Here is a 53,428-nt window from a genome sequence, read left to right on the forward strand (position 1 = left end):
TGGCCTTCTGCTGGCTGGGGCAGTGATGCTCTGTATTCTGGGTGTTTGGGGGGGCACAGTGGGAGGCTTCTGTGTGACACAGAGTGTTGGACTGGAGGGACCAATGCCCTGATCCAACATGGCTTCTCTTATGTCTGGGGCAGTGATGCTCTGTATTATTGGTGCTCAGGAGGGGCAACAGTGGGAGGGCTTCTAGTGTCCTGGCCCCACTGATGGATGGACCTCCTGATGGCACCTGGTCTTTTTGGCCACTGTGTCTGTGTGACAGTGTTGGACTGGATGAGCCATTGGCCTGATCCAACAGGGCTTCTCTTATGTTCTTATGTCTGGGGCAGTGATGCTCTGTATTCTTGGTGCTTGTGGGGGGCACAGTGGGAGGCTTCTAGTGTCCTGGCCCCACTGGTGGATGGACCTCCTGATAGCCCCTGGGTTTTGACCACTGTGTGACACAGAGTGTTGGACTGGAGGGGCCATTGCCCTGATCCAACATGGCTTCTCTTATGTCTGGGGCAGCGATGCTCTGTATTATTGGTGCTCAGGAGGGGCAACAGTGGGAGGGCTTCTAGTGTCCTGGCCCCACTGATGGATGGACCTCCTGATGGCACCTGGTCTTTTTGGCCACTGTGTCTGTGTGACAGAGTGTTGGACTGGATGGGCCACTGGCCTGATCCAAGCGGGCTTCTCTGGTGTTCTGATGGCTTCCCTCCCTCTCCCAAGGGATCAGGCTGCCTGCTCTGGAGGGGGCGCTGGGTGTAGCTGTGCCCCCCCCTTGGAAAAAGCAGGTGGACTCTCTTCCTTCCTGGCCACAGCAGCTCCCAAAGGGGAGAGTGGCCAACCTGCCAGGGCCCCACCTCTTAGCTGGGGGGCCAGCGCAGAACCCCTTGCCGTGTCCCCCCCTGCCCCTCCCCGTGACTGGTGGCTGGGCCACACATGGCAGCCTGCTGGGAAGGGAAGGGGGGGGCTGCCCTCCCTCTGGACCTTGTTTACAGGGTGCAATAAACAGCTGCACAAAGCTGTTTCTCTCATTTGATGGGGTTTGTATCCTGCCTTTCCCATAAGCTGGCTCAGGGCGCGGAGGGCGGGGGGGGGGGAGTACAACACAGCAGCTTCCCTGTAGGCCCTCTAGGGAGGCCTCTTCCGGGATACTTCATCCGAGTGGGGGGGGAGCATGTGCAAGGTCCCCCCCTCTCCGTGGCCCTGGGATCTAAGCGGGAGTGGGGGGGGGTCTTTCACTTGAGTCTTTTGCCACAATCCCTGGCCGGCCCCCTCAGTCCAGAATGCAGTTGGGCAGGAGTCCCCGTCCCCCCCCCCCCCACCGCCCTGCCTCTAGGACCCCCAAAGCAGCCCGGGTGTGGAGAGCAGCAGCCGTGGCCTGTGGAAGCAGAGGGGTCCTTTTGCAGATCACCCTTGCGGGCAGTGCAGCCCCAGCCCCCTCCCTGCCCCCCCTCCATTGTGACAGGGAGCCTTTCAGTCCCGCCTCTTCTCCCCCCCCCCCGCACACCCCTTGTCTTGCTTCCCATCAAGGAGGGCTTTGTTTGGCCTCGCCAACCTGTGCCAGTCTCTGCCGGGCCCCTGGTGCATCTGCATCCCCCCCAAGGTGGAGGGCACCAGAAAGCGGAAGGCCCCCTCCCCTGCCCGCCAAGGATGTCAACACCGTCTGCCCGCCTGCCTCCCTCCCCGAGGGGGTGTCTGCGTGTGGGGGGGGGACAGGCCACCCTCTTCCCTCGGAGGGCTCCTGCCCTTATTTGGGAAAAGGCAGCGCCGCTGGGCAGGCGGGGGGAGGGGGCAACGGAGGCTGCAGGGGGGGTGGGGTGAAGAGGCTACCCAGGCGCGGGGGGGGGGGCGCTTCTCTCGCAGGGCTCCCTCCCCTCCCTCCCTCCCTCCCGGGCGGAGCCAGTGCTGTTTGCATCTCGTTGCGGGCTGAGTCACCCGCCGGGTCCAGCCAGAGCCCACCCCGGGGAGGGGCCTGGGAGCAGGAGGGCTCTCTGGAAGGGCGGAGCTTCGAGCGGCGGCTGGGCCAGTCCTTGCCGGGGCGCGTTGAGCCGGGGGCTGGACTAGATGGCCTCGACGGCCCCTTCCCCCTCTGGGAATCCCGGCCACTCGGCGGGGGGGGGGCGCAAGTGCCCCTCTTCCTCTGCCCCGCCGTGCGATGACCAGGAGGGGGGAGTCGCCTTGCCTGCGGGGGGGGGGCTGCCGCTCTGGTCCCTCGGATGCAGCGGCCTGCCTCGCTGGGGGGGGCGGGGGCTGATGAGGCCTGCAGGCGCCCGGGGCCCAGGAGGTGGGCGGGGTGGCAGTGCTGTCCGAGGTGGGCCCGGGGATCCCGCCAGGCTCAGCGACTCTCCGGGGGCGACTACAAGGGGGGGGGCATTCCAGGGGAGAAGATGCGGGTGGACTCCGCCCGACCTCCTGACCTGGGGCGGGGGGCAAAGGAGGCTCTCGGCGGAGCTGCAGGCCGCCCCCCCCCCCCAAGGCTCTCGGGCCGCCCGAGGCGGGAGGAGAGCAGCTGCCGGCGAGGCCCCTCCCTCGGAAGCCTCTGTCCCTAGACGGCTCAGACGGGGGGGGGGGGGGTGCCGGGACTTTGGGCAGCCCGAGATGCCCGCTCTGCCAGCCCCCCCCGTGCCCGCCCCGGGGGCGGAGTCTGCTGCCTGCAAGCAAAGGGCACGTCCTGGTGCCTCCTGGGCATCGCAGGGGGTGGGGGTGGGAGTGGGGGGGTCCCTTCCTCTTCTCTTCGGGAACAAGCTGCTGATCCCCGGAACCGCCTCCGCTCCCTCCTGCCTGAGGCTCCCCCCTCCCCGGGAGGCTGCCTGCTTCCGGCCCGCCGGGAAAGTCCACCGGCTCAACCGCCTCCCAGGCTGCCTGCCTCCCCGCAATCCTTCCAAGATGCCCGGCCACGGCCACGGCCAGCTGGCTGCCCGCTCGCTCTGCTCCTGCCCGCACAGCTGCTGTGGGCTGGCCAGCCCCTTCTTCTCCCCCTCTGCTGGGGGCCCTGCTCCGGGCCTCCTCCTCTCCGGCCCCCCAGCAGCTCCAGAGCCAAGAGGGCAGGGATGCTGCTGCCAGAGGCGGGGCCGGGGAGGGACTGGGCGGAAAGAGCCCGCTGGCCGCCGGGGCTGAAGGAGCCTCCACAGTCAGGCCCCATAGAATGCACCCCACTCTTGGGGAGGGCACTCTGTTGGGTGAGTTGGAGCCCTCCTTCAAACTGGTGGTGGCAGGAGGTGGGGACGGAGTTGCGCCATCAGGCTCCAAGGACCCCGAGCACTTGGCGGGGCTGTGGCGAAGAAGCAGGACGATGGTGTCCCCGCCTCACCCCTTGCCAGACAGAGAGGGAAGCAGCCAAATGGCTAGAAAGGATGGCAAGAAGACCTGAAGGACTCCAGGATTTGGATCTGCAAATGTCTCAGCCGCGGAGCAGCTCTGGCCAGAGAGAAGCTTTTGACTGGGGAGGGACGAGCCAGGAAGGATTTCACTTTTGCACAGCGACTCCATCTTGCCCATGTCGAAACTGGGAAAAGTCCAAGTTGTGAGATCTAAAGGAATGCTGCTCCTTCAACATCTTCCTGAGCCTTCAAGGAAGACCAGCCTGCATTGTGACATTCATGCCAAACGTGTGTGTTTCTCGCACACTTCCCATGACTTTTGTAGAGAGTTCCGCAGCCAGTCAGGAGAAATACGGGGTCTCTTTTTGACCGTCAAGAGCAGAATCAATTTTTTTAAAAAAAATTCTAGTGAAGTGCTAAGTATAACCTTTTAATCTTGTTGCAGAAAATTAATAAGCTACATTCCAGCTCACTTGTGCAAGATCTTGTGCTTAGGGAACCAATCACTTATCCATAGAACCATCACCTGATAAAGGCGTCATGATTGATCTGAGTGTGGGCGGGGGAGTCACTTTGGCTGCAAGGGGTGTGGTGCAGCGCGCTTGTTTGAAGTCTGTTGGGGGGACTCTTAGGAAAAGGGTTTGGCTCTGGGCATTTCACAGCAGCCCTAGAGGGTCAGTTGTGAGCTGATTCCTTTTGAACTTTGCATATTCAGTCCCCTTTGAAAGGTGTTGGCGTTCTCCAAGCAGTCTTTTCACGACTTGTAGGGTTAATTAGCATAAGTGCATTTTTAAAAAGTTTCTTTCCTAATAAAAAGATTATTTTTCAGTAAAAGTTTGGTTTTGCCGCAAGAAGTTCAACTGCTCAGAACCCTTGATAAAGATCCGTTCCCACTTGCCAAGTGTTCTCGCTTATCTGAAATGGATCCTGGGCCCACTTAGCTAAAGAAAATATTTGTTACAAGCTAATTGGTTCAGATTTCTGAATAGAATATTACTCCTGCCCTATATAAATACAGTTTGGGGACCCAGTGTTGAGAAAGGAAACTTTTCTCCATCCCCTTGAGCAGCTTGAGCAGAACAAGAGTCTCGTTTTTTATCCACTGGTTCCATCAGAGGTGTCAAACGCATCTCTTAGGAGTGCCAGATCTGACATAAATGTGACTTTGGCTGGCTGGCCTCGTGTGCCATAACACATAATGGCGGGTACCAGAGACACAGACTTTATCAAGGGGAACAGCTGGTAGGCTCAGAGTTGCAAGGAAGATTTTTGGATTTATATCCCGCCCTATACTCTGAATCTCAGAGCGGTCACAATCTCCTCTACCTTCCCCCCCCTCCCGCCACAATAAGCACTCTGTGAAATAGGTGGGGCTAAGAGTGCTTTTACAGCAGCTGCCCTTTCAAGGACAACCTCTGCCAGAGCTATGGCTGACCCAAGGCCATCTCAGCAGCTGCAAGTGGAGGAGTGCGGAATCAAACCTGGTTCTCCCAGAGAAGAGTCCACGCACTCCACCACTACACCAAAGGCCCCATGGAGGCGGGGGGGGGGGGAGGCAGAGGAAAGAAACAGGAGAGCCGGTGGTGCAGGGCTGGGCAGATGTTTCCTGTGCTGCCTGGAGGGGGGGCAGCTCCTTCCCCGATCTGCTCCCACTGCGAATGCTCTGAGCCCCAAGGTAAAAACAAGAAGCAGGTGGCTGTTCCCACCTCCCCCCAAACAGCCATGGAAGGGGACTGAGAAGACAAGCTGAACTCCGCAGCCAGCCACAAAGCCGTGGGCATGGTGGGGCCAAGGCTACGTAAAACCTGGTAAGCTGGAGATGCCCCCAGCCCCCGCCCAGCATGTGGCAATGGCTGCCTCCAACCAAGGTCACTGGGCGATCCATAGCAGGGGGATGCTGGGAGTTCAAGGGGCGCCCCCCCCACCGCAGCCATTCCAGGCCGGAGGCCACTGGCTCATCCGACGGGGGAGGGGGCAGAGCACACACAAGGGCAGAGGCTCCAGCAACCAACAGAGCCAGAGATTGCTTCCCCCCCACCCCAAGGTGAAGGCCACCAGGTGCTCCATGGGGGAGGGAGGCCCAGTCAGTGGATCACGTGCCCCGTGACAGAACGATCCCCCAGGGTGTGGAAGAAACTGCCAAAGAATGCCCCCCATGGACTGCAGTACGGGCCAGTAACAGGCTGCTGCAGAGGATCATCTGTCCCCCCCCCCAAGCACTGATGCCCACGGCCACCCGGGCAGCACCGCAGAGCTGCAGGCCGAGCAGAGAGGCCTGTGACCCCTCTGGGCGGGGGGTGGGGTGGCTGCAGTGGCTCCCAACTGACCAGGGAGGCTGCCTCTGAAGGGAAGGGCTGCAGCTACTCGCCCGCTGCAGGCGGGGCTCTTCCACTATCAGAGTGGCTCTGCCATCCCCCCCCCCAGCAACCTCCTGTTCCCTCCCCCACACCAGCTGCTGATGGGCCAGAGGGGGGGGGGTTGTTCCGTCCCCACCCTGGCCGAACATTTGGCACCCCTTGGTGAAACTGTCCTGTACTTGGGATGCTTTAAGCCTGACCTCTGGAAATGCATCACCCTAATTCAGCCTCACTCTCTGAAGGGTGGGGCCAGGACAGGCTGGCAGTGGGAAAGGGAAGTCAGGCTAAGGAGGCAGAGGCTGTGAGTGGCAGTGAGGGCATGGGGGGCAGACTCATGGAAGTGCTCTCAGAGCTTCTGGGGGCTGGGGTAGTTGTCCCCACCTCCCAAAGGGGGCAGCGGAAAGAGCTGCAGCCACTCCGTTTTCTGGTCTCTTGGCAACCCGGCCCAAAGCAGCATAAGAACATAAGAGAAGCCCTGTTGCATCAGGCCAATGGCCCATCCAGTCCAACACTCTGTGTCACACAGTGGCCAAAAAGAATTTATATATACACACACACTGTGGCTAATAGCCACTGATGGACCTCTGCTCCATATTTTTATCCAATCCCCTCTTAAAGCTGGCTATGCTTGTGGCCACCACCACCTCCTGTGGCAGTGAATTCCACATGTTAATCACCCTTTGGGTGAAGAAGGACTTCCTTTTATCCGTTTTAACCTGACTGCTCAGCAATTTAATTGAATGCCCACGAGTTCTTGTATTGTGAGAAAGGGAGAAAAGGACTTCTTTACTTTCTCCATCCCATGCATTATTTTGTAAACCTCTATCATTTCACTCCGCAGGCGACGTTTCTCCAAGCTAAAGAGTCCCAAGCGTTTCAACCTTTCTTCATAGGGAAAGTGTTCCAACCTTTTAATCATTCTAGTTGCCCTTTTCTGGACTTTCTCCAATGCGACCAGAACTGCACACAGTACTCCAAATGAGACCGCACCATCGATTTATACAGGGGCATTATGATACTGGCTGATTTGTTTTCAATTCCCTTCCTAATAATTCCCAGCATGGCGTTGGCCTTTTTATTGCAATCACACGCTGTCTTGACATTTTCAGTAAGTTATCTACCACGACCCCAAGATCTCTCTCTTGGTCAGTCTCTGCCAGTTCACACCCCATCAACTTGTATTTGCAGCTGGGATTCTTGGCCCCAATGTGCATTACTTTGCACTTGGACACATTGAACCGCATCTGCCATGTTGACGCCCACTCACCCAGCCTCAACAGATCCCTTTGGAGTTCCTCACAATCCTCTCTGGTTCTCACCACCCTGAACAATTTTGTGTCATCTGCAAACTTGGCCACTTCACTGCTCACTCCCAACTCTAAATCATTGATGAACAAGTTAAAAAGCATGGGACCCAGTACCGAGCCCTGCGGCACCCCACTGCTTACCGTCCTCCACTGCGAAGACTGCCCATTTATACTCACTCTCTGCTTCCTATTACTCAGCCAGTTTTTGATCCACAAGAGGACCTGTCCTTTTACTCCATGACTCTCGAGCTTTCTAAGGAGCCTTTGATGAGGAACTTTATCAAAAGCTTTCTGGAAGTGCACCAATTCCTTCACATCTCCCTCAATCAGAAACAGCCCAGCCCCCACCTTGCGAGCTCTGCAGGCTCTGTGGCTCAGCTGCACCCAAGTAGGAAGAAACAACCACTGGATTCCTTGCCTACAAGGGCAAAAGACCAGAGCACCATCCGCAAGTTACTGCTAGAGGACCTCTGGTCTCTTCGACAGGAGACCGCAGCTGGGGCCACTCCAGGAGCCTGCAATGCAGCATCTCCCTCAAACACCCTTCCCCCCACAGTTCCCTCTAAGCTGCACTATGGGGCATAGCATTTCAACAGGCCGCTCACAGGTTTCTGCTCTCTGCTCACAACTCCCATTGGATACAACAGAGGATAGGGGCACCTCCTTCTGAGGTCCATAGAACTGGACCCCCAGTACAATATTTTTGAAACTTGGGGAGGTTTTTTATGAGAGGCACCAGCAGCTATGCTGCAAATTTGGTGATTCCATGCAAAAAACAGCCCCTCCCCGTCTCAGATACTCCCAGACTAATTCTACATTATAGCCTATGGGGCCTATTGAATGTACTGGTCCCCATAGGCGACAATGGAGTAGGGGGAAAGGCAGGTTTTTTGCACATCCCTATTATGTTTTCCAGTATGACTTGTAATCTGCCTGGAGCCACAGGGAAAAGTGGAATATAAATATTTGAATACATAAGTAGTTTGGGCAGGTTGATAACACTGAAGCGACTTCCTGTCTGTTGGGTTAGGCAGGTTCTTGAGAGGCCTTGCTCCGCCTCTGTTCTACTTGACCTGGAATGCTGGCTGTCCTATTTCACTTTAAAAACCAACCAGCCCTACATCCAAAGAGGACTACAAGAGTCCCTCACCCCCCAAAAGGTGCATGTACGCTTTCCAAGGCTCAGCACAGGGCAGACCTTACAATACAGTGGACTGGGGTGAAGAGCCTTCTTCTCTGGAGGCCAGGTCTACCAATAGAGTGGCGGGGTGGGCAAAGCTGGACTAAATTCTGTTTTCTCTCATAATGCTTGAATTGATATTATAGTTCAAATATAATCCAAAATAATTTATTCTGAGTTTTTTTACAAGGCAATGGAAGCAATCTTCTAAAAGACGAATTTACTCGATAGTCAAATGCATACTTGCTCACAACTTTAATGCTACTAGCTTTTTTCACTCACGGGGTAGAATTTCTGTTCACAACACTGTGGAGCTCAGAGGGAACATTGGTCCACACCTGGGCGTTTCCCAGACAGCAGAGAGTTACTTAATTTCCCCTGCCAAGTAGGACACCTTTCAGGAAAAAGCCCTGACAGAGAGAGAGAGTGCAGCTTTGAGACCAACACCATTTTATTCCAGGTATAAGCTTTTGAGTGCAAGCACGCTTCTTTGGAGGGACGGAGGGAGGGTGGATTTTTCTGCCAAGCTCAATGTACATTTTGGCTTAGTCTGAAATTTTTTTAAAAAATATTAGCTTTCTCTGTTCCTATCTGGATTTCTTTTAAAAAGACCCTGATTAGGAATTATAACACCTGGATTGGTCCTTCTATCTTGGAAAGTGAAGTGATTTTAGATGCCAAAGGATAACAGCACACAATTCTGTCCAAATGACAGCAGCTCTCAGTTCGGTCCAGGAGGATGCATTATCTTGAACACAGGTGTCCCACTCTTTTGTTGTAAGGGCCAGATCTGACTATGCCAGCCGGAGAACTGCCCCCACTGATGCTTACAAGATCTCCTTGTGGAGGGGTGGCTTGGGTGGCTGCAGAAGAGCCTCATAAATCTTTCTAGAAAATATCAGATCTTTGTCCCCAGCCTCCAAGCCATGAGACTGAGGTGGTCCAGATTGGGGTGACGGCAGCTGGCTGATGCTGAGCAAATCTGTGCATATTGGAAGGGGCAAGAACTGACCCCAGGAAACCTCCATAAGAATAGGAAACTGTATTTGAGTGCTAGTAGGATAATCTCTGAGCCCTTTCTCCTGGCCTTCTCTATTATCCGGACAAAAAGTGGAAATGGAATGTGCAAAACAGGGCTTGTTGCCAGCACAGCTGTAACACATCTCCTAGGGAACCCCTCCCTACGCGAGAAAACCACACTGCCGCCTCCTCCTCCTCCTGTATGGCAAACAGATCAACCTCCAAAGCACCACAGAGGACAAAAAGTGGCTGCAGGTGAGTGGCCTCCACAGACCACTCGTGGGAGAGTGTTCCGGTCCTGCTCAGCCTGTTGGTTTCCATTTTTCAACTTTCCAGGGCTATGGATTGCTTGAATGGAAACATTTGGCTTTATTGCCATATTCCACGCAAGAGTGGCTTCTTGACAGACTCTTGGACTCTCTACCACCTTCTTTGTTTAGATAAAACACTACAACTGTGTTGTCCATCCAAATAAGGATAAAACGGTTTCAAAGAATCTCTGAAAGACAACTAAAGGTATAACACACTCTGCTTGGATTTTAGAGTGTTATTGTGCAGCAGTCTTTCATTTTCTGACCACGTGCCCCTAGTCAATAACCCCTTGCAGGGAGCCACCTGTCCTGAGAGCGGTGAACATCGCGAGGACTGTGACATGTGGTGGAACCCCGTAAGAAATCACTTTGGATGAATCACTGAAGACCATCAAAACAAGGAATGCAGAACAGGTCTGCTATAAGGTATGGAACCCAACTCTACAGCAAGGGAAAACCCTTGAGTTTCAGGGGCTGCATATGTAGTGTAGCCATAGGCAAGACTGCAGTTGTGGATGCCATATATCACAAGACGCATACAATCTTTAGAACTTATGGGAAACGGTGCTCTCTGAACTGTTTAACCAGGGCAAAGATTGCCCATTCCTGCTTGGGAAGCAAAAACCCTTTTTCCTTCCTGAAAATCTAATGTAGCTCCAATAAACTGTATTCTCCGTATGAAGGGACTAATCATGATTTCTCCAATTTACCAGTAATCTTGGTGTGTGTGCGTGTTTCTTTACAGGTCTCTAAAACGAACACAACTCAAGCCTTGTCAGTAGACTCTGCTACCAATCACCAGCCATCCAAATTAGGAAATCTGTGGCCACCCCAGAGGGGGCAGTAAGCAATAACTGGAATTGGATGCTTTGAAAACACCCTGGGAGTGGGGGGCTATGTGGCTAGGTCAAAGGGGAGGACTCTATACTGGGAAACTTATTTCGCACAACAAACATTTAAGAATTTGTGATGCTGAGGGTGGACAGAGACATGGAAACAGGCATTCTTCAAATAAATTACTATGAGCCAACAATTAACTTTTAATTATCGTAAAATTGAAATAATGGACACCATCTGAAACAAAGAAAAAAATGGTTTTCTAAGGACTAAAATGGGTCTAACTCCCCAGTTTTCTTATCTACTAGAAAGATACAAGACAAAAGAATCCCTCAGAAGTCTGAGTCTCAGTAACTTCTTCAGCAGCGCCTTTTTCTATTAAGGAGGCCAAAGCTTAGACAAGGCCTGTATCTGTTTGGGCGGATCTCTTTGACAGTGAAGGGTGGCGGGGGGGCGGAGTGTGGACTTTGTAGCCAAAGTTGACCCAGTAATCTCCTTCCAGCCTAACTCAAATGGAGCTAGTTGACCCTCAAACTTAACAGGGATTGGCAATGATCCCAGTCCAAACGCCAGCTCTTGGGCCGAGGTGGGCTTCTTGGGACGGGGTGCTCGTGGATTAGACCTAGGTCGATTAGGGCTCTTCCGTCTATGAAAGCTTGTCTGCTGGTGGGATGGCTTAGGATACTGCGGCCAAGAGGGGCTGGAAATGTCGCAATCCTTTTGGTAGGGATGCCAGGGCGGTCTTACAAAGGGTTGTTAAATTATAGCAGGATGTGGACGAATGTGAGACTCCTAAAGACATTGCCATCTGCTTGTTCTTTTTATAATCATAGATAGCGTCTCATCCATTTTGGGAGGGGCGGTGGCTCAGTGGCAGAGCATCTGCTTGGGAAGCAGAAGGTCCCAGGTTCAATCCCTGGCATCTCCAAAAAAGGCTCCAGGCAAATAGGTGTGAAAAACCTCAGCTTGAGACCCTGGAGAGCCGCTGCCAGTCTGAGAAGCCAATACTGACTTTGATGGACCAAAGGGCTGATTCAGTAGAAGGCAGCTTCATATGTTCATATTGGAAGAAAACAGCATGGATCCTTTGAAAGGTCAGTCCTCGACTTTAAGCCTAGTCTCCACAGGCAAAGCTGTAACCTCACCTAGGTGTGAGTGACGCTGCAGACATTGTGACGTTGGCTCTAGTCGCTGAAGCTGTCGAGTGGCCCCTTGCATTACCCTCAATGGCTTCCACATTGGTCAGAGGACACAAGCAAAAGTTCTAGAAGCAGAAGAATCCTTTTCGGCAGGAACGACTGATATCGTCACAGTGGCTTCACAATGAGCAATCTCGCAGCCCGAGGCGCTGCGAAATAGAACTTTCTTCTCAAAACATCAAATCTTCTCCCCTCCCTGTCCGTGGGAGCAGAATGGAGGCCTGCATCTCCTCCATGACCAAAGAAAACGGAGAAGACCGAGTCGTCAAGTAATTAATCGGCTTTTAAAAATCTTGTTAAAGCGTTCTACCCTTCTGGAAGTGGGCTGAAGGGAGGTGGGTTTTTGCCACCATCTCTGCATGAGATCTTCAAGACCTCCCAGCGCCAGAGAGGCAACCATTCCAGGAGAGTCCAAATAAAGACAACTCAAATTTTTGCCTCTGGGCTTGTGCTCAGAAGTAATAACCTCTATTTCGAGGGATTGGGCCATTCAAATAATCTGTTCCCCAAGCATATGGAGATCCTCCGCGGGAGACACTGGGATGATTCCACCCACCCTCTCATCTGGGCTTGGCTCCGAAGTCACGTTGAATGTCAGATTCTGCTGCTTCTCCCCTAACTGGTGACCTACACAATGTAGTCGCAGATGCGGGCAGGACACAGCCTGCTGGGAAGAACGATACACATTTGCATCTCTGGGACACGCACAGTTGTCACCCCACTCCTCCAAATACCCCACCATGTATGTATGGGCGTGATGGCCATTGTGAAGATGGATGGGCTGTGACCACAGAACTGTAGCCGTCTGATCCAGATCAGGTTCAGGTGGAACCTGGGCCTGTGGCTAACCTGGATTCCCATCACCTGCAGATGTGGAGCACAGGGATATTGGGCCCAGGGCTTTTCTTGTGAGGCTGGCAATGGCTCAGGCATGGAAACAAGGCACTGGGTTGTGGCGCCACTTAACGCTTCTCCCTTGTCGTGCTTCGGCTTTAAACGGGAGGTTCAGAAGCAGCACGAGGGATCTGAGGAGAGCATGACGGCCATTGGTCTCACTGAGACGTGGATCCAGACGACGCCAACTTTGGCGATTTAGTCAGAGGCTCAGACACTTTAAGGGCTTTCCCTCACAAAGCTGCCGTCACTTCTGACGCCCCGTTGGCCTGGGCCTTGTGGGCAAAGTGCTAGCAGGCCCCACCCAGCCAGGACAGGCAGAGGCGGCATCATCCTTGCTCCGCAATGGGAGCTTTTTACAAAGTGCCTCAGAAGCCAGCGGAGTGGCCATGATCTGGCTGGAGACTCTGCCAACGCCTTCGGAAGCGGCAAGAGGGGCAGAGAGGCCACGTGGTCCCCGAGTGGGAAGCAGCTTCTGGCTCTGGCGCACAGCACCGCCCCCTGGAGGCTCTTGGCTGTAAAAGCCTCTCTGAGGGCAGTTGCCATGTGGGCCTGCACAGAAGACACTCGATGAACAAAACTGACTGAGGGCGGCACAAGAGATGCCCAGCTGGATGCCTTGATTCCATCTGCCCCACCCTGTTCGACCCACTGCAAGCCCCCCCTCAGCTGACCCCATTCCTGCCCCACCCCTCAGTTGTCTGTCCTGTAAGGCTAAATCTGGACTAGCTTTCCAACACCAAGATCAGCATGCAGCTAAGGAAGCCCTGGCCAGAAGCTCAGCACAAGGGGAATATTCTTTTGCCTGGCAAGTCAGAGGGCACTGCCCACGTGCCCGCCACCAGAGAGCTCTGCCCCTCCTTCCCCTCAGGGCCTGCGTCCCCATCTTGCTCTGCCCCACCACTTGTCATTCACTCAAATGTCCCACACACGCCCTCCCTGGAACTCCGGGCTGAATTCTGCGAATGGTGGCACTGCCACACCCACCAGCTTCTGCCTCCATCCGCGGAGGTGGGAGAGAAGCGCTGCCTCTTGTCTCTGCTAAAACCCCTTGGAGTGCAAAAGGCCCGAGGGGCGCAGAGGAGGAAGCGTTCAAAGTGACGCCACACAGGACACACACCTTAAAATCACTGCATCATTTAATGTCAGCAGTACAATGATAGGAGTCTCACATCTCTGGGTGACATTGCTGGAAGACAAAATGTGTGATACAAAAGAAAGTCAACAGAGCCATGCAACAAAAAAAGGTCACTGTAAAAATACCAGTACAATATATACAAACCCCATTTCAAATAATATTTACATTTTACAGCATTTTTATAAAGCTCCACCAGATGGCCAATTCTGTCAATTAGAGAAAGCTTTACTTCAGCGTAGACCTCTGCCATTTCGCTGTATACTGAAGGGCCTTTGCTGGCTGCTTGTACAAAAGGTCAGTCTGCTGATGAAAGTGCACTTGACGCCCCCCCCTCCCCGAATCTCACAGGGCAAACTCCTCCTCTCCAGCTCTGCTCTCACCCTCCCACCTCCTCCCAGACCCACAGAACTGCCAGAGCCTTCCTGAGTGGCCAGCCCGCTTCAGGGGCCCTCCTGCTCTCCCCTGCCCAAAGATGGCCTCTGCACGACACTGGCTCCAAAGAGGCGACAGGGAAAGACAGAGGAAGGAGCCACCTCTCCCTCCTCTGCTGGGCAACAATGCGAGGAGGCTCACCTTGCCCCCACCTCAAGCACTCCTTTGCCGAGGAGCTGAGCTGGAGGATTCATTCCCTCAGGAGCCACCTGGGCCCGTGCAGTCCCTCCCTCCCTCCTCCGAAACACAGGTCTTTCCAACCAGCATCGCCCGGGATGCCAAAACCCAGCGCAGTGCAGGGAAGGTGCTTTCTTCAGCTGCCCCTACCTGGGAGCAAGAAGCAGAGGGCGACATGCAGCCCCCCCCCCCCCCCCCGGAGGCAAAACGGAAGCAAGGAGCCTCAGACCTGCCTAGAGGACACAGCTTATGCTTTGGGGAAGAAACACTTTTCAAACAACTAACACCTTTTGTGTGAAACACTTTGTCAGATTACCCTCCTCCTGCCCCCCTAGTGGCACGCCTCCTCCCTCCGCCTGCCTGGAGAGCCAGGAGGAAGAGTGGCAGCAGTGGCCAGCTGGCCGAAGGACAAGGAAAAGGGGCTGGGAAGAAGCGGGGGGGGGGGGGGAGAAGCCTGCTTTCATCGCCAAGCTAAGGAGATGCTGCTCTTTGCCAAAGAAGCCCTTTGGAGAGGAGCCCAGGAGAGCGGCAGCCGAGGCCAGAAGGGCGCAGGACTGGCCGGGGAGCCCTGGGCTGGGAAGGGTTGCAGGCTTTCCAAGCCTCTGGAAGGCAGATGCTGCAAGTGGCCAGGGGGTGGGGTGGGGTGGGGGACACAGTCCCAGAGGAGCTCCCAAGAGCTCCTCTCCTCTCCTCTCACACCCACCTCTGGGCTTCCCTGTCACCCCCTCTAGCAAGACTTGCACCCGGCAGAACTGCCAGTCCTGAGATGGGCTCAGTGTCATGCCTGCACCAGACCCAGCCCTTGCCCTGTGGCTGTGCCCTCCCCCCAGGACCACTCCTCAGCAGGCTCCTCCCCCCTTGACTGCGATGCCACCTGCCCCAAAGGCCGTCACGCACAGCCCAGGAGACCCCAAATGCCATCAGGAAGCACCGAGAACATGGACAAATAAAACCAGAGGGGCAGGAATAATTTAATTTCAATACTACACATTCGTTTTTTGGTAGAATGCTTCGCTTTTGCAAAGGGGCTGTTCCTCCAGACCCAGCCCCCGGCCCACCAGACCCCCTGGAAATGGCAGGAAAACAAGATCCAACACAATTACAAAAATAATCCCACATGGTTACTTCTCCATGGTAATCTGCACTGCACTAGATTTCTTTTTTTAAAAGCTATGATACATGTATTTTGTTACAACTGAGAAATGAACATAGATCTTTTCTGCTGACCAGCACAGCTGTCTCCTTCCACCCCCCGAGCAAGAAGCAGGGATCGGGTCTCTTTCTTCGGTCTCCTCTCCATCCCACAGACAATATATGAAGAGGGGAGGGGGGAGGGTACTGGGGGGATCTCCCCACTGTGCAAAAAGGGGTGGCCCAATTTCCCAGAAGAGATTTGAAGACCTGGATGAGGAAGGGGCTCTCGGGGGGGCATCAGACAATACTGCCCGGTACTACGCTCAAGGGAGGGGATGGCCCTTTGGAAACTGCAGTCGACAGTAATAGGCAAACCCCAAAGGAAGGACTTCTGTACAATGGGAGGCGGGGAAAGGGGAGCATGAATGGAATAGAAAAAGGTCGTGAACACTGCCGAGGGCTCCCCTTGGGCTTGGAATACTACTGGCAGAAGGGGGAAGCCGTGGGGTCAAAGCCCTTGAAGACGTCCTTGAGCGAGCCGGCGTCCTGCGGCTCCCCCTCCTGGGCAGGGCTGTTCCCGGCAAACGGACTGCCTGCGCCAGACTTGGCGGCCTGCTTCACCATGCCATAGACGGGGGGCACGGGGAGGTTGTGGACGCCAGGTTGCGTGGCAGTCTCTGTGGCAGGGGTGGTGGCCACGGTGGTGGCTGTCTTGGGCCGTGGCCGATTGTAGCTGTTGTACCTGTCGGAGGCGGGGTCAGTGCTGGGCTTTTCCGGTTCAGGCTGATCCAGGGCCGATCGACGCACAAACAAGGGCTCCTTGCCTCTGCTGCTTTTGCTGCCCTCCGGGCCCCTGGTGGCAGGGCTTCCCTCGCCAGCCAGCTCCGTGGCCTTGCCAGCGCTGGAAGAGGAGCCCGGAGGAGCCCGGGGGTCATAGAGGCTGATCCCGCTCAGGACGCTGCTCTGGCTGCCGCCTCCCCCTCTGTTTAAGCCTCCTGCCGTCAGCAGCCGGGGGTCATACGGGGCTATTCCAGGGGCCGCCTCAGAGCCGGCCAGGGGGCCGGCTGCTGGGGCACTGGCATCAGCCGGCTTGGCAGGCGTCGGGGTCACGGACTCAGCAGCTTTTTGCAGCCGGGGGTCTGCAGGGGCCTTCCGCATCCGGGGGTCACTTGGCTTGTCGCTCTGGCCGGGGCTCCCGGCCGCATTGACCGTCTTCAGTATCCTGGAGAGCAGCTCAAAATCCGGGAGGCTGGAGCTGGAATTGGCCGAGGCTTCAGCGGGGGCTGCGGCCCGTTGCCGGGGGTCCGAAAGGCTGCTGTTCTGTGGCCGGTTAAGGCGTGGATCGAGGGCAGGCAGGGCCTGGAGGGCAGCTGGGACAGGAACAAACTCCTGCTTAGGGACAGGCAAAGGGATCAGATCCTCTGGACTCCAAAGGACCATGCGGGCAAAGCTGGGCTTGAGCAGGACGACGTCTTTCTTGATGTGGCTGAACTGCTGCAGCTGACAGCGGGGGTCCCGCTGGGGGTGATTCGGCAGGGCTTCCAGCGGGATGGGGATGGGCTTATCTCGGATCTCCCTCTCCCCTTCCTCCTCCTCAGCAATCGTGACCGCCTTCGGGCCGGCAGTGGGGCTGGCGTGCAAAGGTTCTGCTTTCGGGGCAGAGGGAGCTATGTGCCGGGCCAGTCTCGGGTCACTGGGCCCCGTGTCTCCAGCCCCGGAGGACCCAGTCGTTTCCACGCCCCGAGAGAGCCTGGGGTCCCGCAGGAGACGAGGGTCTGCGGGTCGAGCGCCCCCCAGCGCCTGGCTCTTCTGGAGGCGAGGGTCGCTCCTGGCTGGGGCAGGGCTCGTGCTGCCGCCTGGCGTCTCGTCATGGGGCCTGCTGGAACTCTGTTGCCGCAGCGTCTTCAGAATGGAACTCACGCTGCTGCTGCCATCGTCCTCATCGCTGGAGTACCAGTTCCCAGGATCACCTGCATGGAAGGGGAGAGCAACGACCATAAAGACCCCGGCCAGGCTGCCTGCCACAAACAGAGCAAGAATCCTGTAAGAGGGCACAGTCTAGTCTGCCTTTTCTAGGACCTTCAGGCAAATAACAGCATTCTGAGAAATGACTAAGCCCCTAAGCCTGTGTGGGGAAGTTTTCATTAGAAAACGGCAGGTTCTAAGCACATGCACATGTTGCAGAATGGGGGAAAGGGCAACCTTTTACAGATGTGCAGGATCCAAGCTGCCTGCCCCAAAGGCCGTCAGCAGCTGGTTCAGACTAGAGATGTAAAATTTCAGGAAATATTGAAGCTCGGAAAAAAATCCAGGTTTTTTTTTCCAATTTTTTTTTCGGGGAAAAAAACAGAAATTTTCTGAAAAATTGGGGAAAAAAATGCTACATTAGCCCTTCTTTTTTCTTTTCCAGATTGAAAGTCAATCTGCTACTTTAGGAACATAAAATATGACTTTGGACAATTTTACTTGGCATGAAATTATCACAACTAGCATATTAAAAATCTAGTGTAGCCAAACAATTATTACAAAGCGAATTTACTTTTAAAATAATATTTATTTGTAATTGTAACAAATGGAGCAACAATCTCCTGAACTGTTTACTAGTTTATGTGGAACAGACAAAAAACCTCCACAAAACAATTTTTAAAAATCCAGAAGTAACCACTATTCATATTTCTTCTTCACAGTATTGAATAAAAATAAAAAACCTCATTCTCATAAAAAGGAGGGAAGAGGAGGGAAGGGTCTAGAAGGGAGCGCAGGACTAAGTTTCAAGGAATGGGCCTGACTAGGACTTGCTTGTCCACAGTGCACAGAAATCAGAACAATCTGATACCAGACATATTTTTTAGAAATGATTTGGAAAATATTTGAACACCTGGTCTTAAAATATTTTATTCATCAAGCTAAAATAAAACATTTCATAATTTCTTTTCTTTTTTTCAATTTTTTGGAAATAACCAAAAGGCTTCAGGGAAAAAAAGGAAAAAACCTGCCCCCCCCCCAATTTTTCCTGTTTTTTGTCTGGGCCTTCACATCTCTAGTTCAGACTGCCAGCAACAGTCTGTGTGACTCCAGAGCTGCCTTCTCCCAACAGCCCAGCTTCCAGCAGGCAGAACTCTGACACGGGGGGGGGGGGGGGGGGGGGGCGCTCCCTCCTGCCCAGGGCCCTGGCACAGACTCCCCCCCACCCTCAGTGAGAAGAACCAGGCCTTGGGCCACAGGAAGGCAGGTGAGAGAGTCACCGCTCAGATGAAGGGTGGCTGGAGGTCAAGAACAGCACCGGTTGCCACCACCACAAAAACTACAGGCGCAGAGCTCAGGAAGGCAGCCAAACTGGGAACAGAAAATCCACAGCCAAAACCTGCTCAGTCAGGAGAAAAGCGGTGCTTGTGTCCAGCATCTGGACGCCTCCAGGAGGCCTGCAAAGCAAATGTACATTTGCTAATAAGACATGCGCACTATGATTGTATCCGGCTCACTTAAAATCCTTTTATGTTTAATGAGAAGCTTGTTTTATTTCCAATAGCCTTGAGATCCCTTAGAGTGCGATCCAGGGGGGGGCGGGAAGTCTTTTGGAAGCAGACGAGCTGCTACGTGGGCGCAGGAAGGGTTTGCGTCGACGTATGACCAGCGCTGCCAGAGCGGAGGGGAGGTACGTGGGTGGGGGGCTGCCCGAGCGCAGGCAGAAGTGAGGCGGAGCGTGGTGTTCAGGGGGAGGAGGGGGTGGAGTTGGGGGCGCAGCCAGGCTTAGGCAGTTTCCTGAGCACTTTGGCCCATGACACGCCCCCCCCCCCCGAGAGGTGCAACTTTACGCCCGCAAAAACGGCAGCGTGCCCCATAGGCACTCGTTGAAACCAAAAACAAAGGTTGCCTCCGCCGCTGCGGAACCTTGGAAACCCCTTAGGGAGCGGCGTGGTTGCCTCGCCAATCCCCTCGTGCCTCGGGCTGACGAGCCCCCTCCCCAGCACCCAATCGCGGTCTCCCCCCTCCTAGAAATACTTCCACTCTGGCCTCACACAACTCAGTTGTTAGGGAGAGGAGCCTGTGGAGCGAAGCTCTGCCGGTGAGCTCCCGACCATAGAGACTTAGAGTGAGGGACATGAAGGCACGTTGGTGACAGGTTTTGCACCTTGCGGTTGCATTGACAGTATCTTTGACATGCAAGGGGGAGAGAGAGGTCTCTCCCCTGGGGCCAACTGCTCGTTTCCAGGTCTCCACAGGTTCCGGGCTCTGGGAGGCAGCAGGGCAACACCGGGGGGGGGGGCCTCCGGGTGGTGGGGGTGGTGTCTTTCAGACTTGGTCTGGCTGCTCCCAGACCCACATTCCAGCCGCTGTCTAGGTCAGGGAACTCCTGCACTTGGCACTTCCTGCTTCTCCACGCATGCCCCTGGCTGCCAGCCTGCCATTGGCAGAGTCTCTGACAGTGGGAGGGAGTGGGGGGATTGACGGCCTCTCAGGCACGGGCTTTTCGCTCCCTCGTCCAGTCATGTACAACGGGCTGGCCAATCCCGTGGTCCCGCGCGAGCCTGCGCCTCCCCCACCCCCGCCTCAGCAGTGGGCCAATGGCGTGCGCCTGGGCGGAATCACCATGGCAACGGGTTCTCTCTCGCTCGTGGTGCCCCTCTCCCAGCGTGGCGTACCGACTCCCCTTTGGAAGACGAGCAGCGCCATAGATCCGCCCTCACCCGAGTGCCCGCCTGCCACGTATGTCTGGATTGGGCTGCCCATAACTTAAGATACAGAAACACAGCTTCTGTGTTTGTCAATAAGTTTGTATTGAAGACCAGAACCTGAACTTCCCCCCCTTCCTTTTTTCTCTTTGGTTGTTCTATGTAGATTAAAGATACACAGATTTGGTTTTGTATGATTACAGACATGATAGATAAGAATCTGGAATTTGCCATTAAATAGTTTGTAAAATAGTAGGATTTTATAATAATATTAAAAAGGTCATAAAAGACTTGTAGAATTTAAAGGTAATATCTATGTACTAATTTTGAATACTTGCAGGCATAATGAATTATACTTTTTTCTTTGTCTTTTTAAATGTAGCAGTAACTGTAATCTGCTCTTTTATTTTCTGTGCCCTATCCCTGATCCTTTTCCCAATTCTCCAGTTTTCCCTGTAAAACTTAATAAAACTTGTTAAAACAGAAGGCCTGCAAAGCAGGGCCTGGAGGCCAACGCTTCTCCCTGCTGCCACCCAGCAACTGGCATTCAGAGGCGCCCAGTCCCTGAGCAGGCAGGCTCCATCCAGATGTTAAGGCAACCGATGGGAAATGTGCCTTTTAACCCAGCGGCCACTGCTACATCTTGCAGCAGTGAATTCTGGGGCTAGTTAACTATGTCTTATGTGTCCTCAGGAGTCCTTTCGGAAGTTGCAAGCCATCAATTCCACTGGGTTCCCTGAAGCACTACTGGGATGGGGAAGGAGAAAAGTTCCCCTATCCACTTTCTCCACCCCCTTAGTTCTCTTTCCCCCTAAATTTAAAAGCCCCAACTCTTCAACTTTCCTCGCAGAGATGATTCAGCGCTTCGCTTCCTTCAGCATTCTGATGCTGTTTTTAAGACCGCAGCGGCAAACCTCTGGACCACACTGCAGATCCCTGCAAGGGCATGAGGACACTGGCTCTTTTATCCTCAACCCCTTCCTCACGATCCCAAGCATGCCCCTTGTGCTGCCCTCCCTGTCCCCCTCCCCTCTCCATGTCTTTCCTAGCTGGCTGTGCCCAGCAAGACCGCTCCCCCCCTCAGCGTAGTTGTGACATTAGGGAGTTCCACCTTCATGCCACAGATAAGAAGCCAAGAGAGACTGAACCTTCCAGCCCTGGGGGGGGGGGGTGGTGGTGGTCTGGAGAGAAGGGCTGCTGTGGCCCCCTACCTTCCTCCGGCTCCCGCTCCTGCTTGCAGCCCTCCGCCTGACGGCGAGCCCTCTCCTCCTCCTCCTCTTGCTGCTTGTGCTGGATCCGCATGTAAAGGGCCCTCTGCGTGGAGGGCAGGAAGTCGGGGATGCTGGCGGGGGGCTTTGCTAGTCGAGGAGCTATGCCCTCCCCTGCGGCGTCAGGCTCCAAGGAGGGGTCTGGGAAGATGTTCTCTCCGGGCAGCTCCTCCATCTCCTCATAGTTCCCGTAGCCCTCTGCCGCGGAGGAAGCCAGCAAAGAGCCAGTGAGCGCAGCGCCAAGCCCAGTCGGCCCAGGTCCCTGCCTGAGAGGCGCTGCCTGCCCACGCCCCCCACCGCCCCCCACAGCTCACCTGGGCCACCCATCATGCCAGGCTCCATCTCCATGCCTTCAGGGGGGGGGTAGAAGCCGTCATAGAAGTCCTGTGGGGGCGGGCCAGGGGGCAGGTCATCCGGGCCGAAGGGCATCATGGGCAGCCCAGGGCCCATCGGAGGGCCGGGGTTCATCCCAGGGCCCATCGGCATGTCTGGGCACATGTCTGGGCACATGTCGGGAGGCATGTCGGGGCACATGTCAGGATGCACAGGCCCCGGGAAGCGTGGTGGGGATGGGCCCGGGTGCCTAGAAGACAGGAGGCAGGCAGGCAGGGTCAAGAGCAGCAGAGCTTCAGTGGAGCTTCCCTCGGCCTCCCCCCTGCTGCTGAAATCTCCCCAGCCCCGGGAGGGAGGGAAGGAAGGAGGCGCTTACCTGACCCCCAGCTTCTCCGCCAGCTGGCCGGTGGGCCTCACCACGATCTCAAAGAGGGAGGGGATCTTCTTGTACATGTCCTGCTGCAGCTGCTGAGGGGAGAGGGGCTCATGGGGCGGAGGGGGCATCGGCAGGGCTCCGGGGGGCGGGAGGGGGGGAGGAGCAGGCGGGCCTCCGGGCATCGGCCGGCCGTTGGGAGAGGCCGGTGCCGGGGGCCCCGGAGGGCGAGGTGGGGTTGGCAGCAGGCCCACCCCGGGAGGCGGCTTGGGCAAGGGGTTGATGCCCTGCTTCTTGAGCTCCTCCACCTCCTTCTCGTCTTCTGCTCCGGCTTCAGCATCATCAGCCAGCATCTACGGAGCAAGCAGAAGGAAGAAAGAAAGCCCTGTGCAGTCTCTGGACGCTGACCAGGCCTCAAATTCAGCGGGAGCTCACAGGAGTGCAGCTCCTGAACCTTTCTGAGAGTTCCACCCCCTCCTTCCCACCTTGTCCGCTGAATAACAATCCCTGGAGGAGCTCCACCACCTGTTTTTCTACAAAACGACCCCCCCCCCCAATCTGCTGCCATGGTGGCATGGATCCTCCTGGGCCACTCCGGCCCACGGCAGTCCCCCCTTGAGCATCCCCCGTCCCGACTCACCTTCTCCAGAAGCTCCCGTGTCTCGTCCGTGAGGGGCTCATGAGAAAACATGCAGTCCGCCCCGTTGATGCAGTTCCCGGTGGTATGGAAGAGCTTGCAAGGGAAGTCCCGTTCAGGCAGCAGTGTCAAGGAAAGTCACAATGCAAGCCCAGGCCAGGCCTTGTCCCCAGCCAGCATTTCCTCCAGCCAAAGGCAGAGAGGAGGCTGATGCTACCCTCCCCCCTGCCACAGAAGCCAGCTACCTCAGGCAGGGCTCTCTGCTCCCTTCCAGCCCGAGAAAGCCCAGCAGGGCAACACACGAGAAGGATATCATGCATGTAGGGACAGTTTTCTGCTCTGGCACAGTAGCCTGTGATGTAGAACTTGCACAACTCCCGCTTCTTTGGGAGCTCAATGTCATGGCTGAAGTTGCAGTGTTCCCCCTGGGCAGAAAAGCAGAGAGATACAGTGAGCCCCCAAAGACAGCGGGATCTCTCCACCTCTCCTGGCAGCCTGGGTAGGCGAGCGGCTGCGTGGCCTTGTGCGGCTCCTCTCAGCGAGCAGAGAACAAGCAGGAAAGCAGCAACTGTGCCCTGAAAAAGGGAGGCTGCTGTGGAAACAACAGAACACAGTACAATCCTGCCCTCGAGTTATGCACATGGAACGCACCTCTAGGACCACTAACGTGTCCCCTTATACCAGTGGAACCCACCCTTCTGCTGAGAGAGATCTGGCCAGTCGTATCTGCAGGACGCTCCAGGCACAAGGGAGAAAAGTGGTCAGAAACAGAAGCCTTGCGGCAGAGGGGGGACCCTGCGCATGTCACTTAGAGAGTGACGAGGGCGAAAAGGCACTCTGCGTGTCCTCATGAGTGTCCTGCTGCTCCGGCTTGTCTCCTCAGAACCACCCTCCTCAGCTCACAACTGGGCACAAGCCCCCTGAGAGACCCCCCAAGCACAGCTCTGCCCGCCCCCCGGCATTGTTTTGTTTTATCCTTTGCAGCTGGGAGAGCCAAGGACGGAGGCTGCACACAAAGGAGCCCAGAGGACAAGGCTGCTCCGCCCCCTCTGCCTCTCCTTACCCAGGTGCATCTGCCTTCCACAAAGTATTTGCAGATGACTTTGCCTTTCTTGTCCGACTGCTGATGAGACTTCTCATGGTCGCCACGCCTGTAATTCCCGCCTCCATCCTGTGGGAAGTGCAAGAGGACGCAGAAATGAGGGCGGTGCCTGAGCCGAGTCTGCACAGCCATGGCGGGGGGACCCCTTTGCCAAGAGAGCCACTCACCCCCAGGTCTTCATCGTAGTAGTCATCATCTTCGTTCATCCCTCCTCCTTTGCCTGTACCCCCTCTGCCACGCCCTCGTCCCCGGCCCATCCCCTTGCCTCGCCCTCTGGAGCCACGGCCACGGCCACGGCCCAGTCCTGAAACGACACCAATGAGATCATTCCCTTCCTTCCCCAAGAGATTACAAATTCAGCTGCAAGACAACCCAAGCCAGCAGAGGCAGCCCAGCCACAGACCCTGCAAGAAGGGCCCCGAGGCCTGGATGTCGGCTGGCTCTCCTGCCAGGGAGACGCCTCTCTTGCTTCTTACGCGTGGCCGACCCCACCAGGCACGTACCTCGCCCCCTTCCGTCCTTGCTCCTGCGGTACTGGCTCAGCTCCTTGGAGTAGTCGTCATAGTCCTCCTCCCCTCCCGGCTCTTCTCCTTCGCAGTACTGCAAGGCAGGAAGGGGAGAGGTCAGCACCGGGAGGTTGGGCCCGCCACTGGGAAGTCCCTGCCCCAGCCTGCGTGCACCTCACCTCCATTTCCTCCTCGTACATTTCTTCCTCGTCCTCAGGATGATCTCCCCGTCCCCTGCCCCGTCCACCTCTGCCCATGCCTCGCCCTCTCGTTCCTCCTCTGCTGCCACGGCCACGGTACCCTCGGCCACGGCCACGGCCCCCTGCGGGCACAAACAACACACTGTTAGTCGGCACTCATCTGACTCCAGCCCCAAGTCACCGTAAAGTCTCTCTAACAGGAAAAGACAAGCACAAAAAGCATTTTGCATCTCATTTCTCCTCCTGGGAACAGCCAAATTCTCCTGCAGCAGCACAAGGGACACTGACCGCACAGCCCGCTCCTGCCCAGTCCGTCTGAGTTTTAGGAACTGGCAGATGTGAATCCGCTCTTCCGCTAAGGGAAAGCAAGCAGCAGAAGCAACAGGCCCCAGGCTCTACAGGGAGCAGAAGGCAGCCACAAAGTCCCACCACTCCCAGGCTGACTGGCCTCCAAAACAAACCCGCAGAGAGTAACTCTCTTGGCCCAAAGGGGCAACTGGCAAAGTCCTCACTGGTGAGGAACAGAAGCCGAAATAAACACCAGATTACATGTCCTGACTGCTGTGTTTGTGCTCAGTCTGCTGGCGTCTCCTTCTGAGAGTCTGCAGTCACACCCGAGGCGTCAAAATACTTCTCCCCTTCCTCCCCACACCCCCAAAAAGAGGCCGCCATACCTCGGCCCCGATGCGTCCCTCCTTCCTTGGCCATCCGGTACTGGTTCAGCTCCTTGGCGAAGTCGTCATAATCTTCTTTCCCCCCATCTTCATCCTCCTCTCCCTCATATTCACAATACCCCTCGTTCTCATAATCCTCATAGGGGGGGTAACTCTTGCTTTCCATTTTGGAATACCCCTTCTTTGGGGCGCCATGAGAAGAGGAATACTGCGGGTGGGACTGAAGACAGAAATGCCAACGGTTAGGAAGGAAGGAAGGACCCGTGGCACACCTCCTGTGCACCCGCCAGACCCACTGCCTTCCTCTCCCCCGTCCCCCTCTCTGCACAGCCAGCAACAGTGGAGGCAGCCCTGATGAGGAAGGACGGCCTCTCTCTCTCTGCCAGCAACTTCCCTTCTCCTGGCCCAGCCTCTCCAGCCCAGAGGCCTTGGCCCGACAGGGACTGCGTGAGCCACAGCTACACCACCAGGCATCCCTGCAGGGTGCGGCCTTCATCCCCCTTCACTTACGGAGGAGTAGGGAGGGCTGTAATCCCGATACTTCCGGTGCCCCTTCTCGCTAGGGCTGAAGTCTGAATCCTCGCTGTAGTCGGAGAACTCTTCACTCGAGGAGGCATGGCGCTGCAGGGAAGGACACAGGTGTTACCGAATGCTACGTATTTCCTTTATTAGCCCAGCACAGGACTCCCTGCCTAGGTGGGAATTCCATCCCTCTGAATGCAGCAGCCAAGAAAGCAGCTACCAGCCCTCAGTGCTTGAAGAGGAGGGCGAGGAGTTTCCCAAAGTACCAAACACAATGGGAGACATGGCTGCCAGAATAAGAGCCTTTAACAGCTTCGTCTGTGATTTTACACATCAGACTTCCAGGTTTTCTACAGGCAGGTCTGAAAATCATCTGTGCCTTTCCCAAAGGGAACAATACTCTCTACTTAAGAGCCATGCTCTCCCTCCTAGTCACCCTTTTAGCTTTCTGTCCGTTGTCCCTCATTTAAATGCTTCCACCTTCTCTGCTACACGCACAACTCCGCAACGAGGCTTCCATCTGCACTGCTTTGCCAGGGTTTCACCCCAACCTGTGCCTGGCCCTGTCCTCCTTCCAGCAGACTTGGGCAAGCAAGAGGGGAGGGGAGGGGAGGGGAGAGGAGGAGCTGGACACAGGTCCATTCCAGGCTCCTCAAGCCCACCTTGTGCCGGGATTTCCTTTTCTTCTTCGACCTTCGCTTCTCCTTCTCTCGCTCTTTCCGCCGCTTCCTCTTCCTCCGGTGGGGCTTCTCTTCATCTGAGTCACTGTGATGCTTCTCATTTTTCTCTTTCCGACTCCTTTCCCGTGTCTCCGAAACACTGTGGGGCTCCTCGCCCCCATCATCTTCCAGCTCCCCTTCTTCCAGCTCCCCATCCTCCCTGAAGAAACACAAAGTCAGAATCAGCAAGTACAGCAAAGGGACTGTCCCCTGAAAACCCAGCTGCATTCCACATGCCACAGCTGGAACGGTCCATTCAGCCCCCACTGCCCCTACCCTGCACGGGACACGCTCCACAGAGAGCAAGCTGGAGGCCACTAAGGACGTGTTCTAAGATGGCATGCGCTCACACACACACACACACACACACACACACACACACACAAATATGTCCCCCACAACAGGTTCTCATTTGTTCACGGCTGGAAAATTGGAAGTTCTCCCTGCTAAATAGAAAGTAAAATATGGTAGTATTTCAAGTGGTTCTAAAGAGAAATGGATGTTGACTTTAATGACCTTTTGGCAGCTTCTACATGTCAATGAGCTTTACAGCAACCCCGCTCCCCCAAGAGCGTGGCTCAAACAGTCCCTCAGGGCCCCCACCTGGAGTTGCAGTGGACACATCAATTCATCTCCTCACCCCAAGAAAGAAAAACCAATGGTCTCCCTGGTAGTCCCAAGAAGGAAAATAATTTAGTGAGAAGGCACTGCACTCTTCCTTCAGTTTTCTTATTGATAACAAAACTAGCTGTTAATTGAAAAGCCCTGGAGAGTTCCTGGTCTGCACAGGGCAGGTGACATCTTTGCACAAGAAGGCTGGGACAATGCGCTCAGAACTCACATTCAGAATTTCTCTCTGCATTGGAAAATGTATATATACTTTAATATGTTAAATTTATCAACAGACCTTCCTGGTGGAACCACACTCAGGCCAGTGTGTAACACAGGCCTATCAACACATCCACAAAACAAGTGGGATTTAAACAAGACAATACATGATAATTTAGTACTTGTCTTCATTGGCTACAGATGATGCTAAAATCCTAGCAGCCCTGCTGTATTGTAGGGAATAGGAAAGGAGAGTGGCAAGGTGGAACTGCCAGAGTCCTCAACCAAATGTCTGGGGGAGCATCTCTGCCTTGCATGCCCTGCAGAACTGTGAAATGCCCCACAGGACATGGACGTTATAAGGCAGAGAGTTCCACCAGGTTGGAGCCAGGGCAGAGAAGGCTCTGGCTGGGAACAGCTGGATGTCTCTTGGGCCACCAATAAGTTCTGATCTTTAGAGGGTAACACTCTTCTGGGGGTATACCAGGAGAAGTGGTCCTGGCTGCACCTGTGCTGTCCAGCAGGCAATCGCTTGCACCCTTCACCAGGAAGGACAGTGCACCACACACAGTCCCTCCTCCCTTCTCTAACCCGTCCACCCAACTGTGGAAACGCCAAAAGATTTCTCAGAGACTGCTGACCCCACTACGGCAGAAGGTCCACGGAAGCCCCTAGCTGCCTGATTCCTTCTCGCTGTGCACTGAACTTCTATGTTGACTCTCCAGGCTAGTTGTGGTTTTGCTGGTTAAACCAGTATCTTAGCAGACTACAAAACCAAAACCATGCAAAGCACGTAACAGCAGCAGCGAATGGAGAACTTCTGGAGATCCTGAGGCCGCGGGGCAAACACACAACTTGTTCGGCAGTGGGAAGGGAGAGAATGTAGACGTTTTGGGGAAAAAATCAAATTTTCTCTCATCAGATCTAAATTTATTTAGTTCCCTAAACTGCAAGATGTAAGTAAACACATACTGCTGTACTGTTTATGAACACCACAAACAAAGATGTTTTGGTTTTGTTCAACCGAGAACTACCAACATACTCCCATGTTAGCAAGAGCCCTGACCTCCGGTTACCTAAGAGTTAAAAGGGGAATCCACACAAAGGAAGTTTTGACTAACAGCACCAATGCCCAGGGCTGAAGAACCTGCTTGGCTGAGCCCAGGGCGGGCTGGCGTCATGGGCTACCATCCCTCCCGCCCTCCCTCTTCCAATGACTTCCGGCTCACTGAAAACAACCAGCGTCTCCACCCACCCTCACAGATCGCAGCGCTAAGGAAGGGCTGTGCGTGAACTGAAGCAAAAGTCTACAACAATATGAATATCTCCAGCTGAGCATTGAGAAGGCCACAATAACGGGGGGGGGGGGGGGACAGCCACTTAAAATTCGCACGGTGTCAGCGTGGCGTTTAAAAGGCCACTATCTCAAGTTTCCTTCTTTAATTTGTTTCTGGAAGGTCAATAGTTCCTGTTTCAGAACCTTAGTTGTATCACCAGGGACTTTTATGATTCTATGACTTCAGAGCAAGGGTGCCAAACATGCAGCCCAGAGGCCAAATCAGGCCCTCGGAGGCCTCCTATCAGGCCCCTGAACAACTGGCTGTCATCTGCTTCCTTCTCCCTCTCTCTTGCTTCCTTCTGCATCACAGCTTGCTTTGCAAAGCTTGCTCAATTGCACAGGAGCTACAGAGCAAAACCTCTATTTTCTCCATCGGCTGAGGCTCCTCCCTTGGGGAGGAAGAGGGGAAGCAGAGCTTGCTTTGCCAGGCTCTTTCAATCGCACAGCAGAGCTACTGAGCCAAGCCTCTCTTCCTTCTATTGGCTGAGGCTCCTCCCCCTCCTCGTCCCCTGGAGAAGGAGGGAAGGAAGCCAGAGCTTCCTTTGCCCAGTTCCCTGGATCCCAGGGGAGAGATACAAAGAAAGCACCTTTAAGCCCAATGAGTGAGAATGTTTTGATTGTTTTTAAAGTTTTTTTTTTAAATTGTGTTTGTCTGTGCCCTTTATAAAGTTTATATCTCTGCTACCTAATCATAAATAGTCACACACAAAGCCCGGCCCAACAAAGTCTCATTTATGTCAGATCCGTCCCTCATAACAAATGAGTTTGACACCCTGGCTTTAGAGAACCGACGGTCCTCATAGCTTAAAACAAACCATGAGTTCATTTCTACATACAGACCACTTTCTTTTGCATGGGACAGGATGAGAAAATCTATGTCAAGCATGAGGATCTCGGATATCTACCTGCCTGAAGTATACAAGACCTGGAATTACCCAATACACAGCTGAGTATACAGTTATTAGAAATGCTTCTGGAGGAGTCAAAATAAGTACTTTAAAACCTCGCCTTGAAAAGTTAACATAAGTGATTAAGTTCATAAGTGATTAACCCTCCCCCCCCCAAAAAAAGGAGGGAGGGAGAAAGGGATGAATGTTGCCCCCCTCCCCGGTCTGTGCATCTCTTAAGGAGGACCTGAGAGCTCTTGGGAAAGGATTCTGCTCCACGATGGGCACACCTGAAGTCCCACCCAGGCGTACTTGGCTTCCGCTCTGTCAAGAGAGCTCCTGCCTCAGACAGAAGCACAGACCGGCACAGCAGGACAGACCCCATGGAAGCTCAGCACAGCGCACAGGTAATGTGGTGCCAAGCCATCAGGGTCCGCCTTTGCGGTCTCCACACTCGTCTCTTGGGCACTGGATATTGGAAAGGAGCCTCCCAATCCTTCTGAAGCTGTTTCAAAGAAACCACCTTTGCCTGCCTAGACTACAACAATCAGCTTTTGGCTTGAGAACCGAGACTACCCTGCCCAGTGCTGCTTCCTGAAGATCTTCCTTCGAAGGACGAACTACCTGCAGCAGACGTTCCGGCCAGTATTAACCTTTAAGAGTACTTTGGAGAGAGCCATCAGCATGCCTGCAGGTGGCACAAGCTGAAGGATTCTCTGCCACTAGACTAGACAGAGGACAGCTTCTCTGAGGTGCAGAGAAAGGAAGAAAAACATAGGGACGGGTGACAGGTTACCTGCCTCTCACCTCTACAGAGTCTTCGACACCCCTCCCCTCTGCACACAGCCTGAACCTCACGCAAAGTGCTTGGGAGGTCAGCAGCCGCTCCCCAGAGAGAGAGGTGTTTTGCTCCCTGGACACCAGCGACTTCCTTCCAAAGAGCCCTCCAGTCCAGGGCGTTCCCTGCCATTCCAGAGCAAGCTGCTTCCTATTACTCAGGACACAACATTTGCCTTTCTCTTGTGATCTGAGGAAAGCATCCTCAGTGGCACCACCTTCTATGACAGCTGTTTGCACATCAGGCAGGGCACAGGCTGCCGCATAAGAAAAACTGCAGGGAAGAAGAAGAAGATTGCAGATTTATACCCCACCCTTCTCTCTGAATCAGAGACTCAGAGCGGCTTACAATCTCCTATGTCTTCTCCCCCTCACAACAGGCACCCTGTGAGGTGGGTGGGGCTGAGAGGGCTCTCCCAGCAGCTGCCCTTTCAAGGACAGAGTCTCAGAGCGGATTACAATCTCCTTCCCCTTCCTCCTCCACAACGGACACCCTGTGAGGTGGGTGGGGCTGAGGGAGTGACTGCCTACATGGTTCACAATGCTTCCACCTGGCAAGGGGGCAAAAGCAGTTCTTCCTAATCAGAACCAAATCTGGTTGTGCAATTTTCTAGCACAGTCTGCTCTATCATCTCAAGTGAAAAAGCACCTCTCGTAACCCCTACAAATGACTGCTTTGGAGAGAGGGAGTTTGAACAGCTCAAAGCCTGTGAGACAGAAAAGGTAACTATGAATCCCAGAGGGGCAGCGCCTCCTTGCCTCTCCCACGCACCCTGCTCTGGGAGCACTGGCTCACCACCTAGTACCTCCACTGGGGCACAAACACAAATGGTGACCCTGCACGACACCTGGAGGGTGTTAGTGCACAACGCCTTGAGAGCTCCACTGGAGATGCATTTGCTGCCACCTGACTGTCAAACTGAAAACATCAAGGTGATCTAAAACTCAGGCACGGATAGAAAAAAGGATGGATTAAGGATGTGTGGAAAGTGATTAACCAGCAAGTCTGAGTAAAATTATTATTACTGAATGTGACCAGGCTCTGACAGCTCCATAGTTCCCCCTGGCTAAGAGAGAGCCAAGCAGCGGAGTTGCCCTGTGGCTTTGGGGTTTTCAGAGGGGAACGACGCTGGGAGAAATAGCACAGCTGGCCCACCACAGCTCTCAAGAGACTAGCCACAGTTGGCAGCCCCGTTCCCCCCTCTGTAGAATGCTGGGCGCTGTGGAAAACACTGTCTCACAGTCACCCCTGTGACTTCACAGAGCACATCACTAGAACCTCTGCTGAGGCGGAAGGGCAGAAGCCTCTCGAAGGAGACAGGAAAACTGGGAAGGGCACCAGAAGGCGGCAAAGGGCAAGGCTGACAAGGCTCTGGAGCAGAGGCTTATGGGGAAGAGAAGGAGGAACTCCTCCCTCCCCCACACATACCACAATGGAGTCAAAGAAGAACAGTGCCAAGGCCCCAGACTGAACACCAGCAAAGAAGCAGGACTGTTCCTCGGGGTTCTGCCTTGCTGGACGGAGCATTCAGAGAAAGGAAGCTCCTGAGTTACTGACAGCGTACACGAACTCTGAGGAGAATGAGCTCCCTCTTCCTGCTTTCTGCGTCACACTTGACAAACAACCGCCAGCCCTTTCACATGAACAATCGCGATGGAAGCCTCTGCTACCCCCTGATGGTGGTGGAAGAAAACATCCAGGGAAAGACACATGAATCTCTGAACTATTTACAACCGAGCGAGAAATAAGGCAAGGAGTGTTTTGTCCTTGTCGTCTTCCTGCATCCCGCCAGGGAACAGGTCCCAAATGGCAGCTTTGAGACAGACACTGGCACCGGCTGCTGGGCCCCTAGGAAGCCCCAAGCTCTCCTGCCCAGGCCCACAGCACTCTGGGGCAGAGAACACACCGTTGTTACGACCTAACAAATGAAGAAAAACCAACAAGCTGTGAGAGGAACACTAGCTCACTGAAGTGAGGAGCAGGGTGCTGGATTTGCACTGTACTAGGAAACCAGCACATCCGCTCAAGTGATAATCTCCAGGACTGAAACTCACGGCCAATGATGCTTCGTAACGTCTCAATAAGCACATATTTGTACAGCCAACAAAAGCACTTTCTGCAAATGTCCCGCCAGAGACTCCTTTGGGTTAGTAGAACTGCTAACTAACAAAGTGGTCAACAGCCCCGCCAGAGGCTTGAGAATGCCAGACAGCCTTCTCCCGAAGACAGCCCTTGCAACCTGCCATTCAGCTCCGGGTCTCTCTCTCCTGCAGGTAATGCTGCAATCGTAGGCATGCTTGCTGACTTCTGCACAGGGCTGGGCCAGAATCTCCCACCTGTACGAGACCCTGAATCTGGTATTCCCTTCTGCAGCAGGTGTGACGCCTTTCTGGGAGATTTCCATTACAGGGTTGTTCATGGGTTGTGTTTGCCATCCTTTCCTTAAGGAGGAGGCATCTGGATTGTCAGGAGGCCAACACCAAAAGCCCCCTCCCCATGAAGCTCCCTAAGTGGCCTACCCCACTTTCATTTGGGAAAACCTGCAATAACTGCTGGAACACCTGACACAAATCCAAAATTCAACACAGGAAGTTGCTACTGAGCGACAGAAAACTGGGGAACACACAGAAGGCAGCAAAGGCCACAGGACCCCCCCCCCCAACACAATGACTTTCTTCTGCTTCGACTGGAAGCAGAGCCCTGCTGGTTCAGATCAAGTCCAGCTCTCAATCCACACAGCAGCCAACCAGTCACCCTGGAGGGCCAAGAAAGAGGGCTCGGAGGGCAAGGCCTTCCCCCTGATGCTACCTCCTAGCTCTGGGTTTACTCACCAAGCTCCTACTCGCCTCTTTGCTTTGGGGGTCACGCAGAGAAGGTTCATCGGGGACAACCCTCAGCAGCCCATCAGCCACCATGCGAGGGTCTGCTGCTACCCTCCCCATTTCCAGGCAACTTCAACTGCACACATCTACTGCCTCGCCAACTGGGGCAGGCAGATATCTTAAGCAAACCAGTACTTTAAAGGGACACATCCAAAGCTGCGGGCTTCCTTTCCACAAAAGAATTAAAATGTGATCAAGCGTTCTAAGGACTGTCTTTAAATCACCAGCTCCTGAAGTAACGGGAGCTCTTCCCAAGCCATGCTGGGGTCCTGCTGCTGCGTCATGATAGTCTAAGCTGACGGCGCTCACCCAGGGACTCCTGTGCCGGAGCGCACAGGGGACAGGACTGCCCGGAAGGAGTGGGGAATTCGGCAGGTGCTGCTTGCCAGAGCCATCGGGCAAGTCGGGAGGGGTGGTGGTGGTTTGCATGCCACCCTTCTCCCTTTCAGCAAAACTAACCCGGGCTCAAGATGATCTTCAGCACGGCCTCAGACGACCCAAGCCCAGCCAAAGAGGGTCCTCTCTTGGGAACCTGATTTCTGGCATTTCTGGGTTTGTACCAAACAGGCCCCAGGCCTGTGATGACACGAAAGGCTCAAGCAGCCTGCTCTCTTTTGTGAAACATTAAACAAGTTCTCTACATCATCACCCTGTGCCTCCCCCCCCTCCAACTTTCCAGCCGCATTTTTTGTCATTAAGCACTGGAAACAAAGGGCTCCAGGCTGCCGGAGGCCACGAGGCCTAGATCATCATGTCAGCAAATCTCACTGGGCACTTGTCCGGTTTACAGACTGCTGACAGGATTATCAAAACAATGCATGCCAACGGGCTTTGAGCAGAGACTAATCATTGAAGGAATTTGGAAAGATCAAATCGCAGCGGCAAGAGGGGATCCCACATCCGAGCAACGTCAAGAACACCTTTGTTCAAAACAGCAGCAGCAGCAGCAGCACAACCCCTCCGCGAGACTTGTGTGCCTCGGTCGGGGCATCAACAGGGACTGGGTGCCAGGCCCATCAGCAGGAGCAGCTTGTGGTCTGCCAGGGCTACAAGCATCTTGGCGAGATGCCCGAGTTGATTCTGGCCCCCCGAGCTGCAGACTCCCAGCTGAAGCACAGCAGTCAACCCACACAGCAAAAGGCTGGACAATCAAGAGACGTTTCTGATATAAGCAACGCATAGGAGTAAAAGTGTCCGTAAGTCTGAAAAAGCCGTTCTGAAAGTTTGATCATCCCCCCCTCCCCCCAATATAGGAATTTCCATTTTCCTCCAAGGCATTGCTCCTTGCTGGGTCAGCCAGGCACACATTTGCATCCTGGGAGCGAAGGGGAGCCTAAGAGGAATCCGCCGAGGCAGTGTGATTTTTGTCCCCTTCGAATGGCAGCTCCTGCAGCAGGGCACATGTTGGCGGAGGAGAGGGCCGCGCTGGGGGCAAGGCCCGTTTCCCGCACATGTGGTTGGGCTCAGGTGCTTGCACTGTACAGTACTGTGGGGGGCGGGTGGTGTGTCACACTCGGGGCGCTAGGCCGGGGCGCTCTGGGGGGCGGGGGGGGCGTGCTTGGGTGAACTTGCTCCTGCGGAGGCACGAGGGGAAACCGAACGCGTCAATAAAAGAGGCTACTTACCAGCCCACCCTGCACCAGACAGACAGACAGACGGGCGGGGGGGGGGCGGGGTGGGCGGGCCCTGGGCGCTCCCTCCCCCCCCACTTACCTGCCCTCCCCTCCCCTCCCCCCCCCAGAGGCAGCCACCGGACCTTTCTTCCGGGCCTGGGCCGGGCGCGTCGCGCGGGCGGAGGTGGGGCGGGGGGGGGCTGGCGGGGGGGCTGGCGCGGGGGGGGCTGCCGCTGCTGCTGCCGGGCGGGGCCAGGCTCGGGCTCTCCACGGCCATCGGGGACGGGGCCGGGCCGGGACGGGGCGCTCCGAGGCTGCACCACACAAAATGGCGCCCGCTCCTCGCTCTCCCGGCCGGCCACGCCCGAGCCCGCCCGCCCGCCCCGCCGGAAACGCCCGAGCCCGCGCGGAAAGGGCCGAGCGCGCCCCAGAGGGAGAGCGCCTGCGCGTGACGTCAGGGCGCGAGGCGGGGCCATCATGGTGGAGGGGAAGGAGGCGGCGGCCAGGGGCATCAGCGACGAGGAGGCCGCGCAGTACGACCGCCAGATCCGCCTCTGGGGGCTGGAGGCGCAGAAGCGGTGAGGGGGCCGGGGGGGGGGCAGGGGCGGTTGGCTGGCGGGGGCTCCCCTCCCCCTCGAGGCCAGGGGGCGGGGCTTGGGCAGGGGGCGGGGCTTGGGCGTGAGGGAGGGGCGGGGCGGTTGGCTGGCGGGCTGACTGTAAGTAAGTAAGTAAGTAAAATTTTATTTATATCCCGCCCTCCCCCGCCAGTGCAGGCTCAGGGCGGCTAACAATATCCATAAGCGAACAATACAGTAGATAAAAACATTAAATTAACATTATTTAAAACCAGTCTCCCCTCCCCCTCGAGGCCAGGGGGCGGGGCTTGGCCAGGGGGCGGGGCTTGGGCGTGAGGGAGGGGCGGGGCGGTTGGCTGCCGGGGGCTCCCCCCCTCGAGGCCAGGGGGCGGGGCTTGGGCGTGAGGGAGGGGCGGGTGGTTGGCTGGCGGGCTGACTGGGGGCTCCCCTCCCCCTCGAGGGCTGGGGGCGGGGCTGAGGGAGGGGGCGGGGCCGTGGGCTGGGGGGCTGCCTCCCGCGGGCCCCGCTGACGTGGGCTCTCCTCTCGTCTCCTCTCCCCTCCTCAGGCTGCGGGCGTCGCGGGTGCTGCTGGTGGGCCTGCGCGGGCTGGGCGCGGAAGTGGCCAAGAACCTCATCCTGGCGGGCGTGAAGGCGCTCACCCTCCTGGACCCCCAGCAGGTAGGCCCCCCCCCCCATCCCAGCACTGCGGCCTCGAGGGAAGGAGGCAGCTGTGCCACGCAGGGCCTTCTCCGCAGAAAAGCTGCGGCTCCCTCCCTAGAGCAACACGCCGCCCTCTGGCTCAGGCCGTCTGCACAGCCACTTCTGCTGAGAGAGGAGGGGCAGCTGGTTGACGTATCAGATATTATGGTGTGTAATCATTACAAGCTTGTGCAAGACATCCAGCAACAACGCCAAAAGTAGGACATACATTTCCCCCCCTTGGATTGAAAGATATCATTCAATCACATGAACCTATGAAGCTGCCTTCTACTGATTCACACCCTCCTTCAGTCAGTCTTGTCTGCTCAGACTGGCAGCGGCTCTCCAGGGTCTCATGCCTACTTGCCTGGACCCTTTTCAGCTGGAGATGCTGGGGATTGAACCTGGACCTTCTAATTACCAAGCAGATGCTCTACCACAGAGCCACTGTCCCTTCCCAAAGAGTTGTGAACCTATGAAGCTGCCTTCTACTGAATCAGACCCCCCCTGGGTCCATCAAAGTCAGTCTTGTCCACTAAGACTGGCAGCAGCTCTCCAGGGTCTCAAGCGGAGGTTTTTCACGCCTATTTGCCTGGACCGTTTTTTGGAGATGCCGAGGATTGAACCTGGGACCTTCTGCTTACCAAGCAGATGCTCTACCACTGAGCCACAGCCCCATTCATGGCTCTCCAGGGTCTCAAGCTGAGGTTTTTCATGCCTACTTGCCTGGACCCTTTTGAGTTGGAGATGCTGGGGATTGAACCTGGGACCTTCTGCTTACCAAGCAGTTGCTCTACCACTGAGCCACTGTCCCTTCCCAAAGAGTTGTGAACCTATGAAGCTGCCTTCTACTGAATCAGACCCCCCTTGGTCCATCAAAGTCAGTATTGTCTACTCAGACTGGCTGCAGCTCTCCAGGGTCTCATGCCTACTTGCCTGGACCCTTTTCAGTTGGAGATGCCAGGGATTGAACCTGGGACCTTCTGCTTACCAAGCAGATGCTCTACCACAGAGCCACTGTCCCTTCCCAAAGAGTTGTGAACCTATGAAGCTGCCTTCTACTGAATCAGACCCCCCTTGGTCCATCAAAGTCAGTATTGTCTACTCAGACTGGCTGCAGCTCTCCAGGGTCTCATGCCTACTTGCCTGGACCCTTTTCAGTTGGAGATGCCAGGGATTGAACCTGGGACCTTCTGCTTACCAAGCAGATGCTCTACCACTGAGCCACCATCCCTCCCCCAAATCTTTTGTTTGGCCAATTTTTTTTTAAATTATTATTTCAGGCCATGGCTATTAAGATACTCTTAAAACCACTTAAGTCTTGGCAACAGATACTCTTGAATTATTTATCGATGAATAAACAACATAGACTCCAAGCTTTCACATTATACTGGCACTCACATAAAGGTGGTATGCATTTTCTAGATATCATAGATTATTATAATACAACACATTTGTCAAAAATTATTATAATGTTAAGAGCAGACAACGCCTGATTGGATAACTTCTCAATGAATATATTTCTCCTCATTCTATTAAAGAAACAATTTGGCAACAATCAGCTGGGAGACTCAGCACACTAAATTCTAACAAGTTTTTAACACCCATATTGAATGTCTGGGATGAACTAAGGGCATTTCTAGATCTTCCTACTACACAGGGCAGCAGTGGTACCCTCCTGGCATAAATATTAAAAAAATAAGGATCTACGTAGAGCAGGATTGAAAAGATTTGACAGACAAAAACAAATTTATGGATAAAACTATTTTGGAGACAGAAATGCAAACTTCAATTAGTTGGTATAGATATCATCAGTTAACCCATCATTTATACTCAGCTATCTATATGATATCCAGGAAACACCTCTTAACAGAATTAAAACTTATAATAAAGCAAGCAGACTCCTGTGCTAAAGGCATCATTTCAAAATTATATCAACTTTTAGAGCTAAGGAAGCAAGACAAACCTCTTCTATCAACAACAATGACAAAAAGAATGTAAAATTTCATTAAATTCTGCTTGTTGGGACAAAATTTGGAATTCATTTGAAAAGACTACAAGTATTACATGAATTAAATCCCAGACTTTAAAACTTATGTCTTTTTGGTATTCTACACCATGACAGTTATCGTATGTTACTAGAGGAACTCCACCACTTTGTTGGGAAAACTGTTCGCAGATTGGTACATATTCTCATCATTGGTTATGGTGCCCAAAGATTTATTCATATTGGACGCAGATATTGTAAATAATTAAAACCATAACAGGGATACCTTTGTCTTTAATTCCTGAAATTATTTTATTGAACTATAGAGAAAAAGTTCAGGTGTTACCTGTAATGAATAGTTTTATTGATCTTTGTGGCTAAACTAGCAAGAGCTCAAAAATGGAAACTAGATGCAGCCCCTAATTTAACATGGCATTCATATATAATGGCTAAATTTATGAACGTCTAAAATAGAGCTAGAAACAGAAAATAAAAACTTTATTACAATATGGTACCCAGTTTTAGATTATCTTCAAACGCAAAAGGAAATTCCTGATACTCTCTCAGTTTTATATCTGGTAATAATAATATGATTTTATTGAGCAATATTTTGACTTATGTAAGGTTGTGAATTTTATTGTTTAAATTATTATTAGTCGTACAAATATTGTGTAAAAATCTTGACGGTCCTAATTTTTATGTTTAAGTTTAGATGTTTACGTATGATTTTATTTAATTTTGCTTATCTTTTCTTTGTTATATAACAAGATTTAAAATTCAGTAAACTATATTTGAAAAGAGAGAGAGAGAGAGGTATAGGTAACACTTCCTGTTGCCGGATCTTAGAATCACAGAGTTGGAAGGGGCTCTAGAGGCCATCTAGTCCAGCCCCCTGCTCGGTGCAGGATCAGTTTAGAGCAGAGGCGTTGAGCTCATTTGTTGCAAGGACAGGATCGGACTTAAATGTCACTTGTTGGGTAAGCCCATGTGTGTCGTGAATGTAGTGCCAGGTGCTGGAGACTTGCAGCTGGTGAGCTTGGAGTGGGCGTGTCCTCCTTGCAAGGCCCCGTGGGCTGGGCTGGGGTGGTGCAGAGGAAAACCTGCGTGAGTGGACTGGAGAGCCAACAGTGCAGCGCTGGGCAGACCCCACAATGCCTGGTGGGAGGGGCAAACCCTTTACCCAGCCTGCTGTCAATGCTGTGAGCCTGGGCCCCAGGGTAAAATAAAATCATGAAGTGGGTGGGTGTTGCGAGCTCTCTGCTGCCCTGAGCAGCCATGGGAAGGGTCTGGGAAGGTAGGCTGAACTCACATCCCCCCCCCTGCCTGCAGAAGTGGGGAGGGGGTGGTGGCCCAGGGGCCAGGCCACGTGGGGTGGCGGGGCTGAGCCCAGCAAAGGCTAATAAGCTGGAGACACCTGAGTGGCCGTGGTTGCCTGTTCCCAAGGCCGCCGGGCAGTCTGTGGTGGGGCGAGACTGAAGGTTCAAGCCAGACTTTGTCAGCAAGCCACTCCACCCAATGTGTTGGCAGCTGCCCCAGATGGAAGGCTAGTGGCTTGTCTGATAGGGAAGTGACCACCACACGCTCAAGGCTGTGCATGTGGCAGAGGCCCAAGCCACACAGTGACCAGTAGAGGCAGAGAGCAGCCCCCGTGAGGCAACTGAAGGCCACCGGGGGAGGAAGGTCTGACTGCCGAGCTGCTTGCTCAGGGGCAGGGCGAGGCTCCCGATGTGTGGAAGAAACTGCCAAAGCCCTGCTGGCAGATGGCGTGTCTGTGGCAGCACTGGCCACCAGCAGGCCCCAGCAGAGGATCTTCTGCAAGCCTGATCCCCGTAGCACCCCTGGAGCTGCATCCTCACCTTGGAACCCTGAGTCACCTGGACTGCGGCTTCAGAGGCTCCCAACTCACTGGCGAGGCTGCCACTGAAGCGAAGGCGTCCTGAACGACCACTGCAGACGAGCATGTTCCGCTGGCCCGGCCCACTTCATAAGAACATAAGAGAGGCCATGTTGGGTCAGGCCAATGGCCCCTCCAGTCCAACACTGTATCACACAGTGGCCAAAAATGTGTGTGTGTATGTATGTATGTATGTATGTGTGTGTGTGTGTGTGTGTGTGTGTGTGTGTGTGTGTGTATATATATATATATATATATATATATATATATATATATATATATATATATGTATACACACACACTGTGGCTAATAGCCACTGATGGACCTCTGCTCCATATTTTTATCTAACCCCCTCTTGAAGCTGGCTATGCTTGTAGCTGCCACCACCTCCTGTGGCAGTGAATTCCACATGTTAATCACCCTTTGGGTGAAGAAGTACCTCCTTTTATCCGTTCTAACCTGACTGCTCAGCTATTTCATTGAATGCCCACGAGTTCTTGTATTGTGAGAAAGGGAGAAAAGTACTTCTTTCTCTATGTTCTCCATCCCATGCATAATCTTGTAAACCTCTATCATTTCACCCCGCAGTCGACGTTTCTCCAAGCTAAAGAGCCCCAAGCATTTTAACCTTTCTTCATAGGGAAAGTGTTCCAAACCTGTAATCATTCTAGTTGCCCTTTTCTGCACTTTTTCCAATGCTATAATATCCTTTTTGAGGTGCGGTGACCAGAATCGCACACAGTATTCCAAATGAGACCACACCGATTTATACAGGGGCATTATGATACTGGCTGATTTGTTTTCAATTCCCTTCCTAATAATACCCAGCATGGCGTTGGCCTTTTTTATTGCAATCACACGCTGTCTTGACATTTTTAGTGAGTTATCTACCATGACCCCAAGATCTCTCTCTTGGTCAGTCTCTGCCAGTTCACACCCCATCAACTTGTATTTGCAGCTGGTATTCTTGGCCCCAATGTGCATTACTTTGCACTTGGCCACATTGAACCTCATCTGCCACGTTGACGCGCACTCACCCAGACTCAACAGATCCCTTTGGAGTTCCTCACAAACTTCTCTGGTTCTTACCACCCGGAACAATTTAGTGTCATCCGCAAACTTGGCCACTTCACTGCTTACTCTCAACTCCAAATCATTAAAGAGCATGGGACCCAGTACTGAGCCCTGCGGCACTTCACTGCTTACGGTCCTCCACTGCGAAGACTGCCCATTTATACTCACTCTCTGCTTCCTATTAATTAGCCAGTTTTTGATCCACAAGAGGACCTGTCCTTTTACTCCATGACTCTCAAGCTTACTAAGGAGCCTTTGATGAGGAGCTTTATCAAAAGCTTTCTGGAAGTCAAGGTAAACAATATCTATCAGGTCTCCTTTGTCCACATGTTTGTTCACCCCCTCAAAGAAATGTAACAGGTTAGTGAGGCAAGATCTTCCCTTACAGAACCCATGCTGAGTCTTCCTCAATAACTCGTGTTCATCAATGTGCCTACTCATTCTGTCCTTGAAAATGGTTTCTACCAACTTTCCCGGTATTGAAGTCAGACTGACTGGCCTGTAGTTACCCGGATCTCCTCTGGAACCCTTTTTAAAGATGGGGGTGACATTTGCTACCTTCCAGTCCTCAGGGACGGAGGCAGATTTCAATGAAAGATTACATATTTTTGTCAGGAAATCCACAACTTCACCTTTGAGTTCTTTCAGAACTCTTGGATGTATGCCATCCAGACCTGGTGACTTATTAGTTTTTAATTCGTCCATCAGTTGTAGGACCTCCTCTCTTGTCACCTCAATCTGGCTCAGGTCTTTCAACACCCCTTCCAATAGAAGTGGTTCCAGAGCAGGCAAACACTTCTCATCTTCCACAGTGAAGACGGAGGCAAAAAATTCATTTAGCTTCTCAGCCATTTCCCTATCCTCCTTCAGTAATCCTTTGACCCCTTGGTCATCCAAGGGCCCCACTGCCTCCCTGGCTGGTTTCCTGCTTCTAATATATTTGAAGAAATTTTTATTGTTGGGCTTTATGTTTTTTGCAATATGCTCCTCATAGTCCCTTTTTGCCTGCCTGATCACAGTCTTGCATTTGATTTGCCACTGCCTGTGTTCCCTTTTACTAATCTCACTTGGACTAGCTCTCCACCACTTAAAGGAGTCCTCCTTACCTTTTACAGCTTCCATTACTTTGTTTGTTAACCATGCAGGCCTTCTTTTATACCTGTTTGTACCTTTCCTAACTTGTGGTATATATTTTATCTGAGCTTCTAGGATTGTATTTTTAAATAGCCTCCAATATTTTTAAACTTCCTCCCACCCCAGCAGTCTCCTCTTCCCTCTTTCACAGCAGTTGCTCGCTCGTGGGGAGGATAGGAGCCCTGAATGGGCCTTGTGTTTGACAGCCATCTCCTAGAGCATCCCTGGCAAGTGTTCGTCCAGCCGCTGCTTGTAGACTGCCGGCGAAGGGGAGCTCATTGCCTCCCTGGGCAGCCAATTCCACTGCTCGACTGTTCTTACTGCACCCCGCCCCCCAGTATCCACCCACTAACTTTCTGCCTGTAATTTAAACCCATTACTGTGAGTTCCTGGATCCACCATGCATGGTCCGGGGAGAGAGTCCTTCCAAAGGAAATGCGCGTTGGGCTCTCAGGCCACAAGGTGGCGCTTCCCGGTTGCTGGGGCTGCTAGCGGGCAGCAGGGGAGGGAGGGAGGCTTTGCAAGGAATCCAGAGGGGAGGGCTGGGAAGTCCTGCTGGTGCCCATGTCCCCTCCAAGGCCACTCCGCAGGGCCGGCATTTCTGGTCCTGAAGCAGCACAGAGGCATTTGTTTGCCCTCTTCTGGCAGGGCTCTGGTTCCTCATGTGGCTGCATAATGAGCAAGGCAAGCCTTATGGAACTCTCCCTGATGAATTGCCTGAACTTTTGCAAGTCACGCTGCTAATAGAGGCACAGGAGCCCCTGCCGGAGAATAGGCAGACTCTCTAGAGAGCTCTCTTTGCTTTTTGCTGGTAACCTCAACAGGCGTGGAAACCACTGAAGCGCTGCCTATTGTGGGCTCGTTTCTGGCCTTTGGAGGGGTCTCCCTCTGCCCAGCGCAGTTGTGGGAGGATGGCATGCCTGCCCTGAGGCTATGGGGAAGCAGCGCCTGGCTCTGGAGAGCAGCAGCCCCAGGCACATCTCTGGCAGCTGAAGCCAGCCTCTTCGGCACGAGTCTTCCCTCGACTTCTGCAACAGCGTGTTGGCTGACAGACAGGAAGGACGCCCTCAGTGCTGCCTCTCTTCAACGGAATGCTGCTCTGCGTGTTGCTTTTCTGTTTAACCAAGAAGCAATCATACTGCTGTGGTGGTGCCATGTATCCTGGAGGTCTTCCAGAGCTGGCTAACCTGATGTCTGGAATCTCTCCCACTGCTGAAGTGTTACTGGGAGCTTTGCCGTTTCCAAGGAGAGGAGGAGGCCTTGCTTGCTGATCTCTGCGCTCTTCCTCAGGTGTCACCAGAAGATACCCAGACGCAGTTCCTGATCCCTTTGGGCTCCGTGGGCAAGAACAGGGCCGAAGCTTCCCTGGAGCGGGCTCGGGACCTGAACCCCATGGTTGACGTGAAAGCAGACCAGGAGGACGTGGGGCAGAAACCGGAGGCCTTCTTCACCCGCTTTGATGTGGTGGGTCCAGGGAGGAAGGTGGGGGGTGCCTGGCTCAGGCTGCAAGGGGGGTGGGGGCATGCCGGCTTCTATGAACCCCTCCAGCATTTGGGTGTATTTCTGGCCTTGTGGTCCCACCTTTCCCTGCTCTCAGAGTCACTTGCATCTTGTTAAAAGACACAGTCTAATGTAAATCCAGCAATTCAGGACTGCAAAGGTAAACACCTTTTATAGCTTTAAAGCTCCCTTTAATTGATTTGTGTATTAAAACGTTTACATCTCTCCTTTCCTCATGGTTCAGGACGGTCCTTCAGTCTTTACAAAAGCTGAATAGCAAAGTTGCCAGCTTCCAGGGAGCCAATGCTAGGAGGCTAGTGCCCCCCTCCCCAAAAGTCCCCTTGTTCTCTTGGTTCCAGGCTGAATGTGATCTGGAGGCAGGCAGGCTCCTTTGGAGAGAAGCCCCCAGCCCCAAAATGACATAGCAGCACCTCAGATTGCAAGACCCACCTGTTGCCTGTCCTGGATATAAGCAAACCAAAATAAGGATCATGCATTGGAGGGATTGAGAACAAGCTGAAGCTTCCGTGAGCACCAGCCTCTGAACAAACACTCAGACTTCTTAAAGATAGAGATCAAATATTTCGTTGAGATTTCCTGTGCAAATAACATGAGAAATCTCTCATCGCAAGTACTTTAGCTGTGCATTCTTTACCTTCTATCACTTTTTTGTATGGAAGCAGAAGTTCTTCTGCAAAAAATGTATAAAATTCCTCCGGAAAGCCATCCAGACCAGGAGCTTTATTATTTTTCTGTATTCTCATCATATTGACAATTTCTTGGATTGTTATCATTGCAGCTAGGGTCTCTCTTAAATCCCCGTGTAAAGTTTCAATAGTCTGTAGGTAGCCTACAGGTACTTCTTAGTCTTATATTATACTTGAAGTGGAAAGCTGCAGAAAACATTGTGAAGCAAGGAGAAGAAGTACCAACTTGTTGCTATAAAAGGTGTGTCCGTGGAAGATTGAATTTCGGAAGTTGTTGAAGATCTCGCTACAAATAATGCTGTGGACTGGGATTCACCTATGAAAGATTGGGTATCTATGGACTATTGACATTTTACATGGGATTCTCTGTTCTAGCTTAAGAACATAAGAGAAGCCATGTTAAATCAGGCCAATGGCCCATCCAGTCCAACACTCTGTGTCACACAGTGGTTATATACACACACACACACTCTGTGGCTAATAGCCACTGATGGACCTCTGCTCCATATTTTTATCTAAACCCCTCTTGAAGGTGGCCATGCTTGTGGCTGCCACCACCTCCTGTGGCAGTGAATTCCACATGTTCATCACTCTTTGGGTGAAGAAGTACTTCCTTTTATCCGTTTTAACCTGTCTGCTCAGCAATTTCATCGAATGCCCACGAGTTCTTGTATTGTGAGAAAGGGAGAAAAGTACTTCTTTCTCTACTTTCTCCATCCCATGCATTATCTTGTAAACCTCTATCATGTCACCCCGCAGTCGACGTTTCTCCAAGCTAAAGAGTCCCAAGCGTTTCAACCTTTCTTCATAGGGAAAGTGTTCCAGCCCTTTAATCATTCTAGTTGCCCTTTTCTGGACTTTCTCCAATGCTATAAAATCCTTTTTGAGGTGTGGCGACCAGAACTGCACACAGTACTCCAAATGAGACTGCACCATCGATTTATACAGGGGCATTATGATACTGGCTGATTTGTTTTCAATTCCCTTCCTAATAATTCCCAGCATGGCGTTGGCCTTTGTTATTGCAAACGCACACTGTCTTGACATTTTCAGTGAGTTATCTACCACGACCCCAAGATCTCTCTCTTGGTCAGTCTCTGCCAGTTCACACCCCATCAACTTGTATTTGTAGCTGGGATTCTTGGCCCCAATGTGCATTACTTTGCACTTGGCCACATTGAACCGCATCTGTTTATTCCATGTTCATCTGAAAGTACTTGTAATGAAAGGTACTTCATGTGATTTGCATAGGAAATCTCAATGAAATACTTGATCTCTATCTTGTAGGTAGCCTCTGGTTGTTTGGAGGCTGGTGTCCTGGATATGGCAGGGGAGGGGTGAACGGCTCCTGTGGCGGGGGGGGGGGGGGGGGGCTTGAGCCCAGATGGTGCCCACCAGCTCTGCCATAGAGACAGAAGCCGTGGAGAGGGAGCACCAGCCGAGATGGTGGGCAATGGGTGATCTTGTGAATTTGGCTCTGAACCAAAGTTCTCCATCTGATGGCCTGGTGGTGGCGGGGGGGGGGGGGGTTCAGTCCAGCACCTGCTCTGGGCATCACCCTGGGGGTGTTGGTCTTTCTCTCTCCAGGTCTGTCTGACATGCTGCTCCCAGGAAGTCCTGATGAAAGTGGACCAAATATGCCACAAGAACGGCATCAAATTCTTTGCAGGCGATGTCTTTGGCTACCATGGCTATATGTTTGCTGACTTGGGTGAACATGAGTTTGTGGAGTGAGTCTGGGGTTGGGAAGCAATGCTGGGGCCGGGGGGGGGGGGAGGGAGGAGGTTCCTGAGAAGGTCCACTATGTAGCAGCTTCCACCTGTGGGGCTTCTGGGTCCCCAAGGGGGGGCCTTTGCTTTGAGTCCACTTGTGCTCTTCTCTGTGGAAGGAGCCATCCTGCCTGCCTGGGTCTCCATGGCCCTTCTGAAGAGGGTCCTACTCCCCCACCCCTGCCTCCCTCGCTCCCAGGAGAGGAGGAGAGAGTTGTGTGTTCATCTGTCTCTGTGCCTGCAGAGAGAAGGCCAAGCCAGCCAAAGCCAGCCAGCCTGTGGAGGATGGGCCTGATGCGAAGAAGGCCAAGCTGGACTTCATGGAGACCACCATGGTGAAGAAGGTGGGTGGAGAGCCCCCCCCCGGGGTCCCTGGAGGAGGACTTGGCTTTTTGCCACTTGTGCTGGAGAAGTTGGCGGGCTGCTATTTTGGAAGTGCCCTCCCTCCATGCAGCTGCCTGTCATTCTCTGGGCTTCGTCCAAAGAATGCTGTGGGGCTGAGCCCTCCCGTGGCTTCCAGGCACGCCTGCCCTTGTCCCAGGGGGTTCATTGGGAATGCCTCTCCTTCTTTGTCCCTCTGCTTTGTCCCTCCCTTTCCCTTTGAGAGTCTGGTTGTTGCCAAGGAATGCTGCATGGCTCCTCTCACAGGAAATGGCCTGGCTGTAGTGGAGTGATGGTGGCCTTGTGGTGGGCAGTTGCAGTCCCCTGTTGCCCTCCAAGGGAAGGGAGAGCAGGGCCTGCGCCTGCAGCGGCCTCCTTGAAGGGGTGGGAGAGGAGGAGGCCCTTTGGCAGCTGGCAGGGGAGTTCTCTGCCCAGCAGGTCTGGAGGCTGCCACTGGGGTAGGGAGTAGGGGTGTGCAGAAAAAAAAAATCGGTATTACACGGATTCGGAAGTGTACAGGGAAAAAAAATTCGGAATCCCCGTATACTGCTGAATACCACATTCAGAATAGCCGCATATGCGGTAGATGCGCGGCTATTTCCGAATATACGGTCCTATTATACCCTATGGGCCATTGAAATCAATGGCAGATAGGGTATATTTGAAGCCGCCTGGAGGGGAGGTGGTTTGAGGGAGAGCCCCCAAATTTGCAGGGGACTCTCCCCTCCAACCCCCCCAAGTCCCAAAAAGATTGGGCCAGGGGATCCCATTCCATCATTATACCCTATGGGCCATTGACATCAATGGCAACATAGGGCATAATTAGAGGCTACTGGGGGGGGGGGCAGGGGGTTTGAGGCAGACCTGGCTGCAGCAAACCCAGATGCCAGCTCTCCAGCCCTGCCCCAAACAACACGGGGAGAGCTGGCCAACCACAACAAGCCTGCTGGTTCTGGGTCTCTCACCCAGGTGCCAGCTTCCCTGCCACGGAACACACAATCTACTCTATAAAAACAAGAAAGTGACCCAGCCCACACACACCCTCGCCAACCCCCACACCAACCAGAGGTAATTTTAAAAAAACCAAAACAAAACCAGCAGAATCACAAAAGGCCAAGTGTTAAAAAAGTGGCCTTTTCACCAACCAGAAAGCTCAGGCCAAATAAGTCAACAACACCCCCACCTCCAGTCCCCCAGCCCTGCCCCCACCCAAATGCATGCTTTGGATTGGCTGCTGGGGCTCCTCTTCCCCCTCCCCCCCCCTCCCTGATCCCAGGGAGGCTATGGGAGAGGCGGGAAGAGGCCACTAAAGGCGGGAAAGTAGGCAAGCAGCTCCACTGAGGCTGCAGAAGCTACTTTCCCGCCTTTTCCATTGACAGCCGTATACTTCCGAATAGCTATTCGGCAGTATACGGTGAGCCGTATTCGGCTGTCGCATAATAGGCGGCAATGGGAATTGGCTACGGCCAATTCCGTATACAGCCGAATCAGTGTTGATTCGGCTGTATATACGGTTTGGCCCAACCGAATGCACACCCCTAGTAGGGAGCTGGCCTCTTTCCTGGGGGGAGGTGTGGTTCTTGATGGAGGGAGGCCCTGAAGGTTGGTTCTGAGGACAGAGCTGACCCAGGATGGCTAGAGCTGTGGGGAATGTCAAAGGCCAAAACCCCTTCAAACAAAGTGGCTCAGAGAAGAGGGTTCAGGAAGACCCCCCCACCCCCCACTTCACCCCTGAATGGCCCTCTGCGTGCCTGCTGCTTTCCCTGGTGGGTGCCTGTGAATTCTTGGGCGGGTTCTACTTTTTCACATGTTTCTCGTATGAAATCCAAACTTCCCACCTAAGCTGTCAGCAGGCGGGGGGGGGGGCGGGAATCCATGCAGGTGCCAGAGGCAGCCAGGAGGGAAATCTGGGGGGGCGGGGGGGTGTTGCTTTCCCTCGGGCCTGGCTTGTGCGCAGGCCTGCCCCAGGTCTGTTACCCCGTGCCTGGTGTTGGCTGGCACAGAGCCGCTTTCTTCCAGGGTCCCCCTTGGCAAGCTGCCAGATGGCCCAGAGGGAGGGAAGGGGGGGCTTTGTCCCCTGGCACAGAGCCCACCTTCTTCTCCAGGCGCGTGTTGCTGCTGTCACTTGACGGGGGGGGGGGGGGGCACTGCACAGTCATGTGCCTCCACAAGTGGGGCGTGAGGCTTCCCTGACCCGGGGGGGGGCGTGTCCTGCAGTGTCCTAGGCCTCGAATGGAGAAGGGAGAGCCGGCTGAAAAGGCGGGGGGAGGAGCGGGGCTGGTCTCTGCTCTCCTTGCCCACGAGGGACAGGAGGCACAAAGAGGCAAGAGCTGTCCTAAGGCCCGCTGGAGAAGAGGGGTCAGCGTTGGCTTCCTTGAGAGGTCACAGCTTATGATTATCTTGCCTTGCATGGGGGGGAGGCGGTTCCATAGTAAGGTGCTGGCTTGCCCCCCTGGACCGGTCTTTGTGCCCCATGTGCTGCTCCCCCCAGAGAAGGCATAGGTTGCCCTGGGTGGTGGGGGGGTGAGGGCCAAGGCAGCTGCTCTGCTGTAGCCCTGGTGGGGGCTTTCTAGGGCCAGAGCGTTCCCTTCTGTGAGGGTGTGAGTAGGTCTGGCCCAGCGTCTGAGCCACTCTGAAGAAACGGCCCCAGAGGAAGCTGGGAGTGAAGTGCTGAGGCTGTTTCTCTCTTCCAGAATGTCTGGCCCTGCAGCAGTCCTCTCAAAAGGGGTCTCTGGGCTGTGGCTCTTTCCTGCTCCTTCAAGGGAAGGCTAGCTGGGGAGCCAGTGTGGTCGAGGAGCCGGGTTTGAGTCCCCACTGGGGCCATGGCAGATCCCTGGATGGTCTTGGGGGTCATGCTCTCTCAGCCTCAGCAGCCTCCCCAGATGGTTGTTGGGAGGATGGAAGGGAGGAGAGGAGAGGAGGACGGCGGGAGGGAGGTGGGGATGAATGAATGGAAGAGGTGCCTTGACTGAGCCGTGGTCCTCTTTCCTCTCCTCTCCCTAGCGCCTGGCTTTCTGCCTCTTGAAGGAGGCCTTCGGCATCAACTGGGGCACTGAGAAGGGCAAGGCGACCCTGAAGCGCACCAGCCCAGACTACTTCCTGCTGCAAGGTGAGCTCCGCGCCCCCCTCCCCCCCCCCGGCCAACCTGTGCAGAAGACTGGGGTGGGGGGCAGAGGAGAGCCTGCTCTGTGGGTGGGAGAGGAGGAAGAGGCCCCTTGTCATTCCTGCAGGGAGGGGTCCTGAGACCAGGCCGGGGAGGGAGGAGTGAGGCTGGCTTCCACTGGGGAGGGGCTTCTGGGCAGCTGCTCTCTGCCCCAGGCAGAAGGGGGATGGGGCCTTACAGTCATCACAGGACAGCAGCAGTTGGGAGGCCCTGCCTGCTCAGAGGCCTGGGGGGGATGGGCCACCCGCTGCTTCCTGCTACGGTCCCTTTTGCCACTGCTCCCCCCTCCTCCCGTCTGCAGTGCTTCTGAAATTCCGCACAGAAAAGGGCCGTGATCCTTCGCCTCAAGGCTATGCTGAAGATACAGAGGCCCTTCGGCAGACGCGCACGGGTGTGCTGGAGGCCCTGGGCGTGGGAGCTGACCTGCTTCCTGACGACTTCACCAGGTGAATTGCTGCCTGGGCAGAGAGCCCCTGCCTGCTTGCTCTGGGATTCTGGGCCGCAGCTGCCTTGTGGGAGTAAAGTCATTGGAGGTGCAGCTGTGGCTCTCTCTGGCTTCTGGGAGCCTCAGCCAGACAGAGCCCCTCCCGGCCACGCAGCCTGCCTCTCCCAGCAAGTTGGGAAGTCAGCCTAAGAGACGGGGCAGGAGGGGCAGCACAGACCAGCTCTTTGGAGTCTCTTTCAAACTCCCAGTACCTAAGGCCAGTTGAAAACGGTTGCTTTATTGGAATAGGGTAAATTTGTAAAACATGCACACACACAAGAGCGATCAAGTGTTACACTCGAGCAAGACTACAGGAAAAGAAGACAAATAGGGTTGGGTTTTTTCCCAATAGGACCACAGTTACCATTTGGATGTGTAAGAAACCTCGAGGCTGGATCAGGACAGCCTGTGTGCCTGACTTAGTGACTCAGATGTTTGAGGGTGATCTTCGTGGGTTCCTTTGTGAGTCTCAGAGTCGCACACAAATGTACCAGAACCCAAACGTTTTATACCCTGTCTTGGGAGGGGTCTTTGGAGTGCAGGTGCAAAAACTTGGACCAAAAGAAGTGGTGTTGCTGTGCTGTAGGCAACCCTGAAGAAATCGTAAAGCTTTCTACTAGTGGAGAGAATTGAGAGCTTTTACGGTACAAGAGGGTGAGGGTCTTGGAGGTTAAGGACAGAGCAGAGGTCTGGGGGCGAGTAGTGGGCTGGGAAGTCTTGCTGTCGTGTTCCTTCTCCGCAGGTGCTCTGTGTTGTCCTGCGGTGAAGCTGTCTTCCGTTGCAGAGCATGCAGGGGCTGTGGCATCTCCTTGCAGGCCTCTCTGCAGAGAGTGCCAGTGCTGCACATTGCCCAACCCACTAGGCCTCTCTGCATTGTGCAGTGCGGGGGGGGGGGGGGGCGCAAGGGCTGCCGTCTTGATAGGGGGCTGGGAAGTCCCCTGCGTGCCCATCTGGCGGCTGGCTCCCCTTTCTCCCCCCCTCCCTGCATGGCCAGTGGTGGCCCTGGGGGCTTTGTGTAGCAGGGCTGGCTGGAGTGCCCTTGGCCCTCCCCCCCCCTTATTTGGGCGACTCTTTCTCCAGCTGCTGCTTCTCGGAAATGGCCTCTGTCTGTGCTGTGGTTGGAGGTGTGCTGGGGCAGGAGATTGTCAAGGTGAGGAGAATTTCTCTTGTGTCTTCCCTCCCCCCCCGGTGCTGTTCTTGTTTGTTGTCCTGGCCGGGCACAGCTCAGCATGGCAGGGGGGGGGTTCTATTTCCTCCCCTCCGCCCTCCTGTAGCAGGCGAAGTCTCCTGAGGTGGGGACAGGTCTTGGCCAACAGAAGCCCCCTGCCCTCCTTGCCCTGTGCTGCCTGCGGGGCTTGAGGTGCCCCGTCTTCCTTGACACAGGAAGCTGGTTCCAGAGGAGGCCATGGTGGCGTCTTCCTTCATATTGCCCATATTGCCTCTTCTCTTCTAGGCCCTGTCACAGCGGGACGCTCCCCTCAACAACTTCTTCTTCTTCGATGGCATGAAGGGCAACGGAATCGTGGAATGCCTGGCCTCCAGCTGAGATACACACACACACCCCCGTGCTAGTGAAGCGGCTCCCCCCCCTCCAGCCTGCCTGCAGTTTCCCTTCCTGGATGGGGGGGATGAGGCTGTGCAGGTAGAACCGCCAGCTGCAACTCGTCTCTGTTGTCCTCCTCGTCTCCCCAATAAAGAACTCTGGTCTTTGTGTAACGTGTCTCTCAGGCAGTGGCTCAGTTGCCACCTTATGTGGAATGGGCGTGTGCGTCTGGGAAATGCTGCATCCATCCAGCGAGTCAGCACAGTCCCCCTGTGGGCTGACCCTGGAATAGTCGTGGAAGCCTAGACCTGGAAGGAATCATCCTGCAGGGTGTTGAGCCCCCCCTCCCCCCCCCCCACGCACAGTGCACAGCTCTCAAGTTCGAAAGCATTGACTCCCCCCAAACGTGATGGAAGCAGTCGTCCCCTGGAGTCCTGGCGCATGCCCTTCTGGCCTTGCACCCCATGGGACGCCTTGGGGAGGGGCCAGTCCTGCCTTGCCTCTGCACCCACCCCTCACAGGCCCAGGAGCACCTCCGCAGACAAGATGGACAGGGCCTCTCTCAAGGCCACCTAAGATCACCTTTCCCTTTTGCACCCTCCTCCCCCTCTGAGACCTTCCCCCAGGAAGTTCCCCACCCACTCTGCCTCCGAGGGGGACGCTCTGTGGGGTGGCTGCAGCACTGGGGCCAGGCATTCCATGGCCCTGTTGCCCTTCGTGCCAAGAGAGCTGGGCCTCTCTCGGCCTCCTGCTTCAGGAAGTCTGGGGAGAGGAGGACGGGCTAGCTCTCTGGACATGAGAGAGTAGAAGACTGACCCCCACCCTAGGATGAAGCAGTCACCCCCCCCTTCCCGAAAAGGCAGGCCTTCAATGCTGCAGATTGGCTCTGTCCAGTTTTATTGAAAAGGAAACATACAAAATTCTCCCTCCCCCCCCCCCCAGGAACAGACAGTTCCCCTCAAGTATGTACAGGTAGCACCAAGGTGTCTATGTACAGAAGCCCAATACCCCCCCCCCCCCCCTTCTATACACAAGTCCATCTACATCGGCAGCCCCGCCCCCTCTCCCATGGCTGGCCTTTCTTGCTGGAGGAAGAGCTGCGGCGGCGGGGCTGCCCCGTCTGTACAGGCTCAAGGAACAGGATTCTCGTAGTGCTAAAACTTCAGGCACGGCTGGCCGGAGCGCCTCCTCTCGCGGGGGGGGGGGGGGGCCGCCCTGGGCCGAGGAGGCGGCGGTAGCAGCAGCGGCGGCGGCCCCGAGTCCTTGCCTTCCCGCGGCGTGTCCAGCAGGCAAGTCCGGGCGGGCGGATTGCCCCCTCCCCTGGCCAGCAGGAGGCAGGAGCGCGGGGGGGGGGGCTAGTTGGGGCCGAGGCCCAGGCGGCCCCCCTCCGCCGGCAGGTTGTAGAAGACGCCCAGCAGCTGCAGCAGGAAGTGGCAGAAGTGCTCCCAGCCGGGCCTCTGCGGAGAGAAGCAGGCCGGGTGAGGGAGGGAGAGCCCAACTTGCTGCCCCCTCTGGCTGGGCCGGCCTCCCATCCCCGCCGCGGGCTATTTATAGGTGCTGCGCCAGCCGCCGCGCCCTGCCCAGCCCAGCCCAGCCGGGAGCACGCCAGAGGGAGGCTGCAGGGGCGCCCCTCTCCCGAGGAGGGGGGGGGGGCGTGGAGGCTGACCTGTTGCTGCTGCTGGCGCTCTCGGTGGAAGCGGTCTCCGAGGAGGCGCAGGCGGGCGCCGAGGGTCTGCTCCAGGCTGGGCGGGAGGCTCGGCGGGAGGCGGGCGGGGGGCTCCGGCGGGGGGCTGCTCTCCAGGGCCGCCGGGCTCTCTAGGAAG

The 53,428-nt window shown here is 54.6% G+C and overlaps 2 protein-coding genes across 2 annotated transcripts; one reads left to right on the forward strand and one right to left on the reverse strand.

Annotated features, from left to right (window-relative positions):
• Positions 1-15,777: 15,777 nt before the first annotated feature.
• Positions 15,778-26,535, reverse strand: ZC3H4 (zinc finger CCCH-type containing 4). Its single transcript, XM_060257814.1, has 13 exons — positions 26,251-26,535; positions 25,577-25,687; positions 25,067-25,286; positions 24,372-24,514; positions 24,190-24,286; positions 23,854-23,990; positions 23,648-23,755; positions 22,898-23,009; positions 22,588-22,697; positions 21,951-22,300; positions 21,556-21,824; positions 21,185-21,439; positions 15,778-17,270 (listed from the first exon to the last, which is right to left on the reverse strand). The coding sequence occupies exons 1-13, from the start codon at positions 26,533-26,535 to the stop codon at positions 15,781-15,783; spliced, it is 3,687 nt and encodes a 1,228-aa protein (XP_060113797.1). The 3' UTR covers positions 15,778-15,780.
• Positions 26,536-35,140: 8,605 nt separating this feature from the next.
• SAE1 (SUMO1 activating enzyme subunit 1) lies at positions 35,141-51,778 on the forward strand. The gene is made up of 9 exons (XM_060258501.1): positions 35,141-35,272; positions 35,836-35,947; positions 43,349-43,522; positions 45,853-45,995; positions 46,279-46,378; positions 49,419-49,524; positions 49,880-50,024; positions 51,143-51,212; positions 51,516-51,778. The coding sequence occupies exons 1-9, from the start codon at positions 35,172-35,174 to the stop codon at positions 51,606-51,608; spliced, it is 1,044 nt and encodes a 347-aa protein (XP_060114484.1). The 5' UTR covers positions 35,141-35,171; the 3' UTR covers positions 51,609-51,778.
• The last annotated feature ends 1,650 nt before the right edge of the window (positions 51,779-53,428 follow it).

Source organism: Heteronotia binoei, chromosome 17 (assembly GCF_032191835.1).
Source record: "Heteronotia binoei isolate CCM8104 ecotype False Entrance Well chromosome 17, APGP_CSIRO_Hbin_v1, whole genome shotgun sequence".
NCBI classification, from domain to species: Eukaryota; Metazoa; Chordata; class Lepidosauria; order Squamata; family Gekkonidae; genus Heteronotia; species Heteronotia binoei.

What these genes read in the sequence shown, in the direction of transcription:
- SAE1 (XM_060258501.1), top strand. Translation starts at nt 35,172, where the DNA reads ATGGTGGAGGGGAAGGAGGCGGCGGCCAGGGGCATCAGCGACGAGGAG. An exon ending in GGTGAACATGAGTTTGTGGA is followed by an intron (nt 45,996 to 46,278) that starts GTGAGTCTGGGG and finishes CTGTGCCTGCAG; the next exon opens with AGAGAAGGCCAAGCCAGCCA. An exon ending in AGACCACCATGGTGAAGAAG is followed by an intron (nt 46,379 to 49,418) that starts GTGGGTGGAGAG and finishes TCCTCTCCCTAG; the next exon opens with CGCCTGGCTTTCTGCCTCTT.
- ZC3H4 (XM_060257814.1), bottom strand. Translation starts at nt 26,535, where the DNA reads ATGCAGCTGGGTTTTCAGGGGACAGTCCCTTTGCTGTACTTGCTGATT. An exon ending in ACTACGATGAAGACCTGGGG is followed by an intron (nt 23,756 to 23,853) that starts GTGAGTGGCTCT and finishes CACTTCCCACAG; the next exon opens with GATGGAGGCGGGAATTACAG. An exon ending in GCGGAGAAGCTGGGGGTCAG is followed by an intron (nt 21,825 to 21,950) that starts GTAAGCGCCTCC and finishes CCTGTCTTCTAG; the next exon opens with GCACCCGGGCCCATCCCCAC.